Genomic DNA, 72,089 nt, shown 5'->3' on the forward strand with positions numbered 1-72,089 from the left:
GGACCTTGTGAGTATGGAGACTTTTTTTTAGTGATTCACTGTATATTTCTTTAATTCAAAATGAAATAGGGTCATTCCTAAACAACCACAGACAGAGTCAGATTTCAGGTAAATAACTGATTCTTTATATGTAAAATATTCAATTAGAATAGCAATAAGTGATAACTGATAAAGTATGTACCATAGGCTTTAGCAGATCATGTTTTTTAATCAAAATAAGTGTAACAGAATTTCAACAGAATGCTTTAAATTGTTTTAAAGAATGTAGCTAGAAGGTTTAAGTTCATGATAAATTTGCAGGCTATACAAATGTAGGAAATTCAGTAATTCTGTTAAAAGACATACTGTGTTTGGCGCCATTTGTTCTTTGGAACAAATATAAAAGGTGTAGGTGTAGTTTTAAAAGTGATGAATCTGTCTTGAGCTATTAATAGAATGGAATAGTGGAATGGGTTCCCTGATGAAATGCGGGCTTGTACATCTAGATATTTTTAAAACAGGACTTAAAACTCATCTTTTAAAATTAGCATATGGATGAGATTTTTAGATTTTTATGTTATATTGTATTTTTATGCATATTTATTTGTATTTTTTAATTGTATCTTATTTTTCTTGTGTTGTACAGTGTCCTTGGGTGTCCAGAAAGGCGCTTTACAAATAAAATACTATTATTATATTAATAAACATTTAAAATGTATAAAGTGATGTAATATAGTTTCAAAGAAGCACAAATGCTGTCAAGACGCTAAATACGGTGTCTGAAAAGTAAGGAAATCCCCATGTAAAATAAATACACTCTTTGAAGTGTGTATTGACAGTGTTGCTCTTGATTGTGTTTGCATTCAGACAGATGTTCTGACGAAAGGTCATTAGGAATGAGAAAGAAGGAGAGACTTAACCATCCTTTCATTTTTGTAATGTCAGAAGAGGCCGACACAATGTGATAGAGAGAGAGCAGGTTTGATTTTTAGAGACTATAGTCGATCTTTTAAGTTGATCTTGCTGACACGGAGGGCACGATGACAATAGAGCATAACCAAGAGACAAGACAGACTAACAGAGAGAGTAAACAAAACACATGATTAGAAATACAAACGGAGACAATACATATAAATTAAGTACAGAGACCTAAGAACTAAAAAAAAGGGAAACCAAAACAGAAAGCGTTACCATAAAAATTAGCGAATTTCAGAAAACCAATCAGTAAATACAAAGGCACAATAGAAAACAATCACTGACCCCCAACCCTACAGTGAAAACAAGAGGAATAAATACTAATACTAAATGACCAAACAAACTAGAAACAGGCGATTACAATGACAGATGTTCAGAGAAACAAAGGATGGGGCGTGATTAACTTAAAACACATGGAACACCAAAACAAACAGACAGAGGGAGGGCTAAACAGAAGACACAAACAAGACTGACAGGGGGCGGAGCAAAGTGTGATGATTTTATTTGGGTGTTTCCTTGCTTTTCAGACACCATATACATGTAAATTGCTCTGGAAAAGAGCTAATAATGTAAATTCTATGTTCAAGTACTTGCTGACAGATGTGAAAGTCTCTTTGTATGACAAATGTTGCAGATAGAGACATGTAGAAATATAATTCAGGCTTAAAAACGAAGGTTTTTGTCTCCGTTTTCAAAAATATCTACGTCCACACAAAGGCGGAGGTTTTTAAAAACGGAGGTTTTTAGCCTCCCGTCCACACGAAAACGGCGTTTTCGGTCACCGAAAATGGAGGTTTTTGAAAACGCCTTCCAAGGTGGAGACTTTTGAAAACTCCGGTCTCTGCGTTTTCATGTGGACGGGGGAAAACGCATGTTTAGGAAAACGCTGATGTCTCATAGTGAGTCTGCGCATGTCTTTTTTTAAATTTACATTCGCTCAGCTTGTTCAGCATGGATACGCAGCTGATACGCAGCCGTGAAACGCTGCAATTAACATGCCAGCCCAGTAGAGGGCGATCGTACTTCCCACAGAATGACATCAAAACACTTGAAGAATCAAATTAAATCAAATATATTTGTATAACGCTTTTTACAGCGCTTTACAGGATTTACAAAGTTAACAATACTGTAGCGTGTAGTGCGGATGATTGATTCAGGGAACGAGCCATTTTGAATACTTGCTTTCTTTATTAGAGAGCAGCCCTGTTTCAACAAGGGTAATGCTTGTGAACTCGAACTTACACATACATTGAATGGGTGCGGGGTATCGAATGAGTACGAACACACGGGGGTGGTAGGTTTGACAGGCACATTAAAAACACTCATACATACATCAATTAGAAGCTTACATTGTACAGACACATTCATCACATAGCACTTTATCACAAGCACATTACAGACATTATAACACTAAACTTAGCGACCAAATATGACACGAAAGGGATTATGGGAATAGTACCCGCCCTCCTAGCGGTCCCACGCTACAATAATATGGGTCCAAATCCTTAATGAGCAAGCCAAAGGCGACAGTGGCAAGGAAAAACTCCCTATGATGGTGGGGAATAGGAAGAAACCTTGGGAGGACCAAGACTCAAAAGGGAACCCATCCTCCATTGGGCGGCCCGTTAACACACAAATTAAACAAAAACAAATTATACAGACGAATACACAAGTTAAAAAAAATTACACAATCAGGTTAAGTATAAGGTAACTACAATGAAAGTTCTGGGTGTTGATATTGTTAGGCGCCTCCGCTGTGTTATGTAATGCGAAAGTAACATTAATATAAACTGTACACATGTTAATAATCCGCCAATTGCAGTGACAATGAAAGCAATCACGGAGCTGTCCATGCGGAACAAGCTGAATGAATGTAAACAAAAAAAAGACATGCGCAAAATCCCTATGTGACGTCAGCGTTTTCCTGAACATGCGTTTTCCCCGTCCACACGAATACGCCGAGACCGGAGTTTTCAAAAGTCTCCACCTTGGAAGGCGTTTTCAAAAACCTCGGTTCGTGTGGACGGGAGGCTAAAACGAAGACAAAACCTCCTTTTTTAAAAACCTCTGGTGTCGTGTGGACGGAGATATTTTTGAAAACGGAGACAAAAACCTCAGTTTTTAAAAACCTCCGGCGTCGTGTGGACGGGGCCTAACAGGCATAGAAAAACACTGACACATAGAACAGGACGACAGGGAGTGACAGCTAGTAGAGGGGGCGGAGCCCTACTTGACACACCTTTAAAGGACTGTTGACTCTCAGGTATCCAAACAAAGGCCTTTGAGGGGCTTAGAGGTCAGAAGGGCTACTACCGCTGAGAAATTTTTACAGAACCCCCGATAATATCCCGCCATATCCAGAAATCTGCACAACTCACGGCGGGTCGAAGGGAAAATCCTTTATGGACAAACCTGACCTTAACCCACTTGTTTACCCAGGTATGTCACGGTGGCTTGGGCGAATTCACAGTTGGCCAAGTTTAAGGTCAAAGAGGCTTCCTGTAACCTAATAAATACAGTCCTTAATGTTTCCATAGCGCTTTTTACAACAGTTGTTGTCACAAAGCAGGTTTACAAGTGTCCAAGTCCAAATCCCCAGTGAGCAAGCCAAGGGAAAGAGTGGCAAGGAAAAACTCCAAGAGCATGAGGAAGAAACCTTGAGAGGAACCAAGACTGAGGGGAGGAACCTATCATCCTCTGGCTAACGCCAGTCACCATAACAATAATAATTACAGAAATACATAAACAAAGAAGTGATGGGAATCTTTGTGTGTATTTATATTTGCATGTGTTCTCTATGTAATTCTTATTTTTAAGAGTCCTAGACTTCTTGATGGTCAGTAATAGCAGTCCAGGGCTGTGGAAATACATCTGTAGCAGTGGAGAATTCAGGGTTGTGAGAGGGGCCAGGGCAAGGGGTTGATTTTTCATCCACAGCTGGAAGGCCCAAGGTGCATAGCAGGAAATGCTCGCCTCTTCTCATCTTAAACTCAAGCTCTTTCCAGCTTTATGAAGACGCTTGCAAAATGTATTCACATTGTGCAAGTCATTGTTTACTGTTGTAAGCTAAAAGTGCGTCTTTTAAAAGTTTTAAAGGACCGCGTACCACATGTGCAAACACCAGCTGCGCAGGGCTAAATCCAAGAGATTCTTGTGCAGTTTCTTGCACCGCAAAACGCTGTGTCTAAACAATACTTCCTAAGCATTGACTTAACCGGGGGCGCGGCACTGCTGCATGACCCTGAGAGCTCGTGGCTAAATGTTTGTGGTGTTATAGTTTTCTTTTCTTTGGTTTTATATATTGGTTTGATATATTGGTTATGGATCCTTTTAGAATGATGCTGGCCTTGTGCCTCTGTGGGTTTTTAGTGGACAATGCGTGCGGATTAACTATTACGGAACAAATCACATACACTCGGGAATATCTGCTTTCTCTTCGTTTTGCGAAAGCAACTGGCCCAAGTACAAGTGGAATACCAGAGGATTGCAGCAGGCAAATTCGGAAAAGTCGCCGGAGGAAAACGCGTGTTGGAACAAAGAAGAGGGGATCACGAGGTGGGGTGAGAGAAAGACTTCGGAGACGCGGCGAGCGGTTTCCCTTGCCGGTGATCACTCTTTCTAATGTGCGATCGTTGCATAACAAAGTGGAGGAACTCTCGGCGAAAGTGAAGTATGACAGAGAATTCAGGCAGAGCAATCTCTTGTCCTTCACTGAGACATGGCTGAGGAAGGAGTCGAACGAGGTGGCTCTGTCTCTACCCGGCTATACTATAATCCGAGCGGACAGAGATCATGGTACATCACTGAAATCTGTCGGAGGCGGTTTATGTATGTATGTGGATAATAATTGGGCCACTAACTTTTGTGTACGAGAGCAGTTATGCTCGCCCGATCTTGAGATACTTACGGTGTCCTTTAGACCCTTTTATCTCCCCCGTGAGTTTGGGCAGGTGACTGTAATTTTGGTTTATGTGCCTGGTCCGGATTATGAGGGAGCAGCTCTCAGAATTATGGAAAGTTATAACAGTGCCCTCTTACACTCCGCGAATCAACCTGTTTTTATTTTGGGTGATTTTAATAAATGTGATCTGTCTGTATGCTTGCCTAATTTGCATATGTATGTGGATTGCCCGACTCGCTTAACACGGACATTGGATCAGTGCTATGGGAACATTTTGGAGGCCTATAAGTCTGTGTGCCGACCACCTCTGGGTAAGTCAGACCATAATGTTGTGCATCTTTTACCAAAGTATAAAACAAAATTGAAGCAAAGTAAGCCACTAACAAAGACTGTTAACTTATGGACTGAACAAAGTATAGGAAAAATGAGGGATTGTTTGGAAGACACGGATTGGCAGGTGTTCTTTGATAACTGTTGTGATGAACATGAATTAACTGACACCATTGTTTCATATATTATATTTTGTGAGGGTAACGTAACTGAGAGTAAGGTAATTAAACTGTTTCCAAACAATAAACCATGGCTAACAAGCGAATTGAAGGCAGTAGCGAACCGTGACCTTTAAACCTGGGCCCGCTACCCCCCCCCCCCCCCCCCCCCCCCCCCGAATTTTTTTTTTCCTTTCTTAATAAACTGCAATAAAGAAAAACTAAGACGACAGTACAGCTTTAAAAACGCAATAAACAATAATATCTGTACTAGTTAACGTCTTAAGCAAAATAAGTTTCCAAACAAAATAAGGTTCAAGCGGAATATGTAAACAACGCGCACGAGGACGTCAAAGGGATGAATCGAAACTAGCTAGCGGTGGTGCTAACGACAGCTAGCGTCGCCACAGCGGGCGGAAATTATCATACAGTTAAGCCCGCCCACTAAGAGAGAAGATATGATTGGTCAATTTTGCTGTCATTTGAAACTGGTATTGCGCTGAATTATAACTGCCAGGCCCTCTGTAAACGAACAGCGGGCATCACAGTCCTGATAGGGGGAGACACAGGCTCACAGGCTTCCACTTAACCCCTCACCTTCCAACACAGATTGAATAGACACGGGTGAATATTTTATTTGCTTATATTTTTGTAATTGTTTAGATGTCGAATGTCAAACTGTAAGTAGATAAAATAAAATTGGATAATTATATATATATATAATGCTTTAAGAATATTTTAGGCCCTCTGAGAGGGCGTAGAGGGCCCTGACGGTTCCCCACTGATTGAAGGACTGTATAAAAGAGAAGAAAATTGCTTTTAGGAATGGAGATGGGGAGGTGGTTAGGGAGAAGACTAGGGAACTTCGTGGGAAGAGTAAAAAGGCAAAACTGGAATACAAGGATAAGATTGAGAAACAGTTTTGTTCAGGCAATGCCAGACAAGCTTGGGTAGGTCTGGATCAGATGATGGGTAGGACAAAGAGGGTAACACCTAATCTTACGTGTGGTTCGCTGCTTGTGGATGATTTGAATATATTTTATAGTAGGTTTGATATAGGAGATTTTAAAATACAGTGTGAGGGGGTTTTGAGTAGTATCCCTTCATATTCACCAATAAAATTGACAGAGAATGAGGTTGCAACCAGTCTTAACTGTGTACAGCCTAGGAAGTCTCCAGGCCCAGATGGCCTTGGCGGTCGTGTAATTAAGGCTTGTGTCCATTAGCTGAAATGAGTCTTTACTCAGCTCTTTCAGCGTTTATTAGATAAAGGTGTTGTCCCACATTCTTGGAAATTGACTAATATTATGCCTCTGCCTAAGAAAGTTGGGGCATCTGCTTTTAATGATTTTCGGCCAGTAGCCCTGACCTCTATTTTGTGTAAAACAATGGAAAGGGTTGTTAAAAAGCATCTCATATCCAGCATAGAGAGTGATCTTGATCCACTTCAGTTTGCGTATAAGAGTCAGAGGAGTGCTGAGGATGCTATTCTTATGCTCTGTGATAAAGTAAGTTGCCATCTCCAGCAGCCAAAGGCCTACGCTAGAGCCCTTTTTGTAGATTTTAGTGCGGCATTTAATACAATGAAAACATATATTTTATTACAGCGTTTGGTAGAACTAGAGGTAAATGGTGGTATCATCTTATGGATTAAAGACTTCTTGACTGACCGCCCTCAACGTGTGTGCTTGAATGGGTCAGTATCAGATTGGATGGTTGTAAATAGTGGTGCACCTCAGGGATGTGTTTTATCCCCAGTGTTGTTTTCTATTTATACAAATGGTTTTAGAATTTGTGAATCTGGTTTTTATTTATTTAAATACGCAGATGACATGGCACTCCTCGGTTTATTTAATGGGAAGGAAGGCCATGATGGGGGACGGTTTCAGGAGCATGTTAGTGCTTTTCAGGAGTGGTGTGAGTTGAGTAGGTTGGAAATTAATGAGGAGAAGACAAAGGAGATGATTTTTCATAGGAGAGGCCACAGTGAATCCCAGCCTCTGGTGAGTATCAATGGGAAGGCAATAGAAGTAGTCAGTTGTTTTAAATATCTGGGCACAGTTTTGGACAGTGGTTTGGCCTTTGAGGGAAACTGTGAGTTTATTTATAAGAAAGCTCTGCAGCGCATTTATCTCATCAAAAAACTGTGCGAGTTTGAGGTTAGTCCAAATATTGTGGAACTAGCATATCGCTCTTTGGTCGAAAGTGTACTGTGTTATAATGTTACAGTCTGGTTTGGGAACCTGAGCTGTAAGGGCAAAGGGAAGCTTATGAGAATAGTAAAATTAGGTAGTAAACTAGTAGGAAGAGGACAGAGACTTATGAAGGATCTTTATAGGGATCGTGTGCAAAGGAAGGCATTTAAGATTATAAAGGATCCTCTACACCCAATGAACTCACAATTTGAACTGCTGCCATCAGGTAGACGGTATAGAGTGCCAAAAGCTACTAGGAATATTTATAAGCGAGCTTTTTTATCAAATGCTGTAGAAATTATGAATGAATGAATTTTTTTTATTTTTTTTTATTATTATTATTATTTTTTCTCTGTTGTTATATGTTAAATGTTATATGTTGTGGGGTGTATGCCATGAGTGATCAAAGATGAATTTCCACACTGTGGACAATAAATGTTATTCTATTCTATTCTATTCTATTCTAACACTAGAAGCGCCGCGCCTCATTTACATACTTATACCTAGAAGCGCGGAGGGCCGGTCATCTGACCGCTTTCACCACCTCCTACTAGCACCGTGTTGTTTTCACCTACTTAAAGCGCGCCTCGGGCGGTCAAAAGACCGCTGAGTCTTTACACAGGGGAGCTGGTACTGACACATAATTAACGCTAGATGGCGTTTTGCACAAAATGAAGAATGAGCCCAAACAAAATATTCGTAATGGTGACATTTGCACGTAACGTCAATATGTTAACAAATTAATGTGACTAAACCTTTTAGAATCAGTGCCTTGTGACCTTGTTCTCAGTAGCTTCCCCATTGCCAGTTTTGTTTAGTTTAATATTGCATTTCCTGGTTTGTGCGAAAACGTAAATGCAAAATATAGTTTCAGTTTTGTTTCTTGGTTAGTGTAATAGTTTGCTTGGTTAGTGTAATAGTTTGCTTATTTGTCTGTGTGTTATTCTGTTGGCATATATGTCACTAGATTATCATGTTCGTTCGCCACACCACTAACCCACTGGCCCGCACGCCCACTGTGAAGCGTTCACGTCTTTTGTCTTGCTAATGCAACAGACTGCGCTGCAGCCTTCCACCCCCACATCCACAGAAAGCTTGTTCGATACTCAGAGTACCAAAGTGAAGCCCGTAGACCGAGCTAAAGCAAGTTTGTTTGTATACTCAATGTTAAGTTTCGTTCCCCACCTCAAATTAAGTTCCATTTATGTAGTGAATTGTGAACTTGAGAATAAACCTCCACCGCTGTAGTTAATGTCCATGCACTGTTTGAACAATATTTATTAATTACAGCCAGGTTTTGGAGGTTGTAGAACACAGCTACAGGCCAACAACGGGTGCATCCCGTCTCTCTTTAGCGTATATTGCATAAGTTTCGTTCCCCACCTCAAATAAAGTTCCATTTATGTAGTGAATTGCACTATGCAACCTTTCAAACGCCCAAACCGAGGTGTCACGCAAACTGTGTTGCTGTTCGATCACCCAAACCGAGCTTTCAAGCAAACTGTGTTGCTGTTCGATCACCCAAACCGAGCTTTCAAGCAAACTGTGTAGCCGCGTGCCGACGAATTTATAGCTCGCGTTGCCTCATGAATGCTATTGTGAATAAAGTGTTCATAACAGCACCGCCCATGCCATCATCTCAGTTTCGCTCTTAAAGGTATGCATTTACATACGTAACTTGCATTCTGCTTAATTCTTTTGTAATGCCATACAGCCATACATAATGTATGTGTCTAACAGCTAGCCCTGACGAAGAGCGATTATACCCGAGAGATCATTTCTTTGAGATATTGACTTGATAAGTAAGCTAATTACCATTCGCAGAATTCCTGCAAACTACTAAAGCATTTATTAGGCAAAGCAAGACTCTCTCACGGTTTGAAAACCATTGATGTAAACTTGTATATAGTATATATTAAATAATATTAATAAATAAAGTATATATTTTAAGACTTTGGAAAGTGAAACACTTTCACTTTCGTTCAACGGACGAATTCCGTTTTGTCTTTACACAATAATCAGTTTGAACTTTGTGAATAATTTAGTTTTGAAAACTATTGATCTTTATTTAGTTATACTAAATATTAAATGACATACGAATCTTTGCGACACCCGCTGGCAGAAAAGAGAATCACAGTCTTGAAGTGTAGGCGACGACGACAATATTACAGAGATACGAGCGAAATCGATTGAAACTAGCATGTGCAGGGTTTCTTTTAACAATGTAAAAATACTAGTTTATTAAAAGGACAATTCTGGGGAAAGTCATGAAAGGAGGGTTCTGAAATTGGATCCAGTGCAAAGATATTATTTTTTTTTTGTGGTGCTGCGGTCAAGTGACCGGTGCTCGGCGCTTCTAGGTATAATTAGGTCGACCAGAGGCGGCGCTTCTAGTAGACGTCACAGCGGTCAAATGACCGGAGCTTTGGCGCTTCTAAGGGTTTGATGAAACCTCTTGAGTGAAACTTGTGATTCAGGGTGGTATGGACTTGATACCCGCTGATGAATACCTAACATTTTCCTAACCTGCGTAAACAATTTAGACAGAAAGTTCATACCCTGGTCGAACTTTACTATCTTGAGCAAACCAAAGGTAGTGAAAAATTTTACCAAGTTCTTAACCACAGTGGAGGCAGTGATTTTACGAAGCGGAATAGCCTCTGGGAATCTGGTTGCAGAACACATTATCATTATTATGTACTGGTTTCCTGACTTAGTTTTCGGTAATAGTCCAACACAATCAATTATTACATGCTCAAAGGGCTCTCCTAGACAGGATCAAACCGAGGTAAGGGAGCCTTGGTTTCTAAAGGAACCTCTGTAGACGTCTGTCCAACGTCAGAAACCCCTACTGGAGAATGTATAGGCTCAGTCTGGGGAGAAATAACCAACAGCACCTCTAATCCTTCAAGCCCAACACACACCATTTTTTAAATCATCCTCTTGAGCAAGCCCCTTGAAACCTGGAACCCATAATGAGCAGCTATTGACAGTAGATCATTTTTGTTACACCTTCCTAATTTGTCCAAAATAGGGGAAGCAACAAACATTGCTAGGTCAAACTTGGCCATGCGAACTGTCACACCAACAATATCTGTTAAATCTACCCTCACAAAGTGTTAACAAGTAGGGAAAATAATCCCTGAGATGGCAACTGAATGGTAAAATCAAGATCCAGGCTATCAACATAGTAGGTTGACCCAGACAGAAGCGCATATGTAACTATAAAAGGCATTCTTAATGGACTGCCAATAAATAAGATTTATCATGGACTTAAATGCGAAAATCAGCTGAGCATTGTATTTCACACCACTGTGGGTTGAAGTATTATATAAAGCCAGGTTTATCTGCCTTGGGCATTCAGTTAGTGTACATCCCCTCCTTGCCAGTCAGTTCACGAACAACCCTGGGATCTGCTTGTTTTGCTGTGAAAAAATTAACTTTGTTGCCGCGCGTGAAAGGCGACATTAGTATCTCGTTCCCACGCCTTAATGATCTTCGCACGCGTTAGTAAGTCGTGGCCACGCGTTATTTTATTTTTTACATGATGTCACCTTACAGGCTCCGTACGATTGTGCCGATTGATGAATGGTTTTCACTGTAAATTGAAATATAGGCTACTCATCAGCAAAATCTGTAATTTAGACTGAATATTTTTTTTATTTTTAGGGTAATTCCTTGTTTACAACATTACGGAATTTTCCAATATATTTTACCTAAAATATTGAAATTAACATTAAAAATGTGTGCTTTCTACATATTATGACTGTAAAAATTAATTTTATATACTGTTTATTTTTTTAAAGTAAACTATTGCATCTGTTACAGTGATATACTGTTTTCTACTTTATGATCTTTTACTGTTGCTATTTTATAGTTTATTACCGTAAATTTAACAAACATTTTTTACAGTGTACACCAATATTTTGTAATAACAATTTTGCACAAACCTATTGAAAACCATGTCACAGGGCGCTCAATCCAAAAAAGTAATTTAGTCACATTACCACATTGTTTTTTTTATTGACATTATGTACAAATGTCACAACTGCAATTTATTTGTTTTGGCTGGTCCGTTCTGATCATTGTGCAAGAGACATATTTAGTGATTATGTGTCAGTACCATCTTTTGAGCACTGGAGACATGCTTTAAGTAGGCGAAACGAACACACCGCTAGTAGTACGTAATATAACTGGGTCTCGCCACTTCTAAGTATAGGTATGGTAATGACAGAGATGCTCACAAGTCATTTTTTGCAAGTCCAAGTCAAGTCTCAAGTCTTTGACCTCAAGTCCAAGTCAAGTCTCAAGTCTTTGGTCTCAAGTCCAAGTCAAGTCTCAAATATTTGAGTGACACTGTAGTCGCAAATCACTGTATAGTTGTAATGGTCTGTTATGACACTTCTGATGTATAATAGCTTAAACTGGTAAATGAAGAAATACCGTTTTTTTTAAAGTGTGCACGCACACACAAATGTTTTCCAGATAAATTTTGTATCCGTATTTTTCTCCAAAAAGTATTTTTCTAACAAAACTGACATTTTTCTGGATACAATATTCTCTTCTTTCAGTAGAACATCTGCTATATTTTGTTCTAAAAGATAAAGGAGGGCTGTGAAATAAATAAAAAAAAATCACATTTTTAACTATATATATGAAAGGTCTTAGCCTGGCTCGGTGAGGGCGCATTATGAGGCCTCCATGACTGAACACCCTCTCTACTGGTGCACTGGTGGCAAGTCAATACCAATATTGCAGTATTGCTAATAACCTTTCAGGCAGTGACTAACCTTTCCGGCTGGGTTTTCAGGTGGCGAATAAAAGTAGATGTAGTGGAACCAGCGTCCTGTATTTTTATGCCTCACACGCTGCAGTTTGCTGCTCTTCTATTTGCTACTTGTACTTGTTTTGTACGCAAAACTTATTATGAATGGTGGAACAGAAGCGAGCGTCCTCACCAGCGCCGTCATGATCGCGATGTTTTGCGGCGCGTGAGGTGTGCGGAGTCGCGCGCAACGGTCATTTGCGAAATACTTGACGCGTCGCGACCGGCGCGAGGGTCCGCGCGCCGAAAATGTTACGCCAGCGGGAAGTAAAAAGCATACAGACAGGCGGAGAAAAGGTTGTCAAATGAAACACAAAAGAACATTACAAATAAAAGATTGTTCACGAGTCTCAAATCACGAGTCCAAGTCGAATAGTAAGTCTTTTGAATGCAAGTCTAAGTCGAGCCTGAAGTCACTGTATATGCGACTTAAGTGCGACTCGAGTCCGAGTCCCAAACTCGAGTCCCCATCTCTGGGTAATGAGGCATGACCGTTCTAGTGTTAAGAATGCAATGGTCACATGCTTTACATTGGCCATACCAGTAGTGAGAATGTATATATGTATATGCATTATTAATATTAATAGCATTAATAATATTAAAAGTAACAGTCCTTAAAAATCAAGGATCTTCAGATTCTCCAGGATATTCAGATTCCCTCAATAATAATAATTATTATTATTTGACCTGTACAATTTATGCTAAAGCATTATGCACCCACGTCCAAACTTTTACATGCTATAACCTTAATACGCAGCTACATTAATGGTAAATATGTAGACTTACTTATTAGGTACTTTACCCATAAGTTGTTTTTTAGTGTTTTTCTCTGGTTTCAGTATGATTATGTAACACTTTGGGAGAAATATACAGAATAACAATCCAAAACTAGATGCTAGAATAGCAAATATCTCCACAGCTACAGTAAATTTTCCAGGAGAGCTGACATAAGCTGGAATAAAGGTGATCCAAACTGCACAGAATATGAGCATGCTGAATGTGATGAATTTGGCTTCATTAAACTTATCAGGCAACTTCCGTGCTAGAAATGCCAGTACGAAGCATTGAAGAGCCAGGAGTCCAATGTAACCCAGAACAGCCCAGAATCCTATGGAGGAACCTAAATGACATTCTAGAATAATCTTTTCCTTGTAGACTTTTAGATTTTTGAATGGAAAAGGAGGGGAAATGACCAGCCAAAGCAGACAAATAATGACCTGTATGAGAGTGAAGGCAAGAACACTAAGTCTCTGCTGTGAAGGCCCAAACCATTTCATGACATTACTGCCTGGAAGTGTAGCCCTGAAGGCCATTAACACCACTATTGTTTTCCCCAGAACACAGGAGATGCAGAGGACGAAGGTAATCCCAAATGCTGTGTGGCGCAGCATACAGGACCACTCAGAGGGCCGACCAATGAAAGTAAGTGAACAGAGGAAACACAGAGTCAGAGAGAAGAGCAACAGGAAACTTAGCTCCGAGTTGTGGGCTTTGACTATTGGGGTATTTTTATATTTGAAGAATATCACCAATATTACCAATGTCACTATTGCACCAATAATGGATAAAACTGTTAGCAAAATTCCCATAGTTTCATCATAAGACAGATATTCAATTTCCTTCTGTATGCATTTATCCCTTTGTGGGTTCGACCAGTAGTCCTGATAGCACTGATCACATTTTATAGAATCTGTTGAAATGAGACAGAAAACAAGCAATAAGAAAGGAAAGGTTAGTCAACTGAAAAATGCCCTTTCTGGGTATACCTGTTATATTACTGATCTCTCCATCAGCACATGGTATACAGTCAAAGCAGCAGACAGGCCTTCCCTTCTGTACAGCCTTCCTGGTGCCTGGAAGGCAGTTTTCACTACACACAGATATTGGCACCTATAATCAAAGGAAATATTTAGCTGTTTGAACAAGATTTAAAAGTATTTACTTTGCTACAAAAGTTCTCGTTGCAAGTATACTCTCTTTATAAGCAGTCATTTACATGAGACTAAAGTGCAAATCTTACCTTATTAGTATTTTGTGCCCACACAACAGAAGACACGTTTATTGTTAATCGACTGTTAACAGGGAAAGTGGAGTCATAAAGTCCAACAGTGACAAAATCATGTTGATGGTCTGTACTTGTTTGCCAGTTTATGACCTCATATCTTGCAGCAGGATCACCATTTTTATCAAAATACACCTCTTCGCCCTCTTTTGTTTTGAAATGCAACATTTTGAGTTGTTCTAGAAACTGAATAGACCAAAGTTTATTTGTTGGTGAAAGTTACATTATAGCCACAGTAAAGACCACTGCAGTTGAAATGCTCAATTTCTACATAAGTCAATTCCTCCATTTTAGCTGCATTGCTGAATAATGTGTGTTCCACATGTTCACAATGAAGTACAGGAATTCAGCAGACTTTTAACTTACTGTGAGTGCATCAGGCTGCTTTTTAGTTGGACATGTTTCTTTACAGCCCAGAAGGTCATGTAGGGTGTGTGCAATAGCATAAACTCCTTTATACACATTATTGAAATATGGCATCAGGGACATGTCAGTAAAGGTGTTGTCCATTTCAGATAATTTTTCTTGTCCTGTGCATAGTCGTGAATCATTCTGTACTATATATTTACAATGATACAGTGCTTCCCAGTATTTAGTAAAAATGGCACTACCCGCAGATTTCACTTGGTTTAAATCTTGAATGAATTCCTTCAGACCTGTCACCTCTGTTTTGAGAACTGCCAGGCCTATGGCTCCTTGCAGTATGTTGTGCTTGTCCATTGTGGCCAGAACTGGATTTAAGATCCAGGCCTCAGTTCCCACCCACTGATATCCAGTGATGTTGTGCTCAAAGAATACCTGTAGTAAAATTTCTAAGTCCGAGGGGTCAACAAATCCCACTATCACTCGAGAAGTGGCGCTTTTGATCTGCTCAATAATTCTCAAAATTTTCCCTTGAGAATATGTCCTAAAAAATGGAAGGGAATATTCCAAGCATATGTCCCATTGTTGTGCGACTTCTGTAAATGCAGCCATTCCACTGTTGCCATAGTCATCATCTCTTCTTATTGCTCCCACCCAAGTCCAGCCAAAGTGCCTGACCATTTCTGCCAGTGCTCTGCTCTGGTGATAATCACTGGGAATAGTGCGCAGAAATGAGGGATATTTTCTTTTGTCACTGAGACACTCACAGGTGGCTCCATGACTTATCTAAAACCAGATCACATATATCTTAGGTATTATGTTTAGTGATAAATTTGATTCCACAAGATACCAACCAACCATCATAATGATAATACAACACATCATAACTTTCCAACTGCTTGTGTTGAAAAAGATTTTCTTAAAACAATTGGTTATATTTTCATAACTACTTACATTTTAAAAAGTTTAAATATACATGTAAAGTGAGAATTCATAATTGCTTCAATCCTTACTAATGGAATGCTGAAAGGTCCAATACTCATTGCAACAGGCATGGACACTGATGAAAATGTCTCTCCAATTATGGCTTGTACCTGGGTTGGTTTTGTGCAGGAATCATCTGAGACTGATTTATCATTTCCATTAACAAGAGCCATAGCCACCCGAACCCCCACTGCTGTGGAACCACAGGTGTCATAGATCTTGTAGCCCAATGAGACACCAGGTAACAAAATGGAACTGTTGTTGATCTCCTCTATTGCAAACATCACAGATTGTGAAAACTGTAGGGCTCTAACTTCAAGACTGGATAAAATAGAAAAAAGGTATTATTTTAGAACAAAGACTTATAGCTCTTTCATTGTGGTGTCATTCTTGACATTTTAGTACATTACATTCACACACTGTCTGAAATGTTCCATTTACTCTACTGCTTACCTTGTACACTTTACAGTCGGTGGTTTCACCACATACGATGAGTCTGTGATCTCCCAACTGCTATGAAAAGAGAAAATTCCTCCAACCATGATATCACCATCCTTTGATAATTGCGGGTATGCAAACTCTCCTTGCAGAGTGCAGGTAGTCCCATTAGCACTGGAAGAATTTATCATGGCCATTATCACATGCAAGAGAGTAAAGACAGGCTCCATTCACATACAGACTGAAGATAATGGATAAGATGCAGGTCTAATGTTTCATCTGAATGAACAGGGCAAATATGTGTTATTTATACAGATGGAAAGACAAATTCTCTATGGTAAAGTTTCACTGGTAGACCAAAGACAAAGGAGTTGTGACTTTGAAATGTGAGCAAAGTAGCCTGAAGCATAGATTAAAATCTGCCTGTCAAATCTGTTGCTGAGTTCTGTCTCTGTACCATCTGTTGATATTGTAATTCCAGTTTTATGTTATAGTTGTGTTTCATTTATTTTTGTATTTATTTATTATACATTTATGTATTTATTTATTATTTATTAAATTTGTTGACTTTAAATGTGCTACAACAATTCATACAGTAATGACTCATACCCATGTAAATACATAGTGACAGTGTCTGATTAACTGTGAAGAGAATATCATTCTCTACTATTGCCCTTCTATTAGCGAAGCTGCTGAATTAAGAATGGTCTATCATTCCACTGATATATACAGTTATCAGTGGCCTCTATTGAAGCACTGACTAGAGATTAGCATTGTCAAGGGGCTGATGAATTGTACATGACAGATATGCCGCAATCTGCTATTGTACACCTGTAATATGCAAATATAATATAGGTGAACATATTAAAGGGTCCAGCAATTGTAAGGTATGTACTTCTAAAAGTGTGATTGTAACTACAGTTACTGCAGTGCAGCTTTCTTGCTGAGACAGAAGTACATTGTTTAACAAGTCAAATATTGTTTAATTTCTTTGTTTACATTGGTTGTTTTTGATAAGTATTTAAGAAACACCTCATGGATGCCCTGGGACGCATCATCTGTGATGTATCCTGGGGTCATAGGGTGTTTCGGGTCTCACACCATCATACACCCTCACCCAGGCGACCCAGCCGGGGGTGATCAGGCCCCGACTTGCATCTCAGTAGCAGCCCACAGATCCGCCCTTTTCATCCAAAGCCACCGGGTGGCCTTCTCCGCGGCTTCGCTTGCGGACTTGATGGCCCTCTTCTTTGCTGCTCCTATGATGCCCAAGCGACTCACGACCTTGCACAGAGACCTTCCTGCAAATCCCCTGCATCCTACCTCTATGGGCTCGTAGAAGGTCCTCCAGCCTCCCTCCCTGCACTCCTCTACCTGTTCCTGGTACTTGGCCCTCTTCCTCTCATTGGCCTCCTCAATGCGTTCTTCCCAGGGCACTGTTAACTCCAGTATGATCAGCTGTTTTGAATACTGAGAGGTCATGATCATATTTGGGAGGAGGGTTGTTGTTGCGATGTGCTGAGGGAACCTCAGCTGCTTCTCCAGGTCGACCTGCAGCTGCCAGTCAGGTGCTGTATGGAGTAGGCCAATTGTCTTCTGTTGTTGTGTTTTGGGTTGTTCTCCAGCTTTGACAAAGGAGATTGCCGTCTTGGGATCATGTTGTTTTTTGCTGGAGCTAATGGCTGAGGCTACATTCTCAGCGACTGCCTTGAGTACCTGGTCATGGCGCCAGCAGTAGCGACTATCTGCCAGAGCCTTCGGGCAGCTGCTGAGATGTTCCAAAGAGCCTCTACCCGAGCACAGACGGCAGGAGGGTGTCTCACTTTTTCCCCACACATGGAGATTTGCTGGGGTGGTAGGGCATCGTAGACGGCTTGTACCAGGAAGCGAATTTGCTGGAAATCTGGTTGCAAGATGTTGGTCCATGTGATCCTGCACTGTAGTGCACTCTTCTACCTCGTCTACGCTCCTTGTTGTCATAGACCCACTGCCCTGCTCATTCGCTCCTCTTTCACACCGGCTCTAACTTCCTCCTGGATCAGATGGTGTCTTTCCTTTCCATGGGTCTGGCTAATGATGGGCTTTGGAAAGTAACCCACGCCTGCTCTACCTGTTGCCACAGTGCCCACCAATGCCTTCTGTCTAAGGCATGACTCTGCCAGCTCCACTGCTTCTTTAGCCCTCCACTTCCTTCCTGTCCTCACCTCAATGTCAGCTGCTGACACCTTGCCATCTTTCGAATCCCTGTACTGTAGGGCTTCCCTAGTGCATGCCACCATGAACTTCTCTTTGAGTCCACTAAGGGGGAGCTGCAGAATGTTACTTGTTCCATAGAGGGCAGCACTGGTAAGGCTGCGAGGAAGGCCCAGCCATCTTCGAAGAAAACCACTAATCCTCCTCTCTAGGAACTCAACTGCTGTCATTGGGACTGCATAAATCAGCAGGGGCCACAGGATGCGAGGCAGGATTGAATGCTGGTAGATCCAGGCTTTAAACCTACCAGGCAGGCCAGATTTGTCTACCTTGGTGAGCCAGGTGCCAAGTTCTAAGCTTGCATTCTGAATGGCTGCTGAGTCCTTCAGGCTGGAGTCGAAGAGCTTCCCCAAACTCTTTGACAGGTTGTTCTGTGATGGTTGGGATGACAGTTCCTGAAATGGAGAACCGAAACTTGTCGATCACCTTACCCTTCTTCAGCACCATGGACGTCGATTTGGCGGGCTTAAAATTCATCCTTGCCCAGATGATGAGTTTCTCAAGGCCTTGCAGGATCCACCTGCACCCTGGGACCGACATTGTTGTTACAGTAAGGTCATCCTTATAATAATAAATAATAATAATAATCTTTATTTGTATAGCACCTTTCATACATACATTATTTCAGAATAAATAAAAAGAAACATTAAAAGGAAGCAAAGACAAGACAAAAAGAAAATGTTAAGATATTAAAGATAAAAAGGAAACAAACATAATAAAATAATGACAAATTATTGTTACGGAACAGCTCCGGACCCTTCCCTGTGGGCGTGCCGTTACGTTGTCTGCGTGTCGTTATGTCCATGTTTGTACTTCCGTGGGTGTGGGTTGTCTGTGAGCGTGTTCGTTAGTTACACCTGTGCCTTGTCTCGAGGTCACGTGGGTCTGTGTAAATCACCTATTTAATGTGTGTTCGCGCAGTGTCGTGTGCTCGTCTTTGTCTAAAGTTCATGCCTGTGTGAGCAGTGCTTACACTGTCTGTGCTGGGCTTTCTGTTTTGTGTTCTAATAAATTATATGTTCCACTACGATCGTCGTTGTGCCTGCCTCCTCCACAACGCGTCACATAAAGACGAGCCGTAAGATGCCAGGGTACACCTCCACGCGCAAGAAGGGAAAGAAGAAGGCAAAGCGCCGTCACGTCTCTTCCCCTGCGTGTCGTCCCGAGGTGCAAGAACCAGAGATGCTGCGGGACCCGGTATGCGCGAGCCTGCTGCGCAAAGCCCAGGGGGCCCAGGATGAGAAAGGAGCAGAATGCTTCCGCCTGGCCGCCGTGAGGTTCTGGAGTGAGAGCCCCTACGCTCCAGCCCTGGCTCTCCCAGAGGAGGAATATGGGGAGCCCCTAGTGGTGGGTGTAGGCGCCATCGCCCTCACCCCTCCCGAACACGAGTCCGGGAGTGAAGACCCCGAAGAGGAGTCGGATGCGCCGCTGTACGTGAGCGTGGGCTCACTCGTCATGACAACCCCCGAGGATGAGTTCGGGAGCGGTGAGTCCGTGGAGGAGGAGAGTGAGGGCGAAGACAGCTGCCCTTCCCCCAAGTCTGCGGCTCCCCAGAAGTCGGACGAGGAAAAGCCTGAGGAAGAAGCGGACAGCCCCATCCCGTCGGTCCACCCGGCGTTCACCGAGTGCTCCGGTGAGAGGGAGGAGGAGGTCAGCCCTCTCCCTTCCGTTTACTCTGCTCCGACGGTGTACTACGGTGAGGGGGGGGAGGAAGCCCGTCCGCCCTCATCCGTCCGTTCGGATTCCGGTACGGAGGACGACGTCAGCCCTCCCCCTTCCATCTACACGGCACCTACCGTGTACTACGGGGAGGAAGACGACGTTAACCGCCCTCCGTCCCTTTGTTCTTCGCCGTCGGAGCCGGATAAAGAGAGCGAAGAGGACATGAGCGACGCTCGGTGCTCGGACGGCACTGTGCAGTCCGCAAAGGACTTTCCTCGGGGCACCTCAGAGGGAAGCAGTATGGACTGCTCCCCCTGCCCGATCCAGGAGGATCCCATGTCGCTTGGCCGGAGCATCTCCGAGAGCGAGGAGGAGATGGAGGCGTCAGGGGGCGAGGCGACTGCATCTCCAGGAGCGCGTAGGGGTCCTGGTGTAGCCAGCGGTCCGAGGTGGGTGCACCGAGCGCCCTTGGAGTCGCCGGGGACACCAGCCAGCGTGCGGCAAAAAGTCAGGACTCCGGCCGCGCCCAGAAGGAGGGGCGAAGCTCCCCGAGGGAGACCATCGGGAGTACGGCCAGTGGGAGTCCCGAGCAGCGCACCGCGCACGCGGAGTCGCAACCCTAAGAACGGAGGGACTCCACAGCCGGTACCGCCCGCTGCGTCTGCGCCCGCAGGAGGGACCGCGCCTCCGCTTGCACCGTGGCAAGCAGCCGGAGCTACGCCATGGCTGCCAGTCCCTATATGTTTGTCTATCCCCGTGTGTCTCCCTAATCTCCTTTTCCCGTTCGTGCCTCTTGTGTTTCATGTTCCTGTGTGCGTGTTTGTGCTTGTGCCCATGTTTAATGTTTTCTCCCCTGTCTTCCCAGGGAGGGTGTGCTAGGGCTGTTCGTGGCGGTTCCCGCCGTCAGGGGTGACTGCTCTCTGAGGCTCGTGATCCCGGCGGCTCCGGACCTGCCCGTCGGTGTTGGTTCGGGGCTTTCCAGCTGCGCTGGACGCTCTGGGAGTAGCGAGCCCCTGGTGGGGGGTTCTGTTACGGAACAGCTCCGGACCCTTCCCTGTGGGCGTGCCGTTACGTTGTCTGTGTGTCGTTATGTCCATGTTTGTACTTCCGTGGGTGTGGGTTGTCTGTGAGCGTGTTCGTTAGTTACACCTGTGCCTTGTCTCGAGGTCACGTGGGTCTGTGTAAATCACCTATTTAATGTGCGTTCGCGCAGTGTCGTGTGCTCGTCTTTGTCTAAAGTTCATGCCTGTGTGAGCAGTGCTTACACTGTCTGTGCTGGGCTTTCTGTTTCGTGTTCTAATAAATTATATGTTCCACTACGACCGTCGTTGTGCCTGCCTCCTCCACAACGCGTCACAATTATAAAATAATAATAAAATAAATATTAATATAACATAAAATGTTACTAAATAAAATAATGTAAAAAAGTAAATAAGATAATAATAATCGGGAAAACTATTAAAATAATTAGAACAGAGTTAGCTACTCACCCACGCTCTCTCATACAACACTCACACAGAGCGCAACCTTCATTCTCACTGGTTTTCTGCGAACTGTGTGCTCGTCAGCCCACAGTTATGCGGGGCCACCTGGTGCTCGACTCCCAGCCGACTCCCAGCCACTCAGTTACCCTGCCTGGTAACCACCAATGGTGCCACCTGTATACCTCGCTGTGGAGTTCGACCGCCAAACCTCTCGACTCTTGTCGAGTTAGATCGCCTGATCCTGACAGTTCCCTATGAACTGCGTCTGGCGTCACCTGTGTATACACGTACCAGGACAGAAGTCACAACCTCTGCAATAAGTTTCTTCTGAGGAGAGAGACAAAGTTTAACTAAAAGCAGATCTAAAGAGGAAAAAAAGATAAGAAGATAAAAATAAAATATTAAAATTAAAGAAAAGATTAAAGATAAAAAGGGATAAACAATAAAATAATGAAATAAATTGACAAATTATAAAATAATAGACAACATAATGTAATAAAGTAAATAAGATTCAGAATTTCTTAACTAAAAGCGGATCTAAACAGGAATGTTTTGAGACTGTTCGTGAAACTATGCAGGGATGAAATGCCTCTGAGCTCTTCAGGAAGAGAATTCCAGAGCTTTGGGCCATAGTGGCTAAAAGCACCCTCACCAATCTTTAATCGGCTTTTGGGAATAACCAGTAGATTACTGTTTGAAGACCTGAGAGACCTGACTGGAACAAATCTGACGCATCTACCTCCACGATGAAGGGCTTACTTGGATCGGGCTGTAAAACAGGAGCAGAAGCAAACGCTTGTTTTGACTCCTCGAAAGCACTATCCACCGTGGCGTTCCACTGTAGCCTCTTCACTCCCACATAAGCGATCCTCGCATTGTCACTCAATCTCGAGCGATATACGAAGTAAAGCCAACACTGCACCAGAAACCCCTCGCACTTATCGGGGTCTCCTCCGTAGGGCTCCGGGGGTGCGATGTGGACCTTCTCCTCCTCTGGTTCGGGTGATGACGTGAGGCTATGTAAGCAGCTAGAAACTATGTGCATCAGATTTTTCATCTCCTCTATTTCCTGCTGTTGTTTACCGATGGTCCTACCTTGCAGGGCCAGGATCTCAACTGGTGACAGCTCCTCTGCTCCAGCTGCCACAGGCTGCGCATTCTGTGACGTCGGGACAGAAGCAGCAGGAAGCATGGGCTGGGAATGACCGGTTTTATTATCCATGATAATAAACCAACAGAAAACCTCAGGCCACAAGGCAGAAATGACACAATATACAAACAAAAGAGAAAAGATGCAAACGAGAAGCCAACGGGCACAGGTCACTCTAGCAGACATGGCAAGGTGTCCCACGACTAGAGGTGAGGGTGCAGGCTGACTGCGCAGCACTGGACAGCACGACCTGTGGGAATAAATATAGCCCTGAACTGATTAGGTGCAGGTGTTAGTATTCAGGGGATTGGGACAGTAGAAGTGTCCGTGTGACTGAGAGGGTGTGCTCTGTGTAGTTGTGGGCGTGCGTGTGAGCGAAGGGGTACATGTGCGTGCCCTCTGGTGGCGTCTAGGCCGACTCACCGTGACACAACCTCCCCCTCCCAGTCTTTTTGGTGCATATACTGTGCTTCTCCTCACACCACACTAATTAGGGGGTCAAACATTTATCAGGTATAATGGGTGAGGGAGGCAGGATGCTGAGACGAGCATTTAAGTAGAGCTTATATAGATAGCAAGCTGCACAGTAAGCACTTCGGTAACGTTTAACGAAGGCAGAGGTGACGCACACGCAAGCAAATTAGTATTTATTTAAAAGAGAGACAAACTACGACACAGACACAGAACACCGATAGGGACTACACTATATAACAATGGGCTAGCATGGAACGAGGCTACAAGACAACTAGGGGAAGAGAATATTCATGACAACATAACAATTACACAAGCCACTTGAATGTAACGGGGAGAATCATAACACAAAGGGAGAAACAACTAAAGGGGCTACAGAGCTAAGGACACGAGCAGGCTACAAAGTAAGACACAACCAACTTAAAAAAAACAACGGGGGAACTATAAGGAAATACTAAACACAACCAAGACAGGAGCTAGGGTAATAACTAGACGAGTAACAGAGGAACAAAAGAGCTAAAAGACACAGAGAACATACCACCCAGGAACTAAGCAACCAGAGACTGCAAAACGCATGAAACATAAGGTAGCAGCGGGGGAGAGAGGAAGGCAAGCATGGAGACCAGGAGAACATACAAACAATGACAGACAAGGAGGAATGGGGCAGGGGAACATAAATACACAGAAAACAGGGAGGAGAAACGAGACACAGGTGGAAATCCTAAAGACGTGGGTGTGACAGACAGAAAGGACTATGGCAATGGCGGGACAAGGCAGGAGGGCGGAGCTGGGCGTGACAACTTCTCACATTTAACAAACATATTGCTGGACACAACACACACAAAGACTCAACAAACCCAAGCACTGAACAGAAACTAACCACAACATAAATAGACAGCATATAACAAGCCACGAGTGTGACACATTACAATAACGAGGTGAATGAACCCATACACACCTAATCACGCCCACAGGAACTTGTAGGAGTGCTCGGATGTGTTCCTGTGGGGGATGCAGGATCTGGTCCTCCTCCATAAAACCATGGGGGGCAACAAATGGTGGGTTACCTCAAGAGGTTCCCATAGAAATGGGATAAAACTGACCATTTGTATTTTAGTTATATCAGTGTGTTTGTGTGGCATGTTTAGTCTCATTTTGCAGCTTGTTGTGTACTGGGAAAAGTTATGCTAACAGGGTAAGAGTTCCATCACTCCTTGAGAAGGCTTGTAGACTTCACCCCAAAAGTGGCAGTCCTGTATGGAATGCACTCTGTATGCAAATGTACTCTGTTGTCTTTACCACTAACCTGATTCCCATTGGTTAACCTGGTTTTTGTGACTGCTGTCCCTTTGAGATGCTGGGGGGATATAAAAAGAGAAGTTTGTGGGTGCAGGGGCTCTCTTTTTTCATCTCGGCTCTTCTCTCTTTGCTTCCTTTGGGGTCCTTCTCCGTGAGGCAGCCTGCACCGATTGGTATCTCTGTTTCCATTAGGTATTATTGTTACTTTAATCTAGTATGGTTGTTATTGTTTTATATTTTGTTGGTTATTGAATAAATCTGGTTAATTGTGTAGCCACGGTATTCCTTGATTATAGCTATACTGGGCCAGATGAGCTCATTATTAGTATCAGTTAAAAGGTAAATCAATGCTAATACCAATTCCCTCTAAAGTATCCCATCTGCTACGCATGTTTATGATAAACCTCTGACAAAGCAGGCTATTGTTTATAGCAAGGTACTTTATAAAGTTGGTTAGGTATATTCTATAACCTGTACTGATCTATTTGAGAAGTGAGTTCTTTTAGATTCTTACCAACTATAATTTGGAGTCAGATATTTAAGTTTTATGCACATCAATCCTTCTTCTGCACCTATTTCCGTCCTTGGTTGTAGGCAAGCAGGTAGGTTAGTTATATCTCAAAACTAAAACCCCTACAAACTACATATATGGGCACAAACATATGCAGACCACAGATACACATGCCCAAGGCAGGGGTCAGGGGCTCCTTTTATTATTATTCCTTTATTTAGACAGGATAATCTCTTGAGACTTACAGACTCATTTACAAGAGAGACCTGTATATACTTATTGTCCTTCTTGACAATAAGTATATACCGTACAAAGGGTTAGGGTTGGGTTTAGCCTTGATTCTGTCAACGTCCCTGACACCTCCCATTGGTTCGTCTGTGTGCATGTGTGTGTGTGTGTGTGTGTGCATGTCTGTTTGTGTTCGTGATTTAAAAATCAACTTAATTCTTCCCAGTTACAACTACTAACATTAATTACGCAATAATACACAAGAGGGAGTGCTATAACGTGTAATATTGGCACTGCTGTGCAGCAGTGCCAATATTACACTTTATAGCATGAACCTCGAGTGTATTATTGCGATTATACCACAGTTCCATTATCGCTGTTTATTGAAAGATTTTGAGTTAAAGAGGATGAGAAAATACGACCTGTTTGGTTAAAAACACTCCGCCAGTTAAAATGGTTCCATTCAATGGCTCGCTGCTAAACTTACACAATACTGGAACAGCCTTACCCAATAAATATTATAGAGGTAAATTTACACAAAAACCACTGTTGATAAAGTTGTATTCATTAAAAATAAAGTACAACAATTATTGACCATCCATGACTGATTGGAGGTTCATTCAGGTATCTGTTCAGTCCAGCTCTTAAACCAACGAAGCTGCTGATGCCATATAACTCTCCCTTCACGTTTCTGACGGATTCATAAAGACGTCGTAAAAGCTGATTCATTTCATTTTTGTTGATGTCATTGCTTTTTAACCAGGATGTAAATACATTAAGAGCCCAGGACGTTTGTTTTACGGTATTAACTTCGTTTCTCCAGATCATCAAAATCATTGTTTGTAAGCGTGACAAACCTTGGCTCATTGGAGGAATAAAGCTGGTCATTTATAGCTTCATCCTCCAGTTTCAGATCGAAACAAATGCTTTCAAAGCCAATAGATTTAACAAACTCCCTGTAATTCATTTTGATAATGTTGCTGCTTGTTTGTAGTTGCGCTGTTTGGCTTGTAAACGCTGCTTCGTTGCTAGGTTACCTGTGGAGTAATACATGGAGAGCTTCGGTTACAGTCCTCTAACGTGTAATATTGGCACTCCTAGATCGCCTCTCAGCCAATCACATTGTAGGGTCGGAATTAACTGTGGTATAATGTACAGCCACGTCGACAGGGGGGGACAACCGGGTCTGTTGTCCCGGGCCCTAGGGCCAGGGGGGCCCATCAAAGAGCCCAGCAAATTATTTTTTATTTAAAGTCTATAATTTTTAAATAATCTTGAAAAAACTAAATGGCTCAAATATATATGTTTTTTACCTATCTTCATATTTTCCATTAAGTGCATACACCCCCGCCTCCCACTGGAAAATGGTTTGATCCAGCACCGACTGTAGCCGGCCGGTATCCGCCCAACAGCGGGAAATACAGTGGTGGATAGTTAAAGTAAATACAGAAATCTGGAGCGCAGAAAAGAAAGGAAAAACATTTACCTGACGAATTTTAAAGTTGCATTGTGTTCCAGGTTTGAAAAGTGCTGGAATTTAGGGTAAAGTACTTGAAAATGCTTGAAATTGTAACTACTTCTTTTCACAACAAATAGCTGTCTGACTGAACAGTTCTCGTGAAGACGTTAAGATTGGGCGTTTTGAAAATAAACAACCATTAAATAATGTGATAAAAAGCTAATTATTTCGAATCATTTCGAGTATATGTATAAATATTTAACTTAATTAAGTTTAACGTGCTGGAAAATATTGAAATGGACCTTTAAAGTGACGTACACGTGCTTTAATTCCACCTTATAAAGGTGTATGAATCCTACAAACATGACTTTGTTCATTGCGCTGAAGCGGCGCACGCGAAGTTAGAGGTGGACGACCTCGCGAACCGACAGCGCGCGAGGTGCTCGCGCACGGGCGGAGCCACTGCGATTACGTCATTTTCGCGCGAACCCTCGCGCCGCTGGCGCTGGGGGGGGGTAACATGAATCTTTCTTGTCCCGGGCCCCAGCAAGACTGTCAACGGGCCAGATAATGTATATTATATAATTAGTTTAACTGTTTTAACCAATTATTTATTTTAGCTTTCACCTTAATTTTTTTTTCATTTTACAAAAACACAGTGAACACAAAACATGCATCACAGGGGTGAGTCGGTTTAAACACCAAACCAGGGCATGGGAAACATACAAACTATTACTTTTATAAAATCCTTGGACCCCTGATAAAATACACTAGCATAACGATTTTATTACATGGAGAAAATAAAGACAATAAGTCAATCAATCAATCAATCAAATTTTATTTATATAGCGCTTTTTACAACAGTTGTTGTCACAAAGCAGCTTTACAAGTGCCGAGTCCTAGCCCCCAGTGAGCAAGCCAAAGGCGACAGTGGCAAGGAAAAACTCCCTAGTTTTTTGCATGAGGAAGAAACCTTGAGAGGAACCAAGACTCAGGGGGGGAGCCCATCCTCCTCTGGCCGACACCGGTCACCATGACAACAACAACAATATAGACAGAATGTAGACAGAATGTAAAAGATGCAATAATGTCCATTTAGACCAAAAAATATGTAATAATGCCCATCATGGTGTAGGCATCCGGTTAGGCAGAAGGTGGCCGGCCAGGATGGATCGCTTGTCTCTCCTCATCTCATTATTCCTCAAGCAGGCGGGCAGCCATGTGGAGAAATGAAACAGGGAAAATTAGCTCTGTATGAGGACATATACAGGACAGGTAAAATTATAAACATTTCTGGAGTGTGGCAGCAACTCCGGCACTAAGTTAAATTATTACAGCCTAGCTAAAAAAAAAAAAAAAAAAAAAAGGCAGAACCAGAAGGTAACATAGGCTTGGGGGCATTCTGAGACAATGGCATCCGTCCACTGCACTGTCAACAAACTTGAGTGACCACGAGCAGTGACAGGATGACAGCACCAGCACCCCAGTCTACCATAAAACCCTTCGTCTATGAACCCCTGGATCTGTACCTTTATCTAAGGGGGATATTATTTATCAAACGCTAGACTAAATAAGTGGGTTTTCAACCTAGATTTAAAGATTGTGACTGTGTCAGAGTCCCGGACACATTTAGGAAGATTATTCCAAAGCTGGGGGGCCTTATAAGAAAAGGCTCTTCCCCCTGCTGTTACCTTGTTAATTTGTGGAACTAATAACAGACCAGCACCCTGTGATCTTAGTTGACGTGGGGGTTCATAGTAGGAAATAAGTTCCTGGAGGTATTCAGGAGCAAGCCCGTGCAGTACTTTATATGCTAATAATAGAATTTTAAAATCAATACGAAATTTAACTGGGAGCCAATGCAGGGCTGATAGGACTGGTCTAATATGCTGAAATTTTCTAGTTCTGGTCAGAACTCTAGCTGCGGCATTTTGAACTACTTGAAGTTTATTTAGATTCCTATTTGAACATCCTGACAGTAGTGAATTGCAGTAGTCTAGTCTAGAGCTAACAAAGGCGTGCACCAATTTTTCTGCATCATCCTGTGATAATGCATTTCTTAATTTGGCAATGTTGCGGAGATGTAGAAAAGCTATCCTAGTAGTATTATCTATATATTTATCAAATGATAGGTCGGAGTCGAGTATGACGCCTAGGTTTTTGGCTACTGTGCCAGGTGTAATGGGATAGTCTGCAAGATTAAGCATTAAATTTGGAATTTTCTGTCTTGCAGCCTTAGGGCCCACAAGGAGAACTTCTGTTTTGTCCTCATTTAATTGTAGGAAGTTTAGAGACATCCAGCATTTAATATCTCTTACACAGGCCTCAATTTTTCCTAAACCGAGTTTGTCATCGGGTTTGGCTGATATGTAAAGTTGAGTGTCATCCGCATAGCAGTGAAAATTGACACCATGTTTGTTTATAACTGTGCCCAATGGTAGCATATATAATGTAAATAATAGTGGTCCTAAGATGGAGCCTTGCGGGACCCCATATTTAACCATTGTACGTTTGGATGAAATATTATTGAGCTCTACAAACTGATAGCGATTTGTTAAGTAAGACTGAAACCATGAAAGGGCTGAGCCTGAGACTCCAACCCAGCGTTCTAACCTTTCTAGCAAGATCCTGTGATCAATTGTGTCGAAAGCTGCACTAAGATCAAGAAGCACTAACAGTGATACATAGCCTTGATCTGATGCAAGGAGGAGATCATTTGTTACTTTAACTAATGCTGTTTCAGTACTGTGATGGGGCCTAAAACCAGATTGGAACTTTTCAAATGTGTTATTCCTATGCAGATATAGGCATAATTGCTGGGCAACAGCTTTTTCTATGATCTTAGATATAAATGATGTGTTTGAAATGGGTCTATAATTAGATAGCACAGTCGGATCAAGATTTGGTTTCTTGATCAGAGGTTTGATAATTGCTAATTTACATGATTTGGGCATGTGACCTATTGTAATGGATGAGTTAACTATAGTTAGAAGAGGTTCAGTTACAGCTGGTAATACCTCTTTTAATAATTTTGAGGGAACTGAGTCTAATGTGCAGGTAGTACAATTTAAGGAAGAAATTATTTTCTCTAATTCTGATTTTGGGAGTGGATGAAAAGCATCAAGTTTTTCTCCCGGTATGTAATTTAAATCAATATCAACCAAACCAGATGACATACCAGTTGTATTGCTAATAAAGGGTTTTATATTTTGTCTAATATTCTCTATTTTATTATCAAAGAAATCTATAAATACATTACTACTGAGGTTTACTGGAATCTGAGGTTCTGTGCCTGCTTGATTTTTTGTAAGTTTAGAAATAGTATTAAAAAGAAATCTAGGATTGTTTTTATTTTTCTCTATCAGTGAGGCTAAGTATGCTGAGCGTGCTTTAGTGAGTGCCCGTTTGTAGTCAATAATGCTATCCTTCCAGGCACAGTGGAATACTTCCAATTTAGTAGTTCGCCATTTCCGCTCTAATTTACATGCTATTTGTTTTAAGTTTCTAGTTTGGTCAGTGTACCACGGGGCGAGCTTTTTGGATCTAGCTTTTTTATATTTTAGTGGAGCTACTATATCTAGAGCTGATCTGCAGGTATTCTCTAAGTAGTCGGTTAGACTATCTAACTCTCCTGGATCGGATGGCGAGTGGGCTAAAGCAGTTAAGTCAGGGAGGGTTTCAATAAACTGTGTTGCTGTTGATGAATTTATCGAGCGCTTTATACACTGCCGAGGAGACGGGCGGGTATTTATGTTAAGGTGAAAATCGAATTTTACTAAATAATGATCGGAGATTGCTACGGTTTGCGGGAGTATGTTTATATTATCTACGTTGATACCCAGCGTTAATATTAGATCTAGGGTATGATTTCGATAATGTGTAGGTCCTACTGTTTTGTTTAATGCCGACAGAGTTCAATATAGAAGTAAAAGCCCTTGTCAGTGGATCCTCCGCATTATCAAAGTGTATGTTAAAGTCTCCTACCATTATTATTTTGTCACTACATACTGCTAAATTTGCTGCAAAATCGGTGAAATCGTTTAAGAAATCTGAGTAAGGCCCTGGTGGTCTGTATACATTAGTTAGGGAGAATGTACTTTTATTTTCAGATGGACTAATTACATTAATAGACTGCATCTCAAATGAGTTTGAGGTATCTAAGTATTTCTGATGAATTTCTAAACAATCACGATAGATTATACATATTCCACCTCCTCTGCCTGACAGTCTAGGTCTATGTATATAACTATATCCCACAGGAGTGGCTTCGTTTAGAGTTAAATAATCACCAGATTGAACCCACGTTTCAGTTAGACAAAGAATATCAATTTTCTGGTCTGTTATAAGTTCATTTACAAAAACTGCTTTTGAGTTGAGCGATCGAATATTGATTAATCCAATTTTCAGATCGGTCATATAGGTTGTAATAATTTGATGTGAAGTCTGAATATTAGTTAAAAACTTCGGGCGGACTATTTTCTTATGATTTAGTTTAACCCGGGGCACAGACACAGTCTCAATCCTAAGGGAACTTGGTGACGCCTCTAAGCAGCTCGCAGACAGGTTTAACCCGTTAGTCTGCGGCCTGGTCGCGACCCTGGACAGTCAGCAGCTCCTAGTGCTACTCTGCCGACTAGATTACAGGCTATGGGCTATGCTGCAAGATAACAGGGCAGCGCCATCCCGGGTGGGGTGGACACCGTCCCTGCCTAAAAGACCAATCAGGATAACGTCTACTAATTGAAGTGAATGTAAATATAATGATAAGAAAATCTATAGAGCAGTAAAGGCCATATTTCAAAATGATACGTGTAATGGGTAACAAAGCTGCCTTTCCTGTAGGGAACTATCAACACCTGGGCATGTGCTATATCAATAAGGTCAAGACATTGGTCAAGATGCCTAATGACTGAAAATGTAAGTTCAGAGACTGCCAAATGTAAAATGTAAATTATTGACAGTTATTATATTGCTATATCCTAGGTGTCTCTTATGTTACATAATACATTACATAAATTGGGGCAAATAGAATAGCTACCAAATGTTGGCTACCAGATGTTTTATGTATTTGTTTTATGTATGCTTTATGTATGTATAACAGTACAAGACTATCTTCAGAAAATCTTGTAAGGTATGAAAATAAGCTGATCAAAACCATAGACCAGCAAGTTTATTTACTGAAGCTGGTGAAAAGGTACATGGTGATCTATTATAGTGGTTACAAGTGAGCTTTATACAGGTTAAGTGCTTTAAACATGGCCATATTATTAATTAATGTGTATACAGTCTATTTACTTAAGTTAAGTTGTGTTTTACCCATAAGTTGCTTTTTACTGTTCTTCTCTGGTTTCAGAATGATTATGTAACACTTTGGAAGAAATATACAGAATAGTAACCCAAAACTTGAGGCCAAAATAGCAAATATCTCCACAGCTACAGTGAATTTTCCAGGAGAGCTGACATAAGCTGGAATAAAGGTGATCCAAACTGCACAGAATATGAGCATGCTGAATGTGATGAATTTGGCTTCATTAAAGTTATCAGGCAGCTCCCGGGCTAAAAAAGCCAAAACAAAACACAAGAGAGCCAGGAGTCCTATATAACCCAGAACAGCCCAGAAACCTACTACTGACCCTAAATGACATTCGAGAATTACCTTCTCTTTGTAGTGCTTCACATTTTTAAATGGAAAAGGAGGGGAAATTATTAGCCAAAGCACACATATCAGGACCTGTACAAATGTGAAACCAAGAACACTGAGTCTTTGCTGTGGAGGCCCAAACCATTTCATGACATTACTGCCTGGAAGTGTAGCCCTGAAGGCCATTAACACCACTATTGTTTTCCCCAGAACACAGGAGATGCAGAGGACGAAGGTGATCCCAAACACTGTGTGGCGCAGCATACAGGACCACTCAGAGGGCCGACCAATGAAAGTAAGTGAACAGAGGAAACACAGAGTCAGAGAGAAGAGCAGCAGGAAGCTCATCTCTGAGTTATTGGCTCGGACAATTGCAGTATTTTTATATCTGAAGAATATAACAATTATTACTGCTGTCATAAATGCACCCATAATAGAAATTACTGTTAGCAAAAATCCCATGGTTTCCCCAAAGGACAGATATTCAATTTCTTTCTTAACACATTTATCCCTCTGTGGATTTGACCAGGCATCTTGATTACATTGTTCACATTTAATAGAATCTGATGTAGAGTGAAAGAAAAAAATAGAGAGAAAAATAAGTTAGATACAGATCAAAATTTATTTAATGAGTGTAGTCCTAGTTAGTGAAGTTACTTTGTTATATGAATCACATCAGTCTCATTTACAGTGGACCTAATTGTCACAAAACCTCTCTGTTTTTCGTTTGATTCCTTTCTCTGTTTTTATACCTGTTATATTACTGATCTCTCCTTCTGCACAAGGTATACAGTCATAGCAGCAGACAGGCCTTCCCTTCTGTACAGCCTTCCTGGTGCCTGGAGGACAGCTCTCACTACACACAGATGTTGGCAACTGTGATCAATGGAAATGTATACTTGCTTTTAAAAAGTTTGTATTGAAGGGGTTTTTAAGTTTTGATGTACAAAATATATTGTAAATATAGTCAGACAATTAATGATTATTATAAGAAACATTTTACTCACCTGGTTGGTATTTTGTGCCCAAAGAGCAGAGGCCATGTTTACCTCTAATCGATCATGAGCAGCAAGTGAGGACACATAATGTCCAATAGCTACAAGTCTGACTTGTTCTTCACTTGTTTGCCAGTTAATTATGTCATATTTTGCAGCAGGATCACCCTTTTCATCAAAATAAACATCTTCACCATCTTTGGTTTTGAATTGTACCCGTTTTAGGTGTTCAAGAAACTGACAAAGAAGAGCAAACATTATTTGTTACTAATTGTGTCATTTAAAAAGTACTCGTGCAGAAAAAATACTGTTAACTCACTGTAACAGGATCAGGCTGCTTCTTTGTTGGACATGTGTCTTTACAGCCCAGAAGATCATGTAGGGTGTGGGCAATAGCATAAACTCCTTTATACACATTACTGGAAATTGGCATCAGGGACATGTCAGTAAAAGTGTTTTCTATTTCATACAAATTCTCTTCACCTGTACATATTGGTAAGTCCTCTGTATCATTCTGTACTGCATATTTGCATTGAAATAGTGCCTCCCAGAATTTAGTAAAAATTGCATTGCCTGCAGATTTCAATGGCTTTACATTGAAAATGAAGTCCTTCAGACCTGTCACCTCTGTTTTGGTGATAGCCAGCCCTATGGCTCCTTGCAGTATGTTGTGCTTGTCATTTGTGGCCAGACCTGAGTTAAAGATCCAGGCCTCAGTTCCCACCCACTGGTATCCAGTAATATTATGTTCAAAAAATACATCTAGCAAGATCTTTAAGTCCTTTATGTCAAGAAATGTCACTATAACTCGAGAAGTAGATCTTTTTAACTGGTCAATGATTCTCAGAATCTTTTCTTGTGAGTAAGTTCTAAAAAATGGGAGAGAATATTCTAAGCATATGCCCAACTGTTCTGCAGCTTCAGTAAATGCAGCCATTCCACTGTTTCCATAGTCATCATCAGTTCTTATTGCCCCCACCCAGGTCCAGCCAAAGTGCCTGACAATTTCTGCCATTGCTCTGCTCTGGTGGTAATCACTGGGAATAGTGCGCAGAAATGAGGGATATTTCCTTTTGTCACTGAGACACTCACAAGTTGAGTAGTGACTGATCTGAAAACAGATTCACATTGGTATCTCAGGCACTGATAATTTGTCCATATCATAACAGCATATAACATGAATATGCAGTTAAAACATAACATCCCAGCTGCACAACCATTACATTGGGAGTGAAATTGTCAATATATTAAAACTGCATAATTCTTACTAATGGAATGCTGAAAGGTCCGATACTCATTGCCACAGCCATGGACACTGATGAGTATGTGTCTCCAATTATGGCTTGTACCTGGGCTGGTTTTGTGCAGGGCTCCTCCAAGGCTGAGTTTTCATTTCCATTCATAAGTGCCATGGCCATTCTGACCCCCAATGCTGTGGACGTACAGGTGTCATAGAGCTTGTAACCCAGTGAGACACCAGGAAGTAAAGAGGAACTGTTGTTGATCTCCTCTATTGCAAAGATCAATGACTGTGAAAACTGGAATGTGCTAAAGTCAATACTGTTAAGAAAGATAAGAACAGCAAATTATGTTAAGATTAATTTAGTATTGAATTTAAATGCATCACCACTGCTGTGTTAATATGAACCATCTAAAAGTATTACTGTACAAACCCCATTTGTGTCTGTAACTACATTTTAATTAAAATATAGAAATTGGAAACATTATTTTACCATGAACTTTTAACTTCTTGTATTTTCTGTAAGATTGTGAACAATGTAACAGTATTTAATAAAAGAAATGTCTGAAATGCTTTTTTATGTCTATTACCTCATGCACTTCAGTGTCGGCGGTGTGACCAAGTAGGAAAAGTCTGTGATCTCCCAACCGCTATGAAAAGGGAAAATCCCTCCAACGATAATATCTCCATCTTTTGATAGCTGCGGGTATGCAGACTCTCCTCGCAGGGTACAAGCAGTGCCGTTACCTCTGGAGAAATTGATGATGGCCATTACTACATGCAAGAGAACAAAGGCAGGCTCCATCCAAACATTCACCTAGAAATATTATTTGAGAAAGTGTGGTCTGATGTTTTAGTCAGCTGAACCAGATGAATTTGCGTATTTATATGGAAATGTACAGCCTCCATGGTAATATTACATCATGTAGCAACAGTGAAAAGAGGTGTGACCATTAATGTAAAACTGCCTGGCCCCGCGCCTGCGACCCACCCCCGCCCCGGCAGGGAGCAGGAAACGGGTGAAGGAAGGCCTTCCCACCCCTCCACCCCCAATGCTGTGTTGTGTGTAGGTGTTGGTGTATGTGTATGTGTGGTAGTGTGTGATACTATTGTAGGGGTTTCACCTACTAATCCTTTAAAGTAGATATAATTTGTTTGCCTTAATTATTAATCAGTCTCATTAATTTAGAATCAGTCTCATATTCTAATTATACCAGAACCATAACATTTAGTTATTAACTAAGGGTAATTAATGGTTTGGTATCTGAAGGATTTAACTATGAATTCTTTGGAGGTTTTGGCAACAACCACTTTTGAATGACATCAACACAGACAATTTGGTGAAAATAAATGATACATTTATTTTAAACCAACTATTCTAAAACAAACGGCATCAACAAGGATCAGTATATTTACAGTGAAGACTGGGTATCTAGTGTGTGTGTGTGTGTGTGTGTGTAAAAAGGGGAGGAGAGTAGTGTGCGCGTGTGAGGAGGCGGAGTTGTAATCTCAGTTCTCCTATAGAGAACAAAGCAACTAAAATGGCGCCGACTTTAAATGGTAGAGCAGCGCGACTGTGTTAATGAGCTCAGCTGGTTTATTCCAACGTGGTCAGAACAAAGAGTAATGGAGCTGGCTTAATAACTAAAAATTAATATGGTGTGTCTGAGAATGGGGAAGACTACAAGTTGTCCATTAATTAGATAAATAAAAACATGGAGAGATTGCATGCAAGGTGGAGAACTTTGTGTGTACAAATCAATGAGGATTATGAAAATAAAGTTAAGCACATTCGGAATGTATTAACAGAAAACTCAGTTAACTCTACAGTTCAAATAACTATGCCCTTTGATGAACTATGCCCAGCGGTAAGAGTCTCACGTGTTGAGGATTTGGGGTTTTGTCGTCCTCCCTGAATTCTCCTGGAATTAGGAGGGAATTTCCACCGCAGGCTCCTCGTTGATTAAACGACGTCGTCCAGGTGTGCTGGGGAATCGTCCAGGAACGCGAGTCTCGTTCACGGTTTAGCAACAGGGAATTGATCGCCTTTGTTTCAGTCCGTGTGGCCGCGTTAGCAAGCTTGATTGAAGTAGTTAGGTGAATCTGTTGTCGCGGTACCGTTGATCAGTTGCTGGTTAGATTACACCGTAACTCGGGCTCGTTAATTAAGTAATACGACTTTCAGCTGTTTGCTGTTAGTCGTATGAAAGTTCGCGTGCTCTCAGAGAAAACCGGAGAGAGAGGAGTGGCGGAGCCTCTCTTTAATAGGTCTAACCTATGTGTCGGTCAAACCAGAGAGAGATATTACGGAGCCTCTCTTTAATAGGTCTAACCTATGTGTCGGTCAAACCAGAGAGAGATATTACGGAGCCTCTCTTTAATAGGTCTAACCTATGTGTCGGTCAAACCAGAGAGAGAGAGATGAATGGCTGTTCAGGGTATTTAAACACCTGAACTGTAGACACACCCTTACTTCCGTCAAAGCAAGCTTGTTCCATGTGTTTCCAGTGGTACTGCCACCTGCTGGTTTAGCATGGTACCTACATTCCCCCCTTGGTCTTCAGACTGGGGCTGATGTCACAGTCCTGAAGAGCACAAAAGGTTATCCATGCAGTCCATGTTCCCTGTAGCATCCACTGGAAGGTGATCAATTCCATGAGTCAAGTTGTCCATCCCGCTCATAGCATAATCCATGAGATGGCTGGGAGACGCTGTAGAGACACATCTGGGCAACAAGTTCACTACTGGGCAGTTCTTGAACAGTAACTAAGGTTAACCAAATCAAGAAAAACAATGAAAGGATACTAATGCATGGCTTAGATTTCTCTTGGCTTTACAATAAGAAAACAAGGTCACATGCAGGATTAAATGCCTTTGATGGAAAAGAGGAAATGGAGAAAGGTGTGGAGTTAGCACATGTTGGTGTTAGTCTGTTGGCTGGAACAAACTTAACAATGCTTTAAAGGAAAGATCTTGCTGGACTAAAACATTTGGGTTAATGTCCAGTTAGAGTGTGGCTTCTTGTGAGATCTAGTAAAATGTAAATGGGGGTTTAACTGAGGTGTAATGCCTCATCCTATCCTGTGATAGACAAGTATTTAAGTATCTCACACTTGCTATACTGGTAGAGGAGAGAATAAGATCTGTGTGAGGGGTAAAATGTAGAAGTTAGGAGGTAACGCCGGGTACACCCCCCTTAGTAAAGAACCTACTGCATTGAGAATGCAGAACTGTGAGCGGAGATGATGTCAGGAACATCTCCCTTTAAAGGGTTAGAGATCTGGAAACATAGCTACATGTTTACAGGCTGAAGGTTTACATGTAACTTCGTATAAAGTCAGTTCTACCTCCTCCTGGCTCAGGCTGGAGGTCCACTAACTGACCCTTATCTATGGCTGTCCCCCCTTCCACTGGTTCTGCCTCTCTTTCCACCTCTTGGCTCTGTCCCTGTGACGAGAGTAGTGAGAGGGGCCTGCAGAAAGAACAGTGTCTGAATTTACAGGGAAATCATAGGGAGGATCTTGGAGCTCTTTGGAGTCTCCTTCAGGCAGACTGGGCTGCACAACAGTCTCCCAAACTGTCTGCGTGGTCTTTCTGATCTCACGCATCGACAGGTCATCTTGGCGTGCTAAAAGTGTGACATGGGTTCTCACACAAGGTTGGAGATTGTGCAAAAATAGGGATTTGAAGGTTCGGTCTTCTGTGAGACCTGGTCCATTTCTTCCCTGGAAAAATGTTTGTTTCAAGCGATTAAAGTAATCCCTGGGATGCTCTGAACGCTTGTGCTTAATTTTAATGGCTGACATGAATGCTGACGCTTCGTCAAAATAAGGGGAATACTCCTCAGCGAGGGCTTTGCATAGCTGAGTGTAACTGTCCCTAATGGAAAACGGCTGTGATTCTATGAATGTGCGAACTGATCTAGAGGTGGTTTTCCAAATCAGCTTCACTTTCTCTCGTTCTGTTGCATAAGGCAAGTCCGAGAGGCTACACTCAATTTCTTTGAGGTAGTCTTCAACATGGTAGTTTGACCTTGCTGGGTCGAATGGCTCCATGTCCTTGGCTAGTGAATCTAGTAACTTTAACCGAGGGAAATGTTCAAGGACATGTCTATTAGAATAGGAAGGTGGACCTTCACTATCCAAGTGGTGTAACTCTTGGTCAATAGGATGCCTACTGCCTCCTATCTCTCTGTGCCTAGGTGGCAGTAATGAGCCTTTATGCATCTCAAGTTGAGAAATATCTGTATTTCTCCTTGAGGAAAAAGCTGTAGTATGTACGTCACTGTGCCAGCCTGTGCGTGGGTCAGTGGAATGATGCTCAGCGTTTAAGTAAGGCCTGTTATCTGCTCTATCTGGTGAGACGTCCCTTGTCTGTACGTTCTGCCAGTGGTGTACATCAGCATGCCTTCTGCCGTCCTGCTCTGTGTCTATAGGGGGCAACAGTGAGCCTTTGTGCATCTCAAGTTGGGAAATTTTTGCATTTCCTCTTGAGGAAATAGCTGCAGCATGTACGTCACTGTGCCAGCCTGTGCGTGGGTCAGTGGAATGATGCTCAGCATTCATACAAGGCTTCTTAACTGTGGTACCTAATGAGATGTCCCTGGTCTGGACATCATGCGGAGGATAATGGTCACCAGCATGCTTTCTACCTTCCTGGTCTCTGTCCATAGGGGGCAACAGTGAGCCTTTGCGCATCTCAAGTTGAGAAATATCTGCAGTTCTCCTTGAGGAAGAAGCTGGAACATGTACGTCACTGCGCCAGCCTGTGCGTGGGTCAGTGGAATGATGCTCAGCTTTTAAGTAAGGCTTCCTAGCTGCTGTACCTGACGGGATGTCCCTGGTCTGGACATCATGCAGAGAATAAGGAGGGTCAAAAAACATAGCAGGATTAGTTTTACTCTTTTTGTTACTCAAGAGTAAGGGGGCAGAAGCTAGGGACGAGTAAGAGGGCTCTGCTGACTCGTAGCAAGAGGATGCAGACAGGGCATCTGCTCTAGGAGGGTGATTCTCCACAGAGGCTTCACTTTGAGCTTCAGAAGCTGAACCGTCAGTAGTATCATATGGATACTCTGAGGAAGAACTAGTTGCATCTAATCTAAGACTCATGGGGACTGGAGCCGGGGCCTTAGGATGTATGACAGGTGCATCATCACCTGTGGAGTGCTGACTATATGGGCTTTCTACTGTAACTAATAAAGAAGGTCTAGAGGTGCCAGATCTAGTTGCAAGGAAATCTTGCGCACTCGCACGAGCAAGCTCACTCTCCCTTTGGAGGCGGGCAGTTTCTGTTAAGCCCGTGTGACGTTCACTTACGGTGAGCACGTCATTCAGCGCATGAGTGGTCAGTTGGAGGTTGTGGCGAAGGCGCTCAACCTCAGAACTGAGCTTAGCAGTGTCCTGTTTGAGGAGTCTATTTTCCTTGCGTAGTGCCTCTACTAAGCGAGCCTGCTGCTGACATAGAAGGAACATTTTAAAAACTACATCTGGAACGGTAGGGGTCTCCTCAAAGGAGTCCTTTAGAGGTTTGTCAACATCCTTTCTACCTGGTTCAAGCATCTGAAGGAGCTGAACAACCAAAGATGGACAAGTATTCTGCTTTAGGAAAGCCATGGTTAGTCTAAATGTACTTATAGACTAGCTCAAAAAAAAGGGACAAAATCAAGTCAGCTTCAGTACAATCTGGCTTAGTTAATGTGCCGCTATCCTGTGTCTAGCAAGTGTGGGCAGGTAAAAGGGTAATACCTAGATAGGCAAGCCAAATTGAAACTGGGGTAAAAAGAATTGTGCAAAAGATGATTATGGTACCGGCAACTAAACACTAGCACACTGGATAAAAGACTACAACAGTGAAGTCTGATAACTGCTAAATAATTATCCTGATACTTCTGCAGTACAGGGGAAATCAGTGGGATGCCATACAAGTTAAAGCAACTGAATTACTATTGAAGTAATCAGAAATTAAATGAGTGAAATAAATATACTGATCTTCAGTTGATTGCTCAATGAATGTGAATAGTAACCAAATGGTAAACAAATTAGAACAAGGTATCACCAAACTGTAGTTACCAAGTATTAGCTTTCCTCTATAGGAAGACTTGGGAAGCGCTCTGGCGCCCTCTTCTGGCGAATTTGGAGATGGTCCTATTCTAATGGCTTGAAAGCCTATGATATGAAATTATGGTTGATATCAAACAAATATGGTTGAGCCAGAAATCTCCCTCACGCAGGGGCACCAATTATGTAGGGGTTTCACCTACTAATCCTTTAAAGTAGATATAATTTGTTTGCCTTAATTATTAATCAGTCTCATTAATTTAGAATCAGTCTCATATTCTAATTATACCAGAACCATAACATTTAGTTATTAACTAAGGGTAATTAATGGTTTGGTATCTGAAGGATTTAACTATGAATTCTTTGGAGGTTTTGGCAACAACCACTTTTGAATGACATCAACACAGACAATTTGGTGAAAATAAATGATACATTTATTTTAAACCAACTATTCTAAAACAAACGGCATCAACAAGGATCAGTATATTTACAGTGAAGACTGGGTATCTAGTGTGTGTGTGTGTGTGTGTGTGTAAAAAGGGGAGGAGAGTAGTGTGCGCGTGTGAGGAGGCGGAGTTGTAATCTCAGTTCTCCTATAGAGAACAAAGCAACTAAAATGGCGCCGACTTTAAATGGTAGAGCAGCGCGACTGTGTTAATGAGCTCAGCTGGTTTATTCCAACGTGGTCAGAACAAAGAGTAATGGAGCTGGCTTAATAACTAAAAATTAATATGGTGTGTCTGAGAATGGGGAAGACTACAAGTTGTCCATTAATTAGATAAATAAAAACATGGAGAGATTGCATGCAAGGTGGAGAACTTTGTGTGTACAAATCAATGAGGATTATGAAAATAAAGTTAAGCACATTCGGAATGTATTAACAGAAAACTCAGTTAACTCTACAGTTCAAATAACTATGCCCTTTGATGAACTATGCCCAGCGGTAAGAGTCTCACGTGTTGAGGATTTGGGGTTTTGTCGTCCTCCCTGAATTCTCCTGGAATTAGGAGGGAATTTCCACCGCAGGCTCCTCGTTGATTAAACGACGTCGTCCAGGTGTGCTGGGGAATCGTCCAGGAACGCGAGTCTCGTTCACGGTTTAGCAACAGGGAATTGATCGCCTTTGTTTCAGTCCGTGTGGCCGCGTTAGCAAGCTTGATTGAAGTAGTTAGGTGAATCTGTTGTCGCGGTACCGTTGATCAGTTGCTGGTTAGATTACACCGTAACTCGGGCTCGTTAATTAAGTAATACGACTTTCAGCTGTTTGCTGTTAGTCGTATGAAAGTTCGCGTGCTCTCAGAGAAAACCGGAGAGAGAGGAGTGGCGGAGCCTCTCTTTAATAGGTCTAACCTATGTGTCGGTCAAACCAGAGAGAGATATTACGGAGCCTCTCTTTAATAGGTCTAACCTATGTGTCGGTCAAACCAGAGAGAGATATTACGGAGCCTCTCTTTAATAGGTCTAACCTATGTGTCGGTCAAACCAGAGAGAGAGAGATGAATGGCTGTTCAGGGTATTTAAACACCTGAACTGTAGACACACCCTTACTTCCGTCAAAGCAAGCTTGTTCCATGTGTTTCCAGTGGTACTGCCACCTGCTGGTTTAGCATGGTACCTACACTATGGTGCAGTTAAAATTGAGGGGACAGGTGTTGGGACCAACGTGGACAAAGCTGCGGGCCACTGGCCAGCGTCCCCTCAAAGGCCCTCAATGTCTAAGGTGCAGTAAAAACTGAGGGACAGACAGTGGTGAGGAGACGGGTGAACCATGGCAGCAGGCCCACCTCGTCAACCTCTGGTTACACGCCTGCCCCCCAGGATCCTAAATGTACAAGGACTGTGTGTGTGTGTGTGTGTGTGTGTGTGTGTGTGTGTGTGGGGGGTGAGTGGGTGGTAATGCGTAGGTCCAGAGGAAATGGTCCTCTGGAAGAGGAGAGCCAGCTTGCTAGCTGGCTCACTGAGCACCGAGCTTCACTGCCCCACCGGCTCGAGGCAGGGAGCGGTCGACCCGGGGAGACCGGGCGGGCAGCTCTCTCCGTCACCGCATCCAAGCCCAGATCCCCACCACCCCCACCACCCCCACCACAGAGAACAGCCGGTCTGGACATCCACATACACCTAAACACATATTCTCTTTCGCATACGTATACACCCACACACATTCATCCCTTATATATATCTCCATTAGGGCTGCACGATTAATCATATTTTTATCGTTATCGCGATGTGAAGTTTCACGATAAACACATCGAAAGAGCCACGATAACTCCTTGAATAACAGCAAACTCAAATTGCATTATCCTCGTCCAGCAATAGAGGGAGCTATTCGCGCTGCAGACTATGATCACCTGACGTAAGTAGGCAAGAGGCAGAGTGAGGCAGAGTTGCCAGGTTCGCGGTTTTCACGCCAAATTGGGCTTGTTTGAAAATCCAGCCACGGGTAAAAATTCTGGGGCCGCGGGGTGTGGTTTTTTGGGCTACTTTTGAGTTGGGCTACTGCGGAAGTTACAAGTCAACACTAAGAATCGATCGCGATATAATACATAATTTGTCTCCATTTCACACTCGCCACCCCCCCCCCGCCGACAACTTACACTCGCAGATTTTGTGCGGAAAATTTTTGTAGGACCTGGCAACCCTGGAGTGAGGTGAACACTCTCATCAGACACGCGATTTGGTTTAAGCCTGGTTTACACTTGATGCGGCGCGAGGGTCCGGGAGGCGAAAATAACGTAAACGCGGTGGCTTCGCCCGTGTGCAATGGCCTCGCGCGCTGTCGTTTCACGAGGTCGTGTACCTCTCGAATTTTGTAAGTTCGCGCGCGCTGCGTCTCGGCGCAATGAGAACAGTCATGTTTGCAGGGTTCATACACCTATACAAGGTGGAATTCAAGCACTTGTACGTAACTTTCAAGGTCCATTTCAATAATTCCCAGCACGTTAAACTTAATTGAATTAAATATTTATACATATACTCTAAATGATTCAAAATAATTCGCTTTTTTATCACATTATTTAATGGATATTTATTTTCAAAACGCCTAATCTTAACGTCTTCACGTTCTCTCATGTTTCGTCCAGGAATTACAAGAGGCTCGTATTTGTTAACGTAATACAAGAGAATTGTTCAGTCAGACAGATATTTGTTGTGAAACAAAGTAGTTACAATTTCAAGCATTTTCAAGTACTTTAGCCTAAATTCCAGCACATTCAAACCTGAAACACAAAGCAACATTAAAATTGGTCAGGTAAAAGTTCATTCCCCTGTATTTGAGGGGTGTTTTTTTATACTACTAGGCCTACATATCGTTTCGGACAACACTGCAAAGAATGTGACACGGCAAGATTAAACGCTTCCGCCGTTCGCGGAGGTTAACGAGGTGTGCGGAGTCGCTCACTCGTGAAAGTATCTATTGTTGAATAAACCTGCAAAATATTTGGAATTATTCTGGATTCATTACACAGTAAAAAACAAAACAAATTAACGTGCTGCTGTTCAGAGAGACACTACATTTCTGTATTTTAATCTTAATTTATCGTGGTTCACATCGATATCGGGATATCCAACAATGTTATCACACATCGCAATTCTAGTCCATATCGTGCACCCCTAATCTCCATACAACATATAAACCCCCACACATTTGTCCCATATACACAACACACCTATGTAATCACCCACAGCCATATCAATCGCACATCAAATGACAGCAGACATCCACAGGCCAGCCACCGCCCCACCCCCACCAGCCAGGCACCTCAGAGCCCCAAGGCCCAGACCCGACGCCCCGACACAAGGCCGACCGACCCACCCCACCCAGCGGTGCGCCCGCAGCGGCACAGGCCACCCCGTGCGGTCAAGGCCCCAGCACGGGGTCGGGCAGCCCCAGGCACCGGGCCCTGGGTCCCGCCACCTGGCCCCGCAGGGGAGGCCAGCCACCCCCCTTAGGGCCAGCACCTGCTCCCCCCGCACCCCCGGCCCCAGAGGCAGCGCCATCCGAGGACCCCTACCCCCCCCCCCCACGGCCTGCCAGGACAAACACACAAACATCCCAGGTCAGCAGCCCTGGACCTCCAGCCCAGAAAGTGGCCGGCACGAGCAGTCCCCCTGGAGTCGACCCCCAGCCACCAACCGGCCACCTGGGAGTCGTGGCCCCACCCAGCCTCCCCGACTAGCTAATGGAACTGATCAGTGGGAACCAAAGAGAGTTAAATTCTTCCAACTGGTCTTTAGAGGAAGCAGACATTCTCTCCAGACAGATGTGATCGAGTAATAAATTTTTGTAATGAGTAATATGCAGGTCCTTTTTTGCTTTCCAATTGATAAGAATGGTTTTCTTGGCGATGCATAGGGCAGTAAGAACTATGTGTGATGTGTTTGCATCTATAGCCAATTCACTAACGTCTCCTAGGATATGCACAGTCTGGGGGAAGTTGGGATATAGCATTTAAGCCACGTGGACAAGTCTACAAGTCTACACATATTTTCTGCCTGAATTCCTGGACAGGCCTACAGTCCCATATAGCATGCATATAGTGATCAATTACATTGCCTGTACAGTGGGTGCATATGCTTGACTGTGCTAGGCCCATTTGGAACATCCTTTGTCCTGTATAATGTGTTCTATGAAGGACTTTGTATTGTATAAGTTGTAAGTTGGGGCTTTTACTTATTTTGAAAATATTTGTACATATGTCTGTCCAAAAATGTTGATCTGGATTAATAGATAGATCTCGTTTCCATTTGGCTATCGGAAGGGAGATTGAATCATCAAATTTTAACAATAATTTATACAGTTTTGATAATAATTTAGGAGTATCTAGATTTAAAAATTCAGTTACCCATGCTGATATTTCTAAATTCAGTTGATTGCGATTAAATCTCTGTTGAATGATGGATTTTAATTGTTGATATTCAAGAAATCTACTGTTATTTATACCATACTCTGATATAAGTTCCTGAAATGTGACAAAGTTTCCATTTTTAATAATATGTTCTAAATGTTTTATTCCCTTATCATGCCATGATGTGAAATGTAATACTTTCTTGTTCTGACAGATGTCTGGATTGTTCCAAATGGGTGTTAATTTGCATGGGATGAGTGGAGACCGAGTTAATTTAAGGAATTCCCACCAGGCTGTCAGTGAAGTATTTATACTGAGGCTTTTAAAACAGTCCTGACGCTTAATATTAGGGCTAATGTATAAGGGAGGTCTGAGAGTTTTAATTTCCCGCAGAATGCTTGTTCTAGGTCCAACCATGGGCTGTCTATCAAGTCATATTTGTTCCATTTTAAAATGTACTGTAATCTATTGGCTAAGAAATATTGATAAAAATTTGGTAGTTCTAAGCCACCATTGAGTTTTGGCTTTTGCAAGGTTTTTAGACTTATTCTTGATGGCTTGTTTTTCCATAGGAATTTTGAGATGTTTGAGTCTAAGGATTTAAACCAAGTGGCAGAGGGTTTATTTGGGATTAGTGAGAATAAATAATTGACTTGGGGTAGAACCATCATTTTAATGGTAGCGACTCTCCCTATGAGTGATATAGGTATAGCGTTCCAGCGTGTGAGATCATCTTCTATTGTTTTTAATAGAGGGATATGATTTAACTGTACTAATTCTAAAAGTTTAGCAGAGACATGTATGCCTAAATATCTAATATTACCTGATTGTAGTGGAGTGGTGGTCGTGTTCTGGAAACTACAATTTATAGGCAAAACTGTTGACTTACCCCAGTTGATGGAGTATTCTGTTATAGAAAAGAAGCTGTTTATAAGTTTGATTGTATTCGGAAGAGAAGCTTGTGTGTTCTGCAGGAAAAGTAATACATCATCTGTGTAGAGACTTATCTTATGGTTTGTGGTTCCTGTGTTAATTCCTGTAATACTTGCATTTTGTCGAATTGCTGCTGCTAATGGCTCAATGAAGAGAACGAAAAGTGAGGGTGATAGTGGGCAGCCCTGCCTGGTGCCCCTCTGTAGAGTGAAGCTTTGTGAGGTGATATCGTTCGTCCTAACACGTGCATTAGGAGAGCTATGTAGGGTTTTGATCCAGTTTATGAAGGATGAGCCAAATCCAAATTTGTTTGGTACTGCTAATAAATATTTCCAGTTTACCCGGTCAAATGCTTTTTCTGCATCTAAAGATACAATAGTAGTCTCTGTTTTGTTAATTGTGCAGTAGTCTATTATGTTTATTAGTCTGCGTGTATTGTAGGCTGATTGTCTACCCTTGATAAAACCTGTTTGGTCTGGATGTATTATAAGTGGGGTGATTTTCTCTAATCTTCTGGCAAGTGCTTTGCAAATAATTTTAAGATCTACGTTTATGAGTGAAATGGGGCGATAGCTGGAAGGAAGTGTAGGGTCTTTGCCTGGCTTTAGAAGTATGCTAATGTTTCATGTCTGGGGACAGTACGTGATCATTTTGAATTTGATTTACCATTCTAAAAAAGGTTGGTTCTAGCACAGACCATAATTCTTTGTAGAATTCTACCGGAAATCCATCTGGTCCTGGAGCTTTGTTATTTGGTAGCTGCTGTAGGGCTTCATGTAATTCGGGCAGAGCAAGTGGTGACTCCAGTGCAACAACTTGTTCGTTTTCCAGTTTTGGGAGATTTATATTATTATTAAATTCTTCAATAGCTGAATCAGATGGACTAATCTGTGATGTATATAAAGCTTCATAAAACTCTTTAAAAGCTTTATTTATTTGTTGTGGGTCGTGAATAATGCTACCTGTTGAGTTCTTAATAGAAGAGATAGTTGATGGTGTACCCTCGATGGTGTGCGTGTGTCAATTGCTAAGCGGAAAGACCGCTAGCAACCGCGGACAATCTATAATAGTAGCAAAAACATAAACGATGCAGCACTTTGGTGCATGCCACTATAGTGAGCTATTTTTAAAACAAGCCCGCGGGCGACTCGTGACATCCACGCGGGCGACATGGTGCCCACGGGCACCACGTTGGTGACCCCTGTTCTAAAGATTTTATTTTTTCTTCCAATTCTAATACCTTTGTTTTTTCTGTCTTTTTCTTATGTGTGCAGTAGGATATTATTTTCCCCCGCATTACTGCCTTCCCTGCTTCCCAAAGAACACACGGTGAGGTTCCTGGTAGATCGTTATATTCTAAATATGTTGCCCATTCTTTTTTTAAATAATTAATGAAATCTTGTTCTTTAAGTAATAATGTATTTAATCTCCAGTTCCTAGTTGCTGGTGTGGTTCTTTTCTGTGTCAAAGAGAGAGAGACCAGTGCATGATCACTGATAGTGATAGGATGAATATGGGTGTCTGTGACATCTGTCATAATATAATTGCTAACTAAGAAGTTGTCTAAACGAGAATGTGAGTGGTGTACTGCCGAAAAGAAGGTGTAATCCCGGAGAGTGGGGTGGTGTGAACGCCACGCATCAGAGAGCCCAAAATCGTTCATATATTGTTTTAGGATGTCTGCAGACTGCCAGTTCCTTTGACTCACTGCTGTACTGAGCCTGTCGATATCTGGATTAAGTACCAAGTTGAAGTCTCCTCCTATTATTAGTTTAGTGTCAGAGTGATCAGAGAGTGCAGTGAAAATATTGTGAAAAAAGGAGGGGTTTGTCAACATTTGGTCCATATATGTTAGCAATACATAAACACATATTTAGAATGGACAGGTTAAGTATTATGTATCTACCATCTGGATCTGTTATATTGTTGCTAATGGAAAAGCTTATCCTTTTGTTAATTAATATGGCCACCCCCCTTTGTTTTGAGTTGTAACAGGCTGAGTACAGGTGTGGGAACTGAGGACAGGTCAGTGTGTATGTAGGTGTTTTGGACATATGTGTTTCCAGTAGAAAGACAATATCTGCTTGTAAGTCGTTTAGCCGATTAAAAATTTTCAATCTCTTTTCCCTCGAACCAGTTCCACGTACATTCCATGTTACGAACTTCAGTGAATTCATGTTAAGACTTGTTTGGGTGTTGGATGGTTGCTAAAGGTGTGTGTGTTGCACATCTGTGTTGTATGCCTGTGTTGTATGTTTTGTGTATGTGTCTGCGCTATATGTCTGTGTGTGTGTGTCTGTGCCTGCATGGATAGGTCGTGTGTGTGTGTCTCCTGTGTGTTAGTGTGAGATTGTGCTGTATATCTATGTGTGTGTCTGTTTTGTATGCCTGCCTGTATGTGTGTGTGTGTGTGCATACAATACATTGCAGTCTTGAAAGTGGGTGAACAAATTGCTGGGTGAGTGTAGAAAGAGAAAAGGAGAGGGGAAGGGAAAAGGAAAAGGTGACATTGAAAATGCATATACAACAGAAAAAAAGCATAAACAACTAAGACTTATGACGGAAAACATATGGTACGGTGCTAATTAGACCAGCATTAGTTATTTAAACTTAGACATATCTAATTGTTCTAGGCGAAAAGTAATGTGTTATAAAGAGTTGGTGTCGGTGTCGGTGTTGATACAGTTCACCTGTTTAGAACAGCCATGATGTTGTGTTCGTGTTGCGGTAAAGTTGACCGTTCACGTAGAGTTTGTCCACTGAGATTACAGCCCGGGAACCTGCTTGGATGAAACTCTTGCGGATGGGGAACAAGACCTTGCATCGCTCCAGGATTTCTTTGGGGAACTGGTCGATGATACTAAAGTCCGTTCCTTTCAGCTCCCAGCCGCGGCTCTTCAGCAGTTCTTTATGCTTGTAATGTTCAAACTTGGCCACGATCGGTCTGGGTCTCCGCGCATCCGGCCGTTTTCCCCCCAGGCGGTGAACATGGTGAAAACTGATGGTTTTGACGGTGGACTCCGAGATTTTCAGGTGGTTTTGCATAAATGTTTTTACCGTGGTCTCAGGGTCTTCGTCTGCCTTCTCCGGAATACCTGCAAATATTAAGTTGTCTCTCATACTGCGGGACTGGAGATCGATGACCGTTTCTTTGATTTTCTTGTTTTCTTCCGAGAGCCGGTTCATTCCCTCGGTGAGCGATTTCACCGACTCTCTAAGCACTGTATTTTTTGCAGTGAGTGCCTCCACTTGCTGCTGGCTGAACTCCACCGACTCTCGCAAAGCCTGAAACTCTTGGTGGAGAATTTCCACCAGAGCCAGGCGCGCATCGAACCTGGACAGTTTGGTGTTGATAGACTCCAGAATATCCGCCGTGTTACAGGTGTGTGGGGAAGCCGCTCCTGGGGAAGCTTCGGCACGGCTCCTCTTGGTGGATGGCGTCTTGTCTGCTTTGCTCATGATGATTCTTTCTAAGCAGTCGTCTATATACGTGAGTATATTGTCCAAATCTTCGTGGTGCTGTTGAGCTGAGCCACAGGCTCCGCCACAGGCCACAGGCTCCGCCCTTCTCTGGCTGAATCTAGGCCTGGGTGTGTCTCCCAGCCAGGAAGCAACAGACTGTCCTGTTCCAGGTGACAATGATTTAATTATTAGTCTGAAGGTTTCACTCACAGTTTCACTCGCAGGGCAATAAGCAATGTTTGTGGAGAAATGCTGGGGGAATGGACACTGTGGGATTAAAAGACTTGGTTCAAAAGGAAGAAGGAGCCGGTGAGCTAGGAATTGTTTTAAGCCTTTTGATAAATTTTTTTGATTGAAAAAGTGTTGTTTCAATCAGATTAAATGTCTAATACTAAAATCATGATATTTAAAATAATGTATGTTAACGGACAGCATTTTAAATATATTTTATTTGGGTATTTAATTTTGGTCATGGTTAATAATCCGTGTATCATTTGTTCATTTGATATTCAACTGAAAATCAAAATCGGAAAATCAAAAAAACATTCATTATTTTGTTTTTCGTTTTGAATATAAAAACAAAAAACAAACCAGGCTTGTTTTTATTTGATGATCCAAACAAAAATAGCTAAATTAAAAATCGGATTCGGAGCCGAACTTGATTTTGATTTTTTAACTCGACCCATTTGTGTGCCCCGGAAGTTGTTCTTCGTGGTCTTCATTTGACTGCGGTAAAGTTGGTTTCACGTTTGCATATTTGGAATTCTTTCTTCAATAATAAGTGCAAAAATGTGCAAATTCTCATTTCTGGCAAAAAAAAAAAATACCTACAACTTTGTTTACGCCAGGAATATACATATTTAAGTTGTATACAACATTTTATTTAAAATGTACTATTGTGACCGCTACAACGTCTAAGGCACCGTCTACAAATTACATTAACACGGTTAACACGGACGCAAGTCACGGTAGTAAAGGCCCCAGAGCACTGCGCACTCTGGTTTTTTTTTTTTTTCTTCAATAATTTCAATATCTTTTCAATGGTCCATCATAAGACCACCAAACAAGTTGTATTACACAAAGTTCATCCTAAATAACAATCTGCAACTTTTATATAGTTGTTATTTAGGATGCACTTTGTGTAATACAACTTGTAATACAACGGGCAGTCATGGTCTGATTGTAGGGAATTGGTCTTGTGATCGGAGGGTCATGGGTTCAATTCCCAGGCTTGAGCCATGACTGAGGTGCCCTTGAGCAAGGCACCTAACCCCAACTGCTCCCCAGGCACCGGGCTAGGGCTGCCCACTGCTCTGGGCACGTGTGCACCACAGCCCCCTAGTACTCACTAGTGTGTGTGTGTGTGTGTGTGTGTGTGTGTTTGTGTCTGTGTGTGTGTGTGTGTGTTCTAACTGCACAAATTTCGATTGCAGTGAAAAAAATCACAATTGACAAAATATGGTACATTTATATGGGTATTTCTACCTTGCACCAATTTGTGGTGGTCAGTTTTTGTCTAATTATGTCAATAGCTTTTAAACGGTGCATCATAAGATCATAAAACAAGCTCTTATTAAGCGCAATCCTAAACAACAACCTATAAGTCAGATATGGGTATTTCTACCTCTTACCTAATAGTGGTGGTGAGTTTTTATCTTTTAATTTCAATAGCTTTTAAACGGTCCATCAGAACAGCACCAAACAAGTTGTATTACATTAAGCCCATGATGACCAGCAACCTACAACTCAGATATGGGTATTTCTACCCCTTACCTAATAGTGGTGGTGAGTTTTTATCTAATTATTTCAATAGCTTTTCATAATATTCTTATTTTATGAACAGCACCTGTAAATACCCATGTAAGAGTTGTAGGTTGTTGTTTAGGATGCACTTAATATATAACTACTTGTTTTTCTTCCCCATGACTGTGTAGCATACAGAACTAGACTGAGAGACCAGTTTTAGTTCATTAGCTATTTAATATTGTCTTCAATATTGAACCTTTTCACAATATTCAAATTTTCTTAAATATATCAGTCTGCGTGCAACGAATGAGTATAATATACAAGTTTCACCTTTTGAATGGAATTACTGAAATAAATAATATACCAATATCTGTGTAACGTGGTGGGTTGGACACAATCGCGATAAAGGGCTGGCACATACTTTAACGGAGCTAGTCTCCTCTAAGTAGGGTGACCAGAGTTGGGTTTCTGAAAAGGAGGACACCTTTTGTGCTGGGTGGGGGTCATCGGTGTATCGGTGAATGATTTAGGTGGATGGTGTGTGTGTTTTTTCTCTTTAACTCCTCCGTAAACGTACACTTTCGTTTCATCGCCGTAGAACCAGCGGACACACGTGCTTTCGCTTATAAACACTTTTGCACTGTACATGTATTCTGTTTGAGGCAGTCAAACAAAATCCCGGACGATTTTGAAATTCCCCCCCGGACATTTTTTAGGTCTCAAAAGTAGGACATGTCCGGGAAAAAGAGGACGTCTGGTCACCCTACCTCTAAGTGAACCGCGCCCACACAGAGAGTGCGCGACTTACGAGGCATACCGAGAACACACTTCACAGAAACACTCACGAAGGAATATAAAGGACCACAGCGATTATGAAAGGAAAACACGTTTATATAAGTATGAATGCTGAAGTAATACAAGGCACAGAAAACACGGCAGAGACTAAAGTAAACGAGCACTACAAAACACGACAAATATTAACACCGGACCACTATCATCACTGGATACCCATTTGCTACAACGTGCACAAAATCTCTGCATGCGTCTGACCACCTTCAAATAAATATTTAATTAAACTAGTATGTGATTCCAGTCCTGTCATGTTGTCTATACCAATATAGACCATGTTCCAATGTCTAGGCTACAATCAGAGTAGAACAAGTAACACTGCAGTGCACTCCCGCACAAACGAAGCCCACGAAGAATAAACATATCAGCAACTTCTGGGGCACACAAATGGGTCAAGTTAAAAAATCTAAATAAAGTTCGGCTCCGAATCCGATTTTTAATTTAGCTATTTTTGTTTGGATCATCAAATAAAAAACAGAAAAATACAAACCTGGTTTATTTTTTTCGTTTTCATTTTCAAAAACAAAATAATGAACAATTTTTTGATTTTCCGATTTTGATTTTCAGTTGAACATCAAATGAACGAATGATACACGGATTGTTAATTTTGGGTTATTGTGTTATGTTTAAATTTCGGTTTGTGCTTTCTTGTTTGTGCTTAAAAGGTTTTCCCCTGCTACTATTGTGATTTCGACAACTTTCAAATAAAAGAGGAAAAGAAAGAGTTGATTCTTGGTCATTGAGTGAAGTCCAGTTCAAATTCTTCTGAAGCAAGCCACCCTTTCAAGTGGGGGAAACCTGCAGTTTAAACCTAAAAAGTAGGAAGCACTTGACAGTTGAGTTCGTTTATATGTATTAAGTAAGAGGAAAAAAAAAGAGATGATTATTAATATATTTTTTAGGTTGTCTTAAATTAATCTAGCAGATAATAAGAATATTAACTGATAAGTTTGTTAGCAGCGGCCTGCTGCCATGTTCAAACGCTTCCGCCTTCTGCCGGTTTGCAGTCTGCCGAGCTACTCCGTCATTTCCGACTTTCGCCTACCCCTTTCCTTTCGCCTACCCCCTACGTTACATTCTTTTTATAGTCTTTTCAAAGGCTTATATATTATATTATATTACATGATATAATATTACATTACTATATTTACTATATTAAACTTTGAAAGGTTTAAACGTTAGCGGTAAACGTTGTTGCCGGGACGCCAGGAGAGAATCCAGTGCATGTTTATGTTCACGTTTCTTCGTGCGGTTCTCGCTCCACATTCTGGGGTTTTTGGACTTTCTGTGTGGGAAAACTGTGGGCACTGCATTGTGTATTAGTCTACGTTTAAAACCAACAGCATCCATCAACTCTCTCACCAGTTGGGCTCTACTGAATGACTCAAACGCATCGGGACTGAAGTGAACAGAGCCGCGGGTCTTTTGGTAGCTGTGTTCGTCCACATGCTGCTTCCCAAATTTTCTCCTCTTTTTATCTTTGGGAAAACTGTGAAGACTAATATCAGTCTTCCCACTGCCTTTCGACTGGGAATAACATCCAACGGCAACACAGTGTGGCATGGTTTTCTTTAAGGTAGCTGAGCTAACTAACATTAACTCCTTCCAACCGCAGTCAATTTTAGCACGCTGCAACCATTTGACGTCATCTTCCCAGCAGGCATTGCGCGTCAGAAAACATGGCTGCGCCCATATGTCAAATATTTCGAATAAAAGCGTTGATTTGTAAATAAATCTGCTGCTTTTGTGATTTTTTTTACAACATGTCTTAATAATTTAGATTAAATACAGCATATTAAGGCTTACAAGTGTTACCAGCTGGGGTTCCCTTTAAAGAAAGTCAAGATGTTGTGAATGTGTGGTTAAGAGTGAATTGTAATGTTTAGAGCTGATATGTGTTCATATAAGTCTAAACCGTGATATTGACAGAGTTATATGACCTATTATAGGTCAGGTTTTTTTGCTATAGTTCTAATTGGACCCCTTTTTTCGTTTGATGGCGAGCCTCCCTGGATTTCGACCCTAGAAGTAGTCTGCAAGTGTGGTGGACAACTGTGATCAGTGAAACTATTCTTTCATTGTTGCTGAACTTTCACTCATCTTCAGAGCGGTAGGAGAAACGCGTACCTTTCCACAGACTGGATATTCCAACTGCCACCTGTGAAACAAACGGACATTAATTACACTTACACACAGATCACAAGGGAAACTATATTGTATGACTATTTAAATATATATATATAGATATTTTATTGCTGATTGTAATTGACACCAACTAGTGAATATATATATATATATATATATATATATATATATATATATATATATATATATATATATATATATATATAATTTACCTAGAGGTATTATTCATATTGAATGTTGTGATTGTTTTGTTTTATTTTTTATTTTAAAGGAAAATTATTTTTGCTTACCTTGTCATTAAAAGGAGGTTATCCCTGACCTCCAAATTCCAAAGCAGTGGTGCAGTGTCATCTCTGGTGTGGTGTAGTCCTTGGCTCCGTAGACGATCCTAGGTCTTCTGATTGGCCCACAGTATTCCCATTATATTTTTATTAATTAACCTCAAACACTTACCTTTGGTATTCAGCACTGTTATTTAAATATTGGAAACTAGTTAACTTATTGCAACTTCCTAGTCAGTCCATTACATATGTCTTCGTATATTTGGATGACATCCTTATTTACAGTCAATCCGAGACAGAACATGTAAAACATGTCCGAAGGGTGTTGCAGTTACTCCTCGAGAGCCACCTCTATGTCAAACTGGAGAAGTCACTATTTCATGTCAAAGAAATAGGCTTCCTCGGTTATCGCATAGCCCAGAACACCCTGGCCATGGATCCTTCAAAGGTTCGAGCTGTCGCTCACTGGCCCACTCCCACTTCACTCCACCTGGTTCAAAGTTTTCTGGGTTTTGCCAATTTCTACTGCCGTTTTATCAAAGGTTTCAGCACCCTTGCTGCACCTCTGATCAATTTTACAAAAAAGAAACCTGGTCCATTTGTCTGGACTTCTGAAGCCCAGCAAGCGTTCGATCACCTTAAGGGTCAGTTTACTTCAGAGCCGGTATTGTGTATGCCCGATCCCAAATTACCGTTCGTGGACGAGGTTGATGCCTCTGACCATGGGGTGGGTGCCATCCTCTCCCAGAGAATGGGGACCCCTCCTAAGCTTCATCCGTGTGCTTAATACTCTCACCGCATGACACCCGCCGAACGGAATTACGATGTGGGGGATAAGGAACTGTTAGCAGTCAAGTTAGCTCTTGAAGAATGGAGCCACTGGCTGGAGGGGGCCAAGCACCCTTTCCTTGTCTGGACCCACCATAAAAACCTGGCTTACCTCCAGCAGGCTAAGCGCCTGAACCCCAGACAGGCCAGGTGGTCCTTGTTCTTTGGGCGCTTTGACTTTACTCTATCCTATCGACTCAGAAGTAAAAACGTCAAGCCTGATCCTCTGTCCCGCCAGTGGGAGTCGCCCCCTGACTCCTCTGTGCCCGGCACTGTACTTCCAGCATCAAAAATAGTGGCCCCTGTTCAGTGGGCTGTGGAGAGTGAGGTAAAGCGATCCCTGACTCGTGATCCTGGGCCTGGTGGTGGTCCTGCTGGTTGTCTTTATGTCCACCCCAGACAACGGAAGAAAATTATGGAGTGGGGTCACAATTCACCTTTTGCTGCTCATCCTGGGTCACGACGTACTCTTAAGCTCCTTCAGGGTAGGTATTGGTGGCCCAGGATGGAGCAGGAGGTTGATCGGTTTGTCTCTGCATGTGAAACATACACCAGAAACAAGGCTACTCACACCAAACCTGCCAGTTTACTACGCCCGCTCCCCATTCCGTCAAGGCCTTGGACGCATATGTCTTTAGACTTCGTCACCGGGTTACCCCATTCTCGGGGTAACACCACTATTCTTGTAATAGTGGATCGGTTTTCCAAAACCACAAGATTCCTAGCTTTACCTCAGCTCTCCTCGGCCTGTGAGACCGCCTCCCTTTTTGCATCACATAGTCCAGCACCACGGTTTTCCTACTGACATAGTGTCCGATAGGGGACCCCAATTAACCAGTCAGTTTTAGGGTGCTTTCCTGAGTCTCTTGGGGGCCAAAGCCAGTTTGTCATCTGGATTCCATCCCCAGACTAATGGACAAATGGAACGTACAAACCAGGACCTTGAGCAGATGCTCAGGTGTTTGGCTTCCTCCAACCCCTCCTCTTGGTCTGACCAGCTCCTATGGGCAGAGTTTGCTCATAACACCCTGTGGCACTCGGCCCTCGGGATGTCCCCTTTTGAGTGTCTTTACGGGTATGCCCCCCCTATGTTTGCTGACAAGGAGGAGGAAGTGGCTGTCCCGGGAGCTCGGGACATGGTGCGACGTTGTCGGCTGGCCTGGCGTAGGGCCCGTAAAGCCTTGCTCTCAGCTTCCACCAGCTACTGTCCTAACGCCGACAAGCATCGCCTTCCGGCTCTTTCATTTCGCCCAGGTCAACAGGACCTGCCGATACATGGGGGTACCAAGAAGTTGGCACCCCGTTACTTGGGTCCCTTCAAGGTTGATAGGCGCATTAATCCATTCACTTACCGGTTGCTGCTCCCGCCATCCATGAGGGTGCACCCCGTGTTGCCCTGTGCACCACCGGCTCCCCGTATAGTGGACGGGGGCCCCGTGTACACTGTCAACAGGCTGTTGGATGAGCATCGTGTCCGGGGTCGTGTCCAGTACCTCGTGGACTGGCAGGGGTATGGGCCCGAGGACCGGTCGTGGGTGCCCTCGTCCCTCATTGTTGACCGCTCTCTCATCCGTGACTTCCGTCACGATAGGGCTGTTAATCTGGGCCCGCGTGGTCTCGGGCCTGGGGGGGGGCTCTGTCATGGCTGGCTCGGATGCCACGCTCTCTACCTCCGCACAAGGCATTCGAGTCAGTCCCAGACTAAATCGGCATAATCAGCAGTGATTCGTATCAGTTGTTGTATAGGCTTCTTAAGGAAGCTTGTGGAGACTGCTGAATCGTTTTGATCTCATGCCGTTGCGCTTTCAGCCCGTCTCTCTCTCTCTGTCATATTGTTGCGTTGCAAGGTGTCTCACCACCTCCTTCTCTCTCTCTCTCTCTCGTTCCCCTGTTACTTATTCAAATATCTACCTCCTGCGCCGCTATCTGGCCTCTCTCAAGTTTTCCCTAGCTGTTTTCTCTTCCTATCCATTGTTCATTATTTTTGGGAAGGTTTTATTTATGTTGCGGCGTTCGCCTGCTGCCAGCCTCTCCCCTGGTGTCCTAAGTTTCGCTTTCTCACATGTAGAGTTTCTTCCGTGTTGTTTGTGTTGCATTTATTATTGTTATAAGATATATAATATTTTTTCGCATTGAGATTTCCCCATTGTTTTCTGTTTATAGTTTTACCATATTATTCATGGTATTATCTTGTCTGCTTACGCGTTGATATTGCCGCATTGTTTCTGTTTGTAGTTCTACTGTGCTCACACAGTTTAGTTTCCTTTTCGTTTTTGCGCGTTGTGTTTATTTTCTCTAGTTTTGTTTATTGCTCAGGAGTGTGTGTGTGTGTGTGTTATCACCAGGGTTCGTACGGTCATGAAAAACCTGGAAAAGTCATGGAATTTGAAAATAGCAATTTCCAGGCCTGGATAAGTTTTGGAAAAATAAAAATACTCAAATGTTTTGGAAAAGTCATGGAAATTTGCTTGACAAATGTATGTCGTTCTGATAACTTGAAGAAAAATAAATGTATATAATAAAATATAGCCATTTTTTTCATTGTGCGGACAACTAACGTAACTTTGCGTTAGCGTCGGACTCCAAGCGGAGCTGTGCTTAGATGTAAATCACGTAATGCCTGGAAAATGCAGATTTAACAATGGCTGGCTTCAGTCGGGCAAATACAAGCTATGGCTTGAGAGCGATAAGGATGCGGGGCGTGCAAAATGTGCACTGTGTGCCAAAACATTCGACATTTCGAACATGGGTGAGGCAGCGCTTACTAGTCATGCTAAAGGGGCTAAGCACCAGGCTGCTGCTGCTATGGCGCGAGTGTCCACCATCAATCCCATTAGCGGCTTTTTCACTCCGGCGACCAAAGCCATACCCTCTGCTCCTCTCGGTGCTTCCCTCTCATCCACCAGCAAACAAGGTACCCTTTCAAGTTCTGTGTCCAGAAATGAAGCCCTTACTGCAGAGGTGCTGTGGGCACTAAAGGTGGCTAATTCCCACTACTCTTACAAGTCCTGTGAAGACACGAGCCAGCTTTTTCAGGCCATGTTCCCCGACAGTCAGATAGCTGCCAGATTTGCATGCGGGGAAAGCAAGTGCTCATACCTGTGTACATTTGGACTGGCTCCCCATTTTAGGAAACTGACTTTGTCTACGGTATCGAAGCAAAAATGCTATGTAATCCTGTTTGATGAAAGTATGAACCACTATTTATAGTCGAAACAGTTAGACATGCACGTCAGGATATGGGACGGACCCGAGGTGACAACCAAATACATCGGCTCTGAGTTTTTGGGCCATTCGGCAGCACAAGATATTGCAGAGAAAATGAAGGATCTGCTTTCAGAGATCGGAATCACAAATCTCATTCAAATCTCCATGGACGGACCAAATGTAAATTGGAAAGTCTTCGAAATACTTCAGAAGCAACTGCAGAACGACGTGGGAAAATCACTAATTAACATTGGTTCGTGTGGGTTGCATATACTGCACAATGCGTTTAGAGATGGATGTAAATCCACTGGATGGGAAGTTGAACACGGACTCTCTAGCCTTTTCTGGCTGTTCCATGATTGCCCTGCCCGTCACGCGGATTTTGTAACAGCAACTGGATGCAGAACCCCCATGCTTAAATTTTGCAAGCACCGGTGGATTGAGAATATCAGCGTCTCAGAAAGAGGATTGCTTCTCTGGCCGCATGTCAAACACTATGTCGAGATGGTAGAAAAAGGTGAACTCCCCAATCCAAAAGTGAAGTCATTCGTGGAGGTGAGGAACTGCTGCGCTGATCCTCTCTTTACAGTGAAAGTTGGGATATTTAACAGCATTGCGAGAGAAATTCAACCCTTTCTCACCATCTATCAGGCAGACCAGCCTATGCTGCCCTTCCTCTCTGAGGACATGCACAAACTGATTAAAGGTAAGGATAAACATATTGGTTGTGTAATTGCTAATAATCCTGTTAATAATGCTACCCATTGCACCACCGTGCCACCCCAATTTATTAAAACAATGAAAAAATGATTTATTAAATTTAACAACAATTTATTTAAAAAAAATGAAATTATTTATTAAATTAATAAAGAATAAAACTGGTGGAATTATTTATTAAATTAAGAGAATGATTTTTTTTGAGAATGTTTATTCAATCAAAAGGATGATTTACTATATTTAAGTAAACATTAAGTGAATTTGTTCAAGTGAATTGGAGATGCTGAAATTGCCATATGATGTATTTATTAAGATTTATTAAGTATTTCTATGAATGTATTTTTAAATAACTAGAATTAAATAAATGTTTATTTATTTCACATAATAGAAGTAGCCACAAAATATTTTTATGCTAGTGCATTATTGTTGTGTTACTGATTGGATCATAAACGCACAGCAACTTGTCATTTATATTCAATTAAAGTGTAGTCAAGTCTGTGAGTGAGTGTAGAGTATAGAAGAAGAGAATTGGATCAATTTCTTATACAATTTAACAAGTTGTTAGTTGCAGGAATTTTTCATATGACTGTATTGTTACTTGCATTTATTTATACATGACGAAAAGAAAACAAAGGCTTATTTAGTTAAAATAATAGCATCAGCATAGTAAGCCATGATTGTGAAATATTTACTCATTTGCTATGTTTAAGAATAATACACTTTGCGCTGGTGTGTGAAGTTGCAAGTAAAAACAGGTTAAACTGAAACAAAAAAACTATTTTAATTGTTTGCAGGGCTCATGGGACGATTTCTGAAGGAAAAGCACCTGGCGGAGGCAACGTCTACACTGAAGCTTCTCCACATCCCTTTTCAGGACAGCAGCCTGCACAAAGATTGTTCTCAAGTTGATCTAGGATTTGCAGCAGAAGGCACCCTGAAACAACTTAGGGCTTCCAAAAAGATATCAGAGAGGGAGAGCCTAGAGATTAAGGTGGGCTGCAAGACCCTCTTGATCACTCTCCTTGGGAAGTTGCTGAAAAAGGCTCCAGTGCAATACACATTAGTGAGAAGCATGCAGTGCCTTGACCCGAGACACATGGCTGTATCTAAGGAGTTGTGCTCAAGGCAGATGAGAAGAGTGTTACATGTACTGGTTGAAGCTAAACACATAGATGAGGCAGTGTGTGATGATGTCCTCAGGGAGTTTAGAGAGTTTTGTGATTCAGCTGCTCTTCAGGCTAAATTCAGGGAATTTGACCCAAAAACAGATCGAGTTGACAACCTGTTGTATGAGACAATGGGGACAAAACCCTTGTTTTCCAAAGTGTGGGATGTGGTGAAGATCACACCAGTTTTGTCTCATGGACAAGCTAGTGTGGAAAGAGGGTTTTCCATTAACAAAGAATTAATTGTGGAGAACCAGAAGGAGAGGTCTTTGGTGGCTCAGAGGCTCATTGTTGACCATGTGAGGTCTGTTGGAGGCATAACCAAAGTACAGGTCACAAAGGAGATGCTCCTTTCAGCTGCTGGAGCCAGGCAGAAGTACTATAACTACCTGGATGAAGAGAAGAGAAAGAAAGAACAGCAAGCTGTTGACTTGAAGAGAAAAGCCCTCAAAGACGAGCTTGATAATTTGAAAAAGAAGAGGACTAGGATGGAGGCTGATATTTGTGCCCTTGAGAAATCAGCTGATGAATTTGCTGAGAAAGCAGAAGATACAGGAAAACTAAGCTTCATCACAAAATCCAACAGTTTCCGTCACACTGCAAAAGAAAAGAAAGCTTCTCTGCTCAAGATTGAAAAACATATTGATGAGAAGCTTGCAGAAATGAAAAAATAAATGGTGTGGATTCAAAAGGGAGGGTAATCTTCTGTGGAATCTCAGTTTGATTCTTAGAAAATACAAAAAATATTTGATACTGAAATCTGTGTAACGGGACAATTTTATTTACCTTTTTTAAAAATAGTTGCTGGTCAGTCATTTATGTTTATACGAGCTGCAAAATTTACTTCTCAGCGTTGGGACTTTTGTTTTTTTTTTTATTGTTAAATGTCCTTCCCGTGTGCAAGATCTTGTGTTTCATCAGAGTATTTGACACTGCTGCCATCTGAAATCTGTGTTGCTGGACAATTTTATTTACTTATTTTTGAACACAGTTGCAGGCCAGTTATTTATGTTCAATTTAGCTACAAAGACATTTTATTAAATTTTTATTTATTTTATTCTGTAAAATAAACTGCCAGCATGACTTAAATAAATGTTATTTTTTCAATTAAACCAAGTGGCTTGTCATTAATTTATGATATACTGTGGAATTTTGGCCTGGATTTTTTCTTATTTTTCATGTCTCCACATATGTTTAGAGAATGTATAGTCATTAAAATTTGCCTCAAAGTCATGGAAAAGTCATGGAAATTAATTGTCAAAAAAGTGTATGAACCCTGTATCACTCATTTTTGCGCTCTGCATTTTTTACTAACCGGCACTTGGGTCCTCCCTTCTCTGTTTCTTACGTGGTGTGTACGTCTCTAAACTCACCTCGTTACACTAAGAAGTTGGATCCCCATTACTTAGGCCCCTTTAAGGTGGAAAGACATATTAACCCACGTACCAGTTGCTGTTCCTGCCATCCATGAGAGTTCATCCAGTCTTTCACGTGTCGCGTCTCCGCCCTGTCTTGTGCAGTATGCCCTGTGCGCCCACTCCACCAGGTCTCCAGATGGGGTGATAGATGGGGCCTGGATCTCCGCCGTGAGGACCAGTACCTCATTGACTGGAAGGGGTACGGACCCGAGGAGTGTTCCTGGGTCCCCGCATCTCTTATTATGGACCGTTCCCTCATTCGTGACTTTCCTCGCGACAGGGCTATTGCCTTGGGCCCACAAGGTCTAGGGCCTAGAGGGGGGGGGGTGGGGGGGGGGCTCTGTCAGGGCTGGCTTGGATGTTGTTCCTCCGGCCACCACTTGAGGCACCTGAGGCAGCTCTAGACTCAATCGGCGCAATCAGCAATGATCATTGCTGAATTGTTTGGATCAGGGGTACTCAACTGGCGGACCGCGGTCCGGATCCGGACCGAACGCAGTCCTGTCCGGACCCAATCTCATTCCTGATTAACTGGATACGGACCAAAAAAAAACCGGAGCATTTATTTCAGGTCTATTGAAAAAACACTCCGTCACAGATATCTGCCAAAATTGGACCGCGGACAAATTTAGTTGAGTACCCCTGGTTTAGGTCATGCCAGTGCATTCTCAGCCAGTCTCTGCTTTCTCTTTGTTTGCATTACGGATCAAGGTGTCTCGTCACCTTTCTCTCTTTTACAATCCCTTTACTTATTTGAGTCTCTATCTCCTGCGTTGCTTTCTGACCCATCTCAAGTTTTCCTCCACCTGTATTTCTTCCTATCTGTTTTACCTTTATTTTGGGAAGGGTTTTGTTTCACTGCGACATTTTTTTTGCCTGCTGCCAGTTACTTTCCCTGGCGTCCTTGGTTTCGTTTTATGTGTTGAATTTATCCATGTTCTTTTGGTTGCTTTTGTTATTTTGTTTCTTTCTCCCATCTCTTTACGGTTGAGTATCATTTTACATGCCTTGTATTTTCCACGTTGTCTTTTCCCCGTGCCTTCACGGTTTAGTTTTCTTTTCTTTTATGCGTGAGTGTTCCGCGTTGTTTTGTTCTGGTTGTTCTTCATTGCTGTGTGCGTTTCCCCCTTGCTCTTACATTTGACAAGTGTCAGACGTATTGTTATCACGAACCGGCACTTGGGTCTACCCTTTTCTTTATTTCTATACGTGGTGTGTACATCCCTGTACTCCCCACGTTACAGTCTTCTTATGCTGTAGCCCATCTGCCTCAAGGTTTGATGTGTTGTGCGTAGAAAAGATGCTCTTCTACATGCCTCAGTTGTAACGACTGGTTATTTGAGTTACTGTTACTGTTCTATCAAATCAAATCAAAGTTTATTTGTATAGCGCTTTTCACAACACATGTTGTCACAAAGCGCTTTACAGGATTTAAAAGGTTAACAATACTATGGGTCCAGAACCCTAATGAGCAAGCCAAAGGCGACAGTGGCGAGGAAAAACTCCCTATGATGGTGGGGATTAGGAAGAAACCTCGGGAGAACCAAGACTCAAAAGGGAACCCATCCTCCATTGGGCGGCCCGTTAACACACAAATTACACAAAATACAGACAAATACACAAGTCACACACAAATCACACAATCAGACTAAGTAAAGGTAAAAATGAAAGTTCTGGGTTTTGATATTGTCACTGTAAATGTCTGTTGATGAACGCCAGGCTTTCATTCCATGTCGGAGCAGGGATGCTGGTATTGTAGGCTCCGACTGCAATGTTACTCTCCAGGTGAACCTCGGAGAAAAGATACGAGATGTAGTAACTATGTAACAGATTAATCAAAGGCCAAACTAAACAGATGAGTCTTTAATCGAGTTTTAAACATTGAGACTGTATCTGAGTCCCGAATAGAGGCAGGAAGATTATTCCACAATTGGGGAGCTTTAAAAGAAAAGGCTCTTTCACCTGCTGTGATCTTTTTGATCCTAGGAACAGCCTGCGTCCTGCGAGCGAAGTGAACGCGCTGGGTTATATTGTTCAATAAGTTCACTAAGATAGTCTGGAGCTAAGCCATGCAGCGTTTTATATGTTAATAAAAGTATTTTATAGTCAATACGGAATCTAATTGGCAGCCAGTGTAATGACGATAGTACGGGACTAATGTGATCAAACTTTTTAGTTTTTGTTAAAACTCGTGCTGCTGCGTTCTGAACCAGCTGGAGTTTGTTTATCGATTTACCAGAGCATCCAGCTAGGAGACTGTTGCAATAATCTAAACGAGAGGATATGAATGCATCGATTAGTTTTTCTGCATCACTAATATTTAATATGTTTCTAATTTTGGCAATGTTGCGCAAGTGAAAGAACGCTACCCTAGTTATATTATTAATATGTGTATCGAACGAGAGATCCGGGTCTATTGTGACACCCAAGTTCTTTACCTCTGCGCTGGGGGTTATAGTAAAATAATGTAGATTCAATGCTACATTATGTATCTTGTCTCTCGCAGCCCTAGACCCAACTATTATTAATTCTGTTTTATCGGGATTTAGTGCTAGAAAGTTACACGCCATCCAATGTTTTATCTCTTCTACACATTTCTCAATCTTACTGTTTGCGCCTAAATCATCGGGTTTTGCCGAAAAATATAGCTGAGTGTCGTCTGCGTAGGAATGGAAACTGATGTCATGCTTATGCATAATCTCGCCTAAGGGTAACATGTACAGTGTGAATAGAAGTGGTCCTAGGACTGTCCCTTGTGGGACACCATATTTAACCTGCACAGATTTAGAGGTTTTATTATTAACACTTACACATTGGAAGCGGTCAGTTAAATATGATCTAAACCAGGAGAGTGCGACTCCTTTAATACCTACCGTGTTTTCTAGTCTATCCAGCAAATTGTTGTGGTCTACAGTATCAAAAGCTGCACTAAGATCTAACAGTATAAGGAACGAGACAAGCCCATTATCGGCCGATATTAGTAGATCATTCACTACCCTGAGTAAAGCTGTTTCAGTGCTGTGGTTTGGTCTAAATCCTGATTGGAACTTTTCATGGATACTATTTGATTGGAGATAGTGGTTTAACTGATTGGAAACTGCTTTTTCTAAAATTTTAGAGATAAATGGGAGATTAGAAATGGGTCTATAGTTAGCTAGAATCTGCGGATCGAGATTCTGTTTTTTAATCAAGGGTCTAATTACGGCGCATTTTAATTGTTTGGGCATGTAACCTAGGTTAAGGGAGGAGTTAATCATATTAAGTAAGGGCCCTGCAATGGCTGGGAGTAGGTCTTTAAATAGACGGGTTGGAACTGGGTCAAATATACATGATGTAGGCTTAGACGAATTAATCAGTGTTGTGAGCTCTTTTTGCGATATAGGATCGAAGTTATTTAGCTCAGTAATATTTTTGGATGCATAGTTACTAATAACTAAACTACTGGGGTTGGATTGGAGGTTAGGCTGCGATGTATTATGACTGTAGTCGGATATTATCAATTTTATTATTGAAAAAGTTAAAAAATTCATCGCTAGTGTGTGTAAGTGCTGTTAGAACTAGTGTCGTTGATATTTCTTGTTAGTTTAGATACCATCGCGAAGAGAAATCTAGGGTTATTCTTGTTGTTTTCTATTAGTGTCGAATAGTATGCGGCTCTAGCTTTTATTAGGGCATGTTTATATTTGACTATGGCGTCTTTCCATGTGATTCTAAACACTTCTAGTGAGGTGGATTTCCATTTTCGCTCCGCTGCTCGAGCTGCCTGTTTTAGAAGACGAGTGTGTTCGTCATACCATGGTGCAAGCTTTTTCTCCCTAATTAATTTTGTTTTAATTGGAGCTACACTGTCTAAGGTATTGCTGAGTGTGGAATAAAACTGTTGTGTTGCCTGTTCCAATTCATTGGGCTGCAGTGGCATAGTGTTCGGTAGCTCCGGCAGTAAGTTTATAAATGTTGCTGCAGTGTCGGATGTGATAGTGCGCGTGGTTTTTGTATGGCGCATCTGATGTACATTGTATAAAGTCATTTCATATATTAGTAAGGAATGATCTGAAATGGTGTCGTTTTGGGGGATGACTGCCAAATGTTCTATGTTTAATCCGTAAGTAAGTATTAAGTCTAAGGTGTGTTTACAGCGGTGGGTAGGCCCTGTCACATTTTGGGCTATACCTACTAAATCTAGTATGGAGTCGAACGCAATTTTCAGTGGGTCTGATTCATTTTCATAATGAATGTTGAAATCACCCACAATTACAAATCTCTCAATGGTTAAGACTAGTTCCGAAAGAAACTCAGCAAATTCCTGACGAAATTCTGAGTAGGGACCCGGCGGTCGATAGATGGTCACTAATTTAAGCTTTGTTTTATTGCCTATAAGATTATTGCCTATTTCACCTATCAAAGCCTCGAATGAGTTAATACAGGTGGTTGGTTTTACAGTAAAACCTATATCTGTGTCATATATTGTGGCTACTCCACCTCCACGCCCTGTGATACGGGGCTGATGAACATAACTGTATCCAGGAGGAGCTGCTTCATTAAAACTTACATATTCGTCTACTCTAGCCCATGTTTCTGTTAAACAGAGTGCATTTAGTCTGTTATCTGAGATTATTTCGTTTACTATCACAGCTTTTGATGCAAGCGATCTAATGTTTAAAAGTCCTAGCCTTAGCTTAATATTGCTGCTCACTTCATGTTGATTATTTAATTTAATTTGAATTAGATTTTTAAAACATATCGCCCTGTTATTCTTATACCTGCCACGGCTAACAGACACAGTCTCAATGGTTTGGTAGTTAGGGAAGTAAGTTCTACTTAGCTGATTTGCGTGGTTTGTTGTGGCTGGTCAGGCCTGGCGTAGCACGTCCTCGATGTTCCTGGAGAGGACTGCCGAGCCTAGGCGACTGGGGTGAAGTCCATCTCGGCGGTAGAGTGATGGACGCTCTCGGAAACTCTCCCAGTTGTCGATGTAGTCCACGCCGGCGCTGCTACAGGTGTCCCGGAGCCAGCTGTGGAGACAGAAAAGACAGCTAAATAACTCGCACCCTCGCCGGAACGTTGGAAGCGGACCGGAGACAACAAGCCTGGCCGACGTCTTCTTCTGCGCGGTGTCCAGAAGCGATCGGTAGTGCTCCTTCAGGATCTCGCTGCGCCGGGTGAAGGTGTCGACAGCCCCCACATGAAGGACGACGGTGCCGAAGTCATCTCGCTGCTTCAGCGCCGAGGGAAGCCGCCTGGCCACGTCCAGGACACGAGCGCCTGGAAAACATGACACAGTGGGGGTTCTTTTAGCGCCTGGCAGGCTAATCTTTACGTGTCGTGTTATCGAGTCGCCAATAACAAGGATACCGCCCTTATTCTTCTTCGGTGCCGGCACTGGTGAGGGTGGTGTCGGACGCAGGGGTGAGGGCGAGGCGGAGGACCTGGAGCTGAGCACCTCGAACGGATTTGCAGAGGAGAAGTCCGGCTGAGGTAGGGGTGACGACGCCGGCTGCCTTCCGCGTCCTCGCTGGCGCTCCCAGCCTGGTGCCCGGGTCAAGATGGCGGTCGCGCTGAGCCGCCGTGACGAGGGAGTGGAGACGGCCGAGTAGGCAGCGTCGCGGGCGGCCTCGAGCCTGGTCTTCTCCTGGGTGAGCTCCGCTTGATTCTCCAGAAGACGCTGGATCTGCCGACCCAACTTGTCCAGCTCCGAGCCGAGCTTGACGAGAGCCCGTTCCTCCGCGGTAGCCATGAAAAACAGGGGAGACAAAACAGAGGGAGAAAGAAAGAAACGGGGAGAAAACAGAGGGAGAAAGAAAGAGACGGGGAGAAAACAGAAACGAGATAAAATAATCAGATGTCGGTAAGTGTATTATACTGATTTAGAATTGTAGTGTTTAATGTAAGTGTATTAGGCTATAGCTAAGCTATGCTAATGTGATACGTGAATCCGCGTTTGCGTGCGAGCGTGCTGCCGTGCGCCGGTGAAACAAGAAACAGGAGTGTCGTCACAGGAAACCCTCAATGATCTAGTGAGGAAGGTCAGCTTGTTATATCAGCTCGAACAAGTCTGGCCATTCTCCTCTAGTTGTGTGTGAAAATCCTAGCAGATCAGCAGTTTCTGAAATACTCAACGACACATTCACATCCAACAACAACGACACATTCAAAGTCACTTAAATCACCTTTCTTCCCCATTCTGATGCTCAGTTTGAACTGCAGCAGATCGTCTTCGCCATGTGTACATGCCTAAATGCATTGATTTGCAGCCAAGAGATTGTCTGATTCAACATTTGTGTTAATGAGCAGGTGTACCTAATTAATTGGCCTGTGAGTGTAAGTTACAAATATATAATAAATGTACCACCTCCTGTAATTCCAGCGGTAAATTTTTACACATTTATGTTATACTTCTGCTATTACCAAGCATGGTACAATTTCACAATTTATTTGTGTACCTTTGCATGTGTTTTGATTTTTCAGTTTGTTTGCAGCCCTCTCAAAACTTTTAGCACCAGCTGCCACAGAGTTTTGGTATTTTCAAAAAGCCCTAAGCTGCTTATTTAGTTGCAGGACATTTTTGTCTTTGTGTGTTATGGAACAAATGAGTAATGTGGTTGGAATTTTACTTTTGTATTGAATTTTAGAATTTCATGCAGTTCCAATGGATTTGAATAGTTATTTGACAACTTGTCCAATACTTGCATTTCTTAACATTTCTTAACTGTTAATCAGGTAATCGTTTATTTAAGGTGTATTATTAATGAACGTGTACCAAATGTTAAATTGTAAGTTTATATTGTTGTGATGTTTTTACAAAAGTAAAATACAGAAACTGAAAGTGAATATATTTTAATTTTTATTGTCACCTCACAAATCACAGCCATTAATCTCCAGATTCAAGCCCTACCCTAACATGAAATGTTCTGAAATATTACCCAGCTCAGGTCAAGTTTGCACAGGCAATAAACTTTTTACGTGAGCACATTAATAGCAAACGTGTAGACTAATTAACTAATTTAATTGCCATTTTACCCATAAGTTGCTTTTTAGTGTTCTTCTCGGGTTTCAGTATGATTATGTAACACTTTGGAAGAAATATACAGAATAACAAACCAAAGCTTGAGGCCAGAATAGCAAATATCTCCACAACTACAGTGAATTTTCCAGGAGAGCTGACATAAGCTGGAATAAAGGTGATCCAAACTGCACAGAATATGAGCATGCTGAATGTGATGAATTTGGCTTCATTAAAGTTATCAGGCAACTTCCGTGCTAGAAAAGCCAAAATAAAACACAAGAGAGCCAGGAGTCCAATATAAGCCAGAACAGCCCAGAAACCTACAGCAGAACCTAAACTACATTCTAGAATGATTTTTTCCTTGTAACGCTTTATATTTTTGAACGGGAAAGGAGGGGAAATTGTTAACCAAAGTACACAAATAATGACCTGTATGAGAGTGAAGCCAAGAACACTGAGTTTCTGCTGTGGAGGCCCAAACCATTTCATGACATTACTGCCTGGAAATGTAGCTCTGAAGGCCATTAACACCACTATTGTTTTCCCCAGAACACAGGAGATGCAGAGGACGAAGGTGATCCCAAACGCTGTGTGGCGCAGCATACAGGACCACTCAGAGGGCCGACCAATGAAAGTAAGTGAACAGAGGAAACACAGAGTCAGAGAGAAGAGCAGCAGGAAGCTCATCTCTGAGTTGTTGGCTTTTACTATTGGGGTATTTTTATATCTAAAGAAAATAATTAATATTACAAATGACACAAAAGCACCAATAATAGAAACAGCAGAAAGTAAAATTCCCATGGTTTCCTCATATGACAGATATTCAGTTTCCTTCTTTACACATTCATCCCTTTGTAGATTTGACCAGGAGTCTTCGTAGCACTGATTACACTCAACGGCATCTGCAAGACAGAAAAAAAGATAATAAAAAGTTGAAGTTAAATTAGGAGAGATAACAGTTAGCCAAAATGTGATAGTTTATTGCATCTTTAATGTATCTCATGTATCTCAAAGCAAGAGAAAAATAGACTATGGAATTTTTCTTCATAGTAGTAATACCAACAGTATTTTTTTAAACCAATTTTGGGGATTTGCACCTGTCATATTGCTGATTTCTCCATCAGCACATGGTATACAGTCAAAGCAGCAGACAGGCCTTCCCTTCTGTACAGCCTTCCTAGTGCCTGGAAGACAGTTTTCACTGCATACGGATATTGGTACCTATGATCAATAGAAATATTCAGTTGCTTGAACAAACAAAACAAACAGGTTTTAACAGTGCCTACTTAGCTGATATCTTTAGATTCATATAACAAGAATAATGAATTATTTAATTAAAATCTTGGTGCAGTAGCTCTGGTATTAGTTTTATACTATGTTCTTACCTTATTAGTATTTTGTGCCCACTCAACAGCAGACATATTGAGGGTTAATCGTCTGTTTACAGGAAAAGTGGAGTCATAAAGTCCAACAGTGACAAATTCATGTTGATGGTCTTTACTTGTTTGCCAGTTTATGATGTCATATCTTGCAGCAGGATCACCATTTTTATCAAAATAGATTTCTTCACCTTCTTTGGTTATAAAATGCACCCTTTTGAGCTGTTGTAGAAACTGATGACACAGACTAAAGTTTATATGTTGATAAAACATTTATCAGTTAGAAAGCACACACAAGAACACAACACTGCCAATTAGAGTACAATATGTAGGATTGGGAATTTAGGCTAATTGTATATTCTAAAGGTCTAATGCTTTTACTTCAGGAACTGTTACCTGCAAAATGAAGAATAGGAACAGTGCTACAACAGACTGTTAACTTACTGTGAGAGGATCTGGTTGCTTCTTTGTTGGACATGTTTCTTTACAACGGAAAAGGTCATGAAGTGCATAAGCAGTGGCATAAACTCCTTTATACACGTTACTGAATATGGGCATCAGGGACATGTCAGTAAAGGTGTTTTCTATTTCAGACAGTTTCTCTTCACCTGTGCACATCGGAGAATCCTCCAAATCATTTAACTCTGTATTTCTACAATTAAATAGCACCTCCCAGAATTTAGTAAAAATGGCACTGCCTGCAGATCTCAGTGGCTTTATATTGAGTATGAAGTCCTTCAGACCTGTCACCTCTGTTTTGGGGACAGCCAGCCCTATGGCCCCTTGCAGTATGTTGTGCTTGTCCAGTGTGGCTATTTCTGGGTCAAAAATCCAGGCCTCAGTTCCCACCCACTGATATCCGGTGATGTTGTGTTGTAAAAATACATCCAGCAAAATCTCTAAGTCCCAGGTGTCGACAAATCCCACTATCACTCGAGAAGTTGAGTTTTTGATCTGCTCAATAATTCTCAAAATTTTCCTTTGAGAATATGTCCTAAAAAATGGAAGGGAATATTCTAAGCAAATGCCAATCTGTTCTGCAGCTTTACTAAATGCAGCCATTCCACTATTTCCATAGTCATCATCTCTTCTTATTGCACCCACCCAAGTCCAGCCAAAGTGCCTGACCATTTCTGCCAGTGCTCTGCTCTGGTGATAATCACTGGGAATAGTGCGCAGAAATGAGGGATATTTCTTTTTGTCACTGAGACATTCACAGGTTGAGTAGTGACTGATCTAAAAACAGAATCAGACAAGCATGCAGGCATTACTGTTGATATGTCAGTAGGCACTAGATGTAGGTATGAATTAATTATAACCATAAATGTCATATTAAGGGATTCAGTGATTTTAAGCTGCATGTTTTCTCTAACATGCTTCCTCTAAAACATATGAAATTGGATATGACAGTGAAAGTGATTTAAAAACATCTTACTAAGGGAATGCCGAAAG

The 72,089-nt window shown here is 42.0% G+C and overlaps 3 protein-coding genes across 3 annotated transcripts in view; all 3 read right to left on the bottom strand.

Moving 5' to 3' along the window:
- Positions 1-13,145: 13,145 nt before the first annotated feature.
- Positions 13,146-16,440, bottom strand: LOC143508883 (extracellular calcium-sensing receptor-like). The gene is made up of 6 exons (XM_076997484.1): positions 16,226-16,440; positions 15,802-16,093; positions 14,792-15,574; positions 14,384-14,611; positions 14,130-14,253; positions 13,146-14,053 (listed from the first exon to the last, which is right to left on the bottom strand). The coding sequence occupies exons 1-6, from the start codon at positions 16,438-16,440 to the stop codon at positions 13,146-13,148; spliced, it is 2,550 nt and encodes an 849-aa protein (XP_076853599.1).
- Positions 16,441-31,526: 15,086 nt separating this feature from the next.
- LOC143501339 (extracellular calcium-sensing receptor-like) lies at positions 31,527-35,544 on the bottom strand. Its single transcript, XM_076994986.1, has 6 exons — positions 35,194-35,544; positions 34,632-34,923; positions 33,683-34,474; positions 33,376-33,600; positions 33,121-33,244; positions 31,527-32,931 (listed from the first exon to the last, which is right to left on the bottom strand). The coding sequence occupies exons 1-6, from the start codon at positions 35,406-35,408 to the stop codon at positions 32,015-32,017; spliced, it is 2,565 nt and encodes an 854-aa protein (XP_076851101.1). The 5' UTR covers positions 35,409-35,544; the 3' UTR covers positions 31,527-32,014.
- Positions 35,545-69,243: 33,699 nt separating this feature from the next.
- LOC143508686 (extracellular calcium-sensing receptor-like) overlaps positions 69,244-72,089 on the bottom strand; it is a 3,519-nt gene continuing 673 nt past the window's right edge. Inside the window, exons 2-6 of the mRNA XM_076997347.1 lie at positions 72,073-72,089; positions 71,082-71,873; positions 70,644-70,871; positions 70,356-70,479; positions 69,244-70,160 (exon numbers count right to left, since the gene is read on the bottom strand). The exon at positions 72,073-72,089 is cut by the window's right edge and continues 275 nt beyond it. Coding sequence (XP_076853462.1) covers positions 69,244-70,160; positions 70,356-70,479; positions 70,644-70,871; positions 71,082-71,873; positions 72,073-72,089 — 2,078 coding nt within the window. The remainder of the gene's footprint in view (positions 70,161-70,355; positions 70,480-70,643; positions 70,872-71,081; positions 71,874-72,072) is intronic.

The sequence above is a fragment of the Brachyhypopomus gauderio genome, chromosome 2 (genome assembly GCF_052324685.1).
Source record: "Brachyhypopomus gauderio isolate BG-103 chromosome 2, BGAUD_0.2, whole genome shotgun sequence".
Taxonomy (NCBI): domain Eukaryota; kingdom Metazoa; phylum Chordata; class Actinopteri; order Gymnotiformes; family Hypopomidae; genus Brachyhypopomus; species Brachyhypopomus gauderio.

Excerpts from the sequence above, each read along its gene's own strand:
- LOC143508883 (XM_076997484.1), bottom strand. The coding sequence starts at position 16,440 with ATGGAGCCTGTCTTTACTCTCTTGCATGTGATAATGGCCATGATAAAT. Across the intron at positions 16,094-16,225 it reads CCGACTGTAAAGTGTACAAG|TCTTGAAGTTAGAGCCCTAC; the intron begins GTAAGCAGTAGA and ends TATTTTATCCAG. Across the intron at positions 15,575-15,801 it reads GACCTTTCAGCATTCCATTA|ATAAGTCATGGAGCCACCTG; the intron begins GTAAGGATTGAA and ends ATCTGGTTTTAG.
- LOC143501339 (XM_076994986.1), bottom strand. The coding sequence starts at position 35,408 with ATGGAGCCTGCCTTTGTTCTCTTGCATGTAGTAATGGCCATCATCAAT. Across the intron at positions 33,245-33,375 it reads GGGCACAAAATACCAACCAG|TTGCCAACATCTGTGTGTAG; the intron begins GTGAGTAAAATG and ends CATTGATCACAG. Across the intron at positions 32,932-33,120 it reads AGAGATCAGTAATATAACAG|ATTCTATTAAATGTGAACAA; the intron begins GTATAAAAACAG and ends ACTCTACATCAG.